The sequence below is a fragment of the Anopheles merus genome, chromosome 2L (genome assembly GCF_017562075.2).
Source record: "Anopheles merus strain MAF chromosome 2L, AmerM5.1, whole genome shotgun sequence".
Taxonomy (NCBI): domain Eukaryota; kingdom Metazoa; phylum Arthropoda; class Insecta; order Diptera; family Culicidae; genus Anopheles; species Anopheles merus.
The window spans coordinates 9,268,524-9,333,233 of record NC_054083.1 but is presented as its reverse complement, the minus strand read 5'-3'; the positions used below and the strand labels follow the sequence as shown (position 1 = coordinate 9,333,233).

At 42.6% G+C, this 64,710-nt stretch overlaps 4 protein-coding genes and 1 long non-coding RNA gene across 6 annotated transcripts in view; 2 read left to right on the top strand and 3 right to left on the bottom strand.

The window, feature by feature from the left end:
- Positions 1–16,639: 16,639 nt before the first annotated feature.
- On the top strand, positions 16,640–17,680 carry LOC121592212. Its single transcript, XM_041913618.1, has 5 exons — positions 16,640–16,766; positions 16,877–16,942; positions 17,008–17,365; positions 17,448–17,619; positions 17,675–17,680. The coding sequence occupies exons 1-5, from the start codon at positions 16,640–16,642 to the stop codon at positions 17,678–17,680; spliced, it is 729 nt and encodes a 242-aa protein (XP_041769552.1).
- Positions 17,681–29,879: 12,199 nt separating this feature from the next.
- On the bottom strand, positions 29,880–31,192 carry LOC121593514. 2 transcript variants are annotated; one of them, XR_006004788.1, is made up of 5 exons: positions 30,873–31,192; positions 30,589–30,815; positions 30,340–30,506; positions 30,033–30,262; positions 29,880–29,972 (listed from the first exon to the last, which is right to left on the bottom strand). It is a non-coding gene; the product is annotated as an uncharacterized LOC121593514 (long non-coding RNA). The 2 variants fall into 2 exon arrangements; XR_006004787.1 differs by having other exon boundaries at positions 30,033–30,506.
- A 1,548-nt stretch (positions 31,193–32,740) lies between these two features.
- LOC121593145 lies at positions 32,741–35,095 on the bottom strand. Its single transcript, XM_041915245.1, has 4 exons — positions 34,958–35,095; positions 34,449–34,872; positions 34,077–34,384; positions 32,741–33,987 (listed from the first exon to the last, which is right to left on the bottom strand). Exons 1-4 carry the CDS (start codon positions 35,085–35,087, stop codon positions 32,801–32,803), a joined length of 2,049 nt encoding a protein of 682 aa, XP_041771179.1. The 5' UTR covers positions 35,088–35,095; the 3' UTR covers positions 32,741–32,800.
- Positions 35,096–54,968: 19,873 nt separating this feature from the next.
- On the bottom strand, positions 54,969–56,191 carry LOC121592211. Its single transcript, XM_041913617.1, has 4 exons — positions 56,070–56,191; positions 55,579–55,699; positions 55,485–55,488; positions 54,969–55,234 (listed from the first exon to the last, which is right to left on the bottom strand). The coding sequence occupies exons 1-4, from the start codon at positions 56,189–56,191 to the stop codon at positions 54,969–54,971; spliced, it is 513 nt and encodes a 170-aa protein (XP_041769551.1).
- An 8,212-nt stretch (positions 56,192–64,403) lies between these two features.
- The window catches only part of LOC121593556, a 2,520-nt gene continuing 2,213 nt past the window's right edge, over positions 64,404–64,710 (top strand). Inside the window, exon 1 of the mRNA XM_041916023.1 lies at positions 64,404–64,710. This exon is cut by the window's right edge and continues 123 nt beyond it. Coding sequence (XP_041771957.1) covers positions 64,426–64,710 — 285 coding nt within the window. The 5' untranslated portion in view covers positions 64,404–64,425.

Genomic DNA, 64,710 nt, shown 5'->3' with positions numbered 1-64,710 from the left:
AGACTATGCATGCGGCTGACATGGCACCTAGTTTTTATTTTGCTTTTTTTAGACTATCTTTAATTTTAGGTTTTTTAATAGGTTAGTTAAAGTTTAGGATGAATTTTCTTTTAGTAGGTTGAGTAAGTATGGTTATGATATAATTTTACGTTTACATTTAAACTTATTTCGAGCTTTTTAGTAGTAGTGGTAGTCTTAACGATACCATTATAGTATGAATTTAAAATTGATTGCTTGAACTGATTTTAAACTAGATGGTTCATAGTTGGCTGTCAGTGTTTTTTTTTTCTTCTATTTGACGGAACGATCAGCGCGTTCCTTTTATTGTGTATGGCGTAACTATTATATAGGCTTACGAGACTTATCAAGTACCACGCTACCTGAAAGTCAGTCATTGCTACGAGTAGGTCAGTCCATACGGGGCTTAAACCATTAAATGATGTGTTGTAAAATGTTGCGAGTGAATCCGTTATGCCCTTAAATTCAGCACTATATTTTTTGGTAAACACACCTTTCCACTTCATCTAAATTCGTTCATTCATCCTTAACCATGAGAAAGCATCATTGTCGAATCATTAGTCGAAGTAAGATTGTAACCTTACTCAATTGGGTAAAAGTAAAGCTCAGCCCTCTACGTTACGCTAGCGCTACGCGTAACGCCAGTTTACCACAAACCCAAGCATCATTTTTTTGAATGCCTGTTTTAACCGTCGTAGATGAGCAAATTGATAGATAATAATGTCTAACAATCGAAACTTTATGAATGTTCAGCAATTGTTCATAAGGTATAGATTCATTGATAATTCATTAAAATTAAAAAAATAATTATATGACTATTACCTTACTATATTTGATATTCATTAATGTTATTTAATTTAATAATTACTTTTAAAACGATTAAAATATTAAAATGCTTATACATTTCTTATTCCACTATTGGTGAAGAACTATGATATTAAAATTATAATCAATGTGCAAATTTATTTATTAACCTCATTCATCGCCCTTATAATAGTGTCTTTAAAATAAATGTTATTATGATATAAAATGGCCCGAAACGTAGATTTCATAAATAATAAATACATTTCATATATTTAACTTAACTAAATATATTTTACATATTGTTTTATATTCTACATTTTGGAAATGTTACACCAATTTAAAGCTTCAAGAGTTTGTTAGAACTTGTTTTTGACTATTTTTCATAAACCATGTACATTACTTGTGTTTCAGAATTAAATTTCCTTGGTATTGGTTAATCTTAAAACATAAAACTTTTATTTTCATCGCAGTTTTAAATATTTTTTGAAAATTTGAAATTTTTTGAAATATTTGAAAATAGACTCTGGTCGGTCGCATGGATGTCAAAACTAGAATAAAAATGTTGCTTGGGAATATTTCAAGGCATGTAACGCTTCTCCTATGTAACGTAGAGGGCTGAGCCTTACTTTTACCCTCAATTGGTATAACATGCAATATGATGTATGATTAATATAAAATGTAAAATAATACATACACAACTTAGGAATTCTCTAGTGTAGATCAAACTAGAGAGCATTTAGTTATGTAAAGTTGATTACAACACACGGATGGTTGATGATAAACCTTTTCATAGGAAGGATATAATGGATATGAAGGATCCAAATTGTTTATAATGTGACATAATTTGAGCACAAAATAGATATAAATGACAAAGCCTCAGTTTTGTAACACTGGCGCCTATCGCCAACCAGTCGATAAAAATTAACCACCGGTTTGGCTATATCGACCAATAAATTTATCTACCCTACTGTATCCAACATCGACTTATGCGTTAAACTGTGCTAATCGTCCTTCCAATAGTAAGCTTAGCAATGAAGCTTAGAAAAAACTATTACTCACTAAGACGCTAGCAAACAGGCAAAGCAAACACTTCACATAATGGTATGTAAATTGGGAAGATATGATTATTCGCAATTTACAAAACACAAAATGCACAGGCACAATACTACCGTCAGACACACTAAACTGTACATAAATTCACATTTTTGTGTATAAAAGCTTTCGTTACCTTATACAAATGCATTTTTGGTTCTTTTAACTGTTTCGACAATATGTCCAGCTGTGTGCAGCATGCAATGCAAATTACTCTCTCCGCAGTATTGTTACTTTCGCTCTACGGAAGCTGTGAAGCTCTACGGCTCAACTCAATTGAGGATGTTGCTGGCGATAATTGTTGCGGTGCTTCCACCGAAAGACTATCATGAATGGCATCAAGACGCGGATTAAACGTGGATAGTTTAATAGTGGCAACCGGAAATGCTAGCTCGTTGTAAGTTATGATTTTCCTCTGCCCACTGCGATGTTTCACCGCCAAAAAGGTCAATGGGGGCGACTCAGTAACGCCACTGGACACCTTCTTCGCCTGTTGATTTTTTAATGAACTGTACAATGCATCGAAAGGCGTGGAGGAGGGTTTTTTTTAAAGATCATGGACAGGTTTTATTGTTATTATTGTTTTACACATTATATCCCCTGTCCTCGCTCACTCCCTTCCCTCTTGCTTCGCGAGGGGTTTATGAGGGAGGGCTTTTACTGCTTCTCGGTGCTTTTCTTTTCCGTGCGCCAGGCACCTAACACAAATTTTTTCCCCTCTTCTTTCCCTTTCATATTCAGTTTTTCCTCACTGCCGCTCAGGATGCGGAGATCGTCCTTGCGGCCATACTTTGGTTCTTCCTAGAGCCTCCACAGACCTCCAACATCATCTAACGTGATGCCACGTCTGCCTCAGTCGCTGCAGTCCCTTCTGCACCGTTCATATCTTGTCGAGAACCGGGATTTGATTGCGATTCTATTGGGATTGGAATTCGTTTGCGATTCGATAGGGATTGGGATTTGTTTGGGATTCTGGATTAGGATTAGGATTGGGATTACGATTCGATTGGGATTGGGGTACGATTGGGATTCGATTGGGATTGGGATTGCGAGTGGGATTGGGATTGGGATTCTGTTTGGGATTGGGATTGCGATTCGTTTGGGATTCTATTGGGATTCTGATTGGGATTGCGATTGCGAATGGGATTGCGATTCGATTGGGATTCGGATTGCGATTCGATTAGATTCGATTGTGATTGGTATTCTGATTAGGAATGCGATTCGATTGGGATACTGTTGCATTTGGGATTCTGATTGCGATTGAGGTTTTGATCGCGATTGAAATTACTGGCAGTTCCCTAGATTACGCTATTAATGGGGGACGAGAGAAACCACGTATAATTTCGGCAGTCGCATCACGCAGTTTTCAGCCAAAATATAACAAATGCTCGTGTAATTTACCATTAAATAAGAAGTTTACGTCACAAAATAAATTGTTTGATTTGATATTGAATAAAGATCTGCGTATATCGGGGACCTGTACTTATTATGATGTAAGTACTGAAAAGTTAAATAATTAGGAGCAAAACAGGATGACGTCTAATTCCAGCTTTAACCAAATCCCTCCCTCCCCCTCCTCGGTACTAACTAGAATAAAATGCTATACCACATTGAGATTGGGATTGGGATTCAAAAATTCGAATCCCATCCAGCATTGGATTCATTTTTCCCTTCTGAGATTCTTTTTTCCCATCACTACTGCGTACAGTCCGGGGAAAACAGGAGTCTCATACCGCACAGGTGCTTTCGGAAAAAAAACATGACCGGAAAGTACCTGGGATAGGTGGAACGTGACGTCTCCGTGTTTCCGTGACTGCCAGGATCCCACGTCCGGGATTACGCGGTTTCGCGACGGCGTCCGCGTCCCATTTGGCTGCCACTCTTCTATGAACCGCTGGCGCTCCTCCCTTCGTATTGCACTGTTTATGTCATTTCCACGGCGACTGTGCTCTCGGGTATCCTCCTTGATTGCTAGGCAAATCGGCAAGAGATCCGCAAGCATTAACACTGCAGTCTCGTAACGGACCGTTCGAAACGTTCTGGCCATGCAATTGCCGACCTACGTTGCACCCGACGAAGTAATCTGCAGCACTCTTGATTGTCAATCGCTTCGTGTCATACTGGTGCTGCGTAGCGCATGGTCGAGTCGGAGACATTAGCCAGCAAGTGAGACTTTGACTTCCTTAGCCCATGGAGGTTCGGCATAATTCGATTGACGGCGTGCACAATCCTCGTGGCCCTCAGGGTTATCTCCTTAACATAAGGTACCCACATTTGGTGGTCAAGCACACACACACACCCAAGTATTTTATGGTGCGCAAGAACGGCACGTTCACACCGCCAAAAGTGATAGTTACTTCCTCTGGAGGTTGCTTGAGCCTGGAGATCATTGTCATCTCCGTCTTACCATGAGTCAGTTCCAAGCGGTGGTCGAGAAGCCAGTGTTCTGCTGGCTTGACACTGCTTCATCCGCTGCTACCTCTGCTGTAGTAAGAGTTATGCATGGGACTAATAGCACCAGGTAATCAGCATGGCCAATGATCTCTGCCCTCGGCGGCAGCCCAACTCTGAAAACTCCATCATACATCATATTCCTTAGTGTTGGGTCCAGTATGGACCCCTGTGGAACTGCTGCGCTGATGTGACGTTCGACAGGGCCTTCGCTAGTGTCAAACAGCAGATTACGTCCTTCGAAGTAGGCTTCTATGATTTTCATCAGGTATGACGGGACACTTTTACTCTGCAACGCGTCGCCGATTGCCTGCCAGATGGTAGTGTTGAACGCATTGTGGATGTCCAGTGCCACCACCATCAGGCAGCATTTATCGCGGGGGTTTGTGCGGCAGAACAACCTGGCCGCTGTGCCCGCATCAAAAACACACTGGATCGCGCTGATGGTAGAACGTCCGCGGCGGAATCGGTACTGGGCATCAGACAGCTGTGGTGAGTCATGTTGCTCCATGTGACGATTCAGGCGATTTAGAATGAGCCGCTCCTGAACCTTTCCGAGAGCGCTTGACGCACAGCGGTCGATACGAGCAGCTCTCTCCGGGGGGTTTGCCAGGCTTCGGGAGTTGTACCAGTCGCTGTCTCTTCCATTACCGCGTGAAGGTGCCGTGTGAGAGACAGTCCTGGTACAGGCGGCAAAACTCCTCCGTGTATTCCTCTTACGCCACTTTCACAGCAGCGTTCGTGATCCCGTCCAGACCTGGAGCCTTCCTTGTTACCATCCCGGCAGCGATTGGTAATAGTTCTTCCGGTTCGACTGTCGGCGTTTGCTAGTACGGATGGCCTTCCGAGCAAACTTCGCGCGGCAAGGCAATCATCACGTAGGCGCTTGATCTCTGGGGTCCTCCAATACATGTCGTGATGCGGGCTCTTATGCAGCCCAGAGACCCGTTGCATAGTTTCGCCGCAGGCATCGACAAGTGCCTCGATCATGCCCATATGGCTCACCGCTCTCTCCTGGAGGTTGTTAGCGTGCAGTGCAACTCGAATTGACTATCGGATGAATTGTACCGTTGCGCTCCTGCCGGATTCCCATCTGGTGTTTTGACCTCGAACGCTTTTATTAGTTGATCCGACCTCGAGAAAGGGATCCCTGACCAGGTATCGGGGCGGACAATCTCCCGACTCGCAAACGATACATCGATGATCTGCTGCGATCTGCTAGCCGAGAAACCTCGTCCGATGAAGGTTGGTTTGGGACCTTGATTGAGAATCGAGAGTCCCAGTGTTTCCACGGTTTGCAGTAGCTCGATGCCACGCTACCCGTTTCTCCCGCTGCCCCACTGTTCGTGTTAAGCTTTGAAGTCACCCGCAACTACGATGCGGTAATGAGACGCAGCTTCCAACTCAATGGCCCTCAATAGTCGTTCAAACTCATGTGCTGATAGACTTGGAGGGGCGTATACACTGATGAATGTAATACCGGCTACCTGAGCAGCGACGAGCCGGTGGCTACTGCTGCTACTTTCTTAGATACATCATACGCCCTTCTCCCGTTGTTCTCAGGCGGTCTGTGCATATCAGTTAGAAGCAATATGTTAGCACGGTACTCTTGCGCTGCTTGTAGTGCTAAGGCCTGGCCCTCCCGACAGTGGTCTACGTTTAGTTGTAGGATTTTTAGTGCAGGTATCGCACTGCAGGACGAGCACAGGAGATGTGGCCAATACGATGGGGACCGTTGCACGCAGCACACTTGATCTCAAAAGTGCAACTTATGGCATAATGACCGTCTGCGTCGCATCGAATACACGCCTGTTGGCGATCCACGGGAGATTGGCAATTGCGCGTTAGATGGCCTTTTTTCCAGACAGCGATCGCTGTCGATCTACCGAGAAGGGCATGGATTCCTTTATGCTATTGATGCAACCGCACAGTCTCAACTTTCGTCCGGCAAGCTGCTTGGCTGCCTTGGTCGGTAAACGAACTCTTGCCCGCTTTGTTCCATCCAAGAGTTGCCACATGCTTAAAGCTGTCGCGCCAGCGTTAACCTGCAGCTCTTCGTTGAGAGCTTCGTTGGAGGAGGGTGAATTCACCGTTAAAAATTAAGGCGGTATAGCACCATATACCATTGTGATAATACCGTGTTAAAATATATTGGCGTTGTTAAACCGTGTTAAAATATATTAACGGTGGCGGGTTTCCTATGAAGCTACGTTGCATTTTGATTTTTCAAAAGTATCAGAAAATCATACGCGCTCGATTTAGCTTCTTGGACACTAATGCTGCTTGCATGTACCAATACTAATTCACTAATATTCAGATATCAATACTAATAAAGCTATCAATACTAATGACATCTCATCATAGCTCATCAATACTTATTACGCTTGTGCTGTTTACAATAAAGCACGTGTAAGGTATACTAGTATGTGTGTGATTTTATTTCAGATCAAAAGAGCGAAAGATAACCGTAAACTCTTCATGAGAGAATTTTTTTGTGATTTGCTCTCTTAAAATAGATTGAGAAACAACCTATCCGCGCCGCAAAATCCAACAGTTTTTTGCGTTGCATTTGGATCGCATTTCGGTTCCGTTCATCCCAGATACGAGTCATAATGTCAGCCGTATATGGCAGTATTTTGAGAGAGAATTAAGTGTTTCGTGTGATCTGAGTGCTTTATGAGAGAATTTTGTGAGTTCTGCACGCTCTTTGAATTAATTCATTCACTGTCCTTGTCACACCTATGCAATATAAACCGATCGACACGTGTAAAAAAATTATCGAAATGCAAGTGCCATTCGAAAAAAAAGAAAACAAAAACTCGATCGAATTGCGATCGAAGTGCGGCCGAAAAAAGGTTGAGCTTACACTTCTCAACTGCTTCCTTCTGCACTTGCGCCCCATCTCTCCTTCTCTTTGCTACATTGCTTCTTTGCCCTGCTGCTCTACATATACTGCTTGCGCTTATCAATTCTATTGCCCAAGGCCACAGCCTCCGTCTATATTCTATTCCCCAAAGCCAATCTCATTCTGCACATCATCGTCCGGGCACGCGTGTACGAAATTGGACGAACCGAGTTAAATTGATGGTGCTAGTAAAGATTTTGTTAGTGGTTTTTTGATAAAGAGTGGTAAGTATTTATTCACATTTATTTTTTTGTTATATATATACACATATGTTCGCTTTGTGTCGAAAGATTGATCGATGCGGAATTGAACTGCTCTCCGTATGATTCTTTGATGCCACCGATCCGATTTGACTATTTGACCGCGATAGCTAAAATTATTGCCACCATAACCTTCACCGCCGGTTTGGGCCGGTCTGGTGGTATAGTCGTCAACTCGTACGTCGAAACAACATGCCCGTCATGGGTTCAAGTCCCGAATAGACCGTGCTCCCATACGTAGGACTGACTATGCTGCTATGGTAACAGTAAGTCACTGAAAGCCAAGCTCACTTCACTAGTGGGTACTTGGCAGGCCTTGATCGACAGCGGTTGTTGTGCCAAAGAAGAACCTTCACCGCCACTACCACCACCTTCACCACTTCCAACACCGCCACCACCGCACACACCACCACCGCCACAGCCACCCGTACAAACACGCAGAACACTACATCACCAGGCAAGAATCATTTTGTTCCTACTTCTGTAGTTGGTGTAGCGCTAGGGGAACCTCACCCTGCCACGTACCTCGATGATCCCATCGCTGCTCCCACTTCATCGGTGATCGGTCGGTTACTGGGAAGCGGAGTCGTAGCTCATATGAAGAGCTCGAGGTAACCACACCCGTTGCTTCTACCACACCGATCATAACTCCCACATCCATCATTACTCCAATACCGGTCGTCGCTCCTGCTCCCGTCTTCCCTTCCGCTCCAGCTGCTGCTACTTAGGTGAGCAGTCGTTATAATCATGTCTATTATTTTACTCGAATGACATTCGATTCCGTCGGAAGCACTCGAGTCGAGCGGGAGAAAAATTGGTATCGTTTGTGTCATTCGAGTCGATGAAAGTTTCGTCGACTTTTTTCCGGCTGTCTACAGCTGTTATTTTGAAAAAAGAGAAGCAAGCATTGAGGCAGAGCGTTTGTAAACAAACTGAAGCGATAGAACTTATAATCATGATTAATGCGTATACTCTTGAAAATAGTGAAAATGTTAGTGATAATAGTAAAAATGAGCCGGTTCGTAATTTAAATGTGCATCGTAGATTGTTGAGAAATGCTTCTGATTCTCTAGATTTGCCGCATCCAGCGTAAGTTTGGATTCGGCATTTGGTTTGGGCATTCATTAGAAATTGGTTTTATTTTAATTTGTTTGTAGTTTCCGCAGGGTATATTTTTATAGAAAAAGCAGTATCCCTGGAATAATTGTCTGCGTGGCCGGCAACTACATTAAAATCATCGCACCTAAAAACGACAAAGTGGTTCAAATCATGATGTACACATATGGGCCTTATGCGGTTTTGATAATTTTTTTAAATCAAAATATGACAGTGGGAATAGAGTTTTTCGATTATTAGGTAAGTCGCGTATTTTAACCTGTTACGAACATAAATATAAGAGCAATAGTTCTTACAGCCGATTCTGCATACCCCAGGAAGCATTGGTTAGTTACACCCTCACAAGATCAAGACTTTAACATATAGCATGTGCAAGGAAGAGGGATTATGGAAAGGACAATTGGTGTCCTTAAGAATTATATTATTTGTTCTTGTTCAACTTTTCTATGAATAAGTTAGTTCTTTTATTTCCATTTTTAAATTTCATCAGCATGTACAACAGTTTGAAATCTTACGCGATAATGGGTACGAAACTATGTTCTCTCCTCATTGAATTCTATTCTTAATGGCAATCTTGGCCGGAAGTACTTAGAAGATTTATAACAATTGCTAAATTAACTCTCTGGGCTCTGCGCGATTCCTTTTAATTTTTAGAGTCACAGCTATTTGCCTTTCTCCAGCTGCGCATGTTCTCTCTTGGATTCTCAGCGAAACGAATGAGCGTGCAATGAGGGAGAAGCAAAGGGGAGCTGTTTGCAATAGCGCTGGGGTTTTATCTCTCTCTCTCTCTCTTTCGCTCTCTCTATGTATGGAACAGGTTGGATGGTATCTGGTACGGTTGTTGCACACTTCATAGTATTGCGGTTTTTTGAGTGTTTAATTATTATAATTAATTGATCGTAATTTTATAATAATAGTAAAAAATAGGGTCGGTCTCTTAGAACAGTGACGCAACGTGCCTGTCATGGGTTCAAGCTACGAATTGTCCCCATACACTATCCTGCTCTCGTAATTGATAAGTCACAGAAAGCCAAGTCCAATAGGCCTTGACCGTCACTAGTTGCTGTGACAAAGCAGAAGAAGAAGAAGTAAACGATATTAGCTGACATCAAAATACATTTTTTCTTTTAATATCTTTCGGAAAAGTTAAAAAAAATCAATAAACACAAATAATTATCTTTGTCAATTCATTGCTCTGTAATGGGATGGGATCCGAAGCCCTCCGAGGGATAATACAGGCTCTCCCATCCAGCTCCTATTCCGACACGTCCTCGTCGTGCAGGGTGGTAACATGTGCCTTCATATATCCTAGCTTGGGTACACGGGCTAGATCCAACCCCTTGGGCGGATGGTGGCATATGGCGAACCAGGAGGGGGGTGGGTATCCCGGGAAACTGGGTGCCTGAACGTCGGGGGGGCAACCCGACGCTAAACAAAACGGCCACGTGTGCGCAGGGCCAGTCTCCCAGTCTCACGGAACAATTGACTACAGAAAGCAACAGAAGGATACGAAACGGACTTAACGATACCGACCCTACTCAATGCCCCCGGACAACAATTAAAATGGGCTCATGGAACGTACGCACTCTTAGCAAAGCCGGAGCCTTGAAACAACTTGATGACGCCCTAGCCACACTGAGCATGGACCTTGTAGCTCTACAAGAGATTCGGTGGCTAGGGAACGTTGTGCACAACAGGCGTGGTAAGCATTGCTACGACATTTACTACAGCTGCCACGACCGCAACTACGTGCTCGGAACGGGTTTCGCTGTAGGACCCCGGCTGAAATCCGTAATCATAGATTTCAAGGCTATAAACGATAGGCTATGCACCCTGCGCATGCGAGGCAAATTCTTTAATATAAGCCTCTAAACGTTCACGCCCCTACCGAAGATAAAGAGGAAGAGGAGAAGTACCTTTTTTACGGCCGCCTCGCTAGAACTATAGATGCGTGCGCCAGGCATGACCTCAAAATCATCCTGGGAGACTTCAATGCAAAAGTCAGTAGGGAGCCAATGTACCGCCAATAAATTGGCTGTCACAGTCTGCATGAGCACAGTAACGATAATGGTAGTAGATTGGTCCAGTTCGCCGTAGCGAACAATCTGGTTGTAGGAAGTACCAAATTTGCGCGGAGGGACATCCACAAAATGACGTGGGCGCACCCGGATGGCGAATCCTTCAACCAGATCGACCACGTGTTAATAAGCCGCCGACGACAGTCGAGCCTGTTAAACGTCAGAACATATCGAGGAGCCAATATCGATTTCGATCACTACTTGGTTGGCCTAGTGATACGTTGTAGAATCGCCCGCCCCCGCGACAATGGGGGCGGAGAAAACACGCAGCCTCGGCTCAACACGGACTCTCTAAGGGACATTACTGTCCAACAGGAATTCAAAGCTGCTTTAGAAGAGTCTCTACTACCAGAAGACAGATACGAAACTACGAGCGAGAGGTGGAACGCCCTAAAAACAAAAATAATAAACTGTGCAAGAAATATACTTCCACCACGTCGTGGCAACACCAAATCTGGCTGGTTCGACGATGAATGCAGACAAGTGACCGAACGTAAGAATACTGCATACCGAGCAATGCACCAACGGCATAGAACGCGGGCATGCGCAGAGGAATACTCACGGCTCAGACATGAAGAGAAACGAGTTCACCGCTCCAAGAAGCATGCTTTGGAAGAGCAAAACATGCGGGAACTCGAGCAAACCAGAGAGGCGTACGGACCGACACGAAAGTTTTACCTAGCGATAGCAGGTCACCGAAACAACGTAGTACCTAAGGTAACCTGCTGTCGCTACAAGGATGGAGATCTGGTTAGTAACCAGCCAGAGGTCCTCTCGCGGTGGGCTCAGTACTTTGATGAATTACTTAACGACCAGTTTAACGAACAGCTAGAAGCGCCACTAGCAGATAGTGTAATGCTACTGCCACCTAGCATAGAAGAAACACGAAAGGCTGAAAAATAATAAGGCACCCGGAACCGACGGAATTGCAGCCAAACAGGTCAAGAATGGAGGTGCACGACTAGAAAACGAGATTCATCAAATTGTTACTGAGGTGTGGGATAGCGAATCGATGCCTTGTGATTGGAATCTCGGCATCATCTACCCATATACAAGAAGGGAGATAGGTTGGACTGCAACAACTACAGGGGTATTACGGTGTTGAATACCGCCTATAAAATATTCTCCCTGATCCTTCAGGATCGCCTTGTCCCGCACGTCGAATAGATAGTTGCAATCTATCAAAGAGGATTCCGAAACGGAAAATCTACCACTGATCAGATCTTCACCATGCGGCAGATCTTGGAGAAGATGGCTGAATACAGAAACGACACATCTCTTCATTGACTTCAAAGCCGCATATGATAGCATAGCCAAGGTAAAACTGTATAACGCTATGAGCTCATTTGGAATCCCGGCCAAACTGATAAGGCTAGTTAGAATGACTATGACCAACGTCACATGCCAGGTGAGGGTGGATGGAAAACTCTCAGGACCTTTTGCTACCACCAAGGGTCTGCGCCAGGGGGACGGGCTTGCATGATTCCTATTCAACTTGGCGCTAGAGAGGGCCATCCGCGACTCGAGGGTGGAGACTACGGGAACCATCTTCTATAAGTCAACCCAGATCCTGGCATACGCTGATGATATAGACATCATTGGTCTGCGGCTCTCCTATGTAGCAGAAGCCTACCAAGGGATTGAGCAGGCGGCAGAGAACCTCGGATTGCAGATAAACGAGGCAAAGACCAAACTGATGGTGGCAACATCAGCGGGCCTACCAAGAAATAATCAGAATTTACGTAGGCGTGATGTACTGATAGGTGAACGCACGTTTGAAGTGGTCCCACAATTCACTTGGGTCAAAGGTCAGCAACGACAATAGCATGGAAGCTGAGTTGCGCGCAAGGATGCTGGCTACCAACCGGTCATTCTACAGCCTGAAAAAGCAGTTCACCTCAAAGAACCTGTCGCGACGGACGAAGCTGGGACTATATAGTACCTATATAGTACCAGTACTCACATACGCCTCTGAGACATGGACACTGTCCAAATCTGACGAAACCCTCTTAGCCGCTTTCGAGAGTAAGATGCTCAGAAGGATACTTGGCCCGTATGTGTGGAAGGACAATGGAGGAGCCGCTATAATGACGAGCTATACGAGTTGTACGGCGACCTCACTGTCTTGCAGCGTATCAAACTCGCCAGGCTTCAGTGGGCTGGCCATTTTGTACGCATGGAAGCGGACGACCCAGCCCTTAAAGTCGTTTTAGGCCGTCCACAAGGACAGAGGAGGCATGGTGGGCCCAAATTGAGGTGGCAAGATGGCGTGGAGGCGTCCGCCATTAAGGCCGGTATAACGGACTGGCAGACGAAGGTGCGAGACCGTGAGCGGTTTCGGACACTCTTGAGGCAGGCCAAGATCGCAAAGCGATTGTAGCGCCGGATAAGTAAGTAAGTATTCAATTCATTTTTTTTTATAATGGCCTTTGCGATACTTATTTTCATTCAAGAATGGCATTCTTTGAAACATTGTAAGCACATTTGATGGGCATTTTACACTGCCCGCAAAACGGTGTAGTAAGTTTTGCAGTCTATATTTCTTGACGTGATGCTAACATCCCCAAATTCTCTAATAGGTATGGATATGTTATTTATTTTTTGTTTAATTATGTGAGCGTTCACAACGGAAGTTGCTATTTCATTTCATTTCATTTCATTTCATTTATTTAATACAATATCTGCCATCAAGGCTTAATATAATGGACTTAAAACTAATTAAATACTAACAAAAAAACAAAATGATTCATGAAAAACTAAGCCTAACTAACCTAGTCTTGACCTAGCAAAAAAGAAAAGAAAAAACAAGGGTAGAGCGTAGAGACTATCATAAACTTAACAAAAAAAAAGAGAGTAATAGAAAACTAAGGAGAATAATTAAAGGGAATTAGAAGAAAAAATACGGTTACGGAAAGAGTTAAGAGAGGAGTCGAAATCAAAGAGATAGTAAAAGTGGTTAAACAATCTGAAACAGGACAGAAGAGGGTCATTGAAAGTATAAAGAGTATGACGTGTTTCAATTGACAGAGGATCACGTGGACGAAGAGAACGAGAGGGAACATACAGCGAGATGGACGAGAGTAAATCAGGAGCATCAGTAGCAGAAAGTAATAAGCCACCTATGAGAAGGTACATCGCTTATTTGTGGCACCATTTTTGACTCCTTCTTATATGTGTAGCATAAGATACCATCTGATTGCTTTTGTCTATTCCGCATTTTCCTAACTTATAATCTATGACTGACAAAGTTTTCATTTTCTCCTTGAATTTAGGATTTTTGGCACTTTTTACGGGCATTAGCCTAGCAACGTATTTTGTCAATATCATTCATACATCCCTAGAATCTTTCCATTTTAAAACAACTTTTCCAATTGGATCTTCTCTTGATACCATTTCTCCTTTCTTTAGTTATCCATGACGCATTTTGATTTGTATTTTTTGTTGGATCGTTAATTACCACCAACATGAGTTTTCCTCTTCAAGCACTGAATGGCGAGCTGTAGCTTATAAAAAAATGTCGATGTATAATGTACGTCCTTCATTCACTAGGTTGTTGGCTAGTACGACAGATTCGTCTGTGCTTAAGATTTTTTTTTGGTTTTATTCATATTATTTTTTCCTGCGTATACTTCTAGAGACCTGAAGGTTACCAGTAGAACGGAGTTTCAATAAATTCATGCCGTATTTATTCACTTTACTGGGTATGTACTGCTTGAAAATCAGTCTGCCTTTGAAAGGTACCTTTATTTCATCAATTACCATGTCTTTTCCTGGTGTATACATAGTTTGATAATTTTGCCACAGCAATTCAATAAGTGGAGCTATTTTGTACAACCTATTTTGTGAATCTGTTGAGTTGTCAGTAAGATGAAAATTAGAAACTAATAATTCAAAACAGATTCGACACATGATGTTCCTCAAAAATGAAAAGCTATACATTTCATTTGTAGACCAACATGTATTCATCGGTAATTGATGAAACCCCATCCATATCAAAATTCCTAGTATTTTTTTTATTTCACTTTCGTTAGTAGGTGTCCAGGAATTACCACGGGCGTGTTTCTCTATAACCCTTGTATATATTGTGTTGTTACGCCTGGTAACAATTCGTTTCTTTTCGGTAGCTTTGCAGACTTTCTTGTAAGTGGCTTTTGTAGGATTTATTGCACAGGCGTAACAACATTCTAAAAATAGTCTTTCTTCTTTCAGTGTATGTTTGCTACTGTCTCTCTAAACGCTCCATGAAGGCACTCTTCTAGGCGCATCAAATTTTCACTATTAGAGAATCCGCTGGCTTCATTAGCCTCATTGTAGCAGCTAATTAACACGGTCCATTCTTTAGGAGAACCACTAAATTCTGCCAGCTGTGGGTAGTGGTTCCTCGCAGTTATTTGGCTGGGGGTCAAGCCGTTTCTTTCCACCATCGCGTTTTCCAGATTACTTTCAGCCATTCGTCTTATCGTTACTGGTGACGCTTCAGTTTGCAGATGATTCTGTACTTGAGCAGGTTTAGCCAAGGCCTGATTTTGATCCCTTACCCAAATTTTTGCTCTTACAATTTTGCCACTTATGCTGGAACATTCCGAGCCTTCGATGTCGAGCTGCTCCTCGAGTTGCATCCTGAGCTCCTCCTGCTCGAGCTCCATTTTGGCCATCTTTAGCTCGAACTCCTTCTCGGCCATTTTCTCCTCAAGTTCCTGTTTCTTGGCCAGGCGCTCTAAGGCGTTTCGCACAGATAGTTGAGAAGACGTCGAGCCGCTTCATCTGTGCTTGGTGCTTTAGATTAGGCCGTTTGGGGTGGACTTGGCTTATCCTGCACTACGGTTCGCTCCGAACTGCCACCCTCGCTATCAGCTGCTCCCTGCTTCTCTACGTTCTGGCAGCATTCAGCGGGCTTGTTGTACTTTTCACTAACCTCCTTACGTAGCGTCGGTTTTGCCTCGCTTTTCCCAATCACAGGCACTTTCTTCACACACCGTACACAGAACCACTTTCTTCTCGCTACGTTTGCGGTGACGCCAGCACACCCGTAGTGGTACAACTTTGCGCAACCGTCGCACAGCACCATATCGTCCACGGTGTTAGCCTTATCGCAGGCACCACAATCGAAGCGATTTTCTTCACTCTGCATTTTTATGCCGTAAATTAATAACTCGCGAAAATACAAGTGTGTAAATTTAAAACTTTGTTACTTCGGTAACAATTTCTTTCCGGGTGTTTTAAATAAGAAAGTGATCTTTAACGTTTGATTCAAATTCTGTATTTTTAACTTGTCCGGTCACACTCGTATTTGCTACTGGGAATAGTTTCGCGCCGTTTCCTGTCTATGCCCTTATGCTCGACCTTTACGGGGTGTATGACCGGAGGCTGGATCTCGTCTCCTCATCTCTTTCGCAATTTATATGTTTGTCTCTTTCAGTTGACAACAACATTTACGTCACCTAGCGGCACCTTTTCTTACTTGGTTTATCTAAATATCTTGGCCGCTAGGTGACAGCAGTTGTGTTGTTTACATTTTTCACGCAGCCAACACAGTCAACTCAAAAACGTGCTAACATATTCCCCCTGTGCAAAGCGACGGAAGAAATCATTCCCTTTCGCGGATTTTCTCATGCTTTCTTTTTCCCTCCTACGGCAAATTTGTCGAGCAGCTCGTCGAGCTACCCGTCCCTGGCTCTGCTTCCTACCCCTCGCCTGAGCGCGCTGTGACAGGTATCGATGTGTTGGTGCGTCAGACGGCCAATAGCTGTCAGCCGTCTTGCGTTTTCATTCTTTGAGTAGTGCTATCTCTTTCTCGCGTGTAGCCCAATGTAAAGACCGGTATTGGTACCGATAGAAAATGTAAACAAACGTCAACTCAAATTCAACCAGTGCGCATCTCTCCCGTGAAAACTTTCTCGATAGAAAGCGTGAAAATGGCCTCGAACCAGGACAAGAAAAGTGGCTTGATGTCCCACGCAATTGCCCGGCTCTACAAGCGGCGTCTGGAGGAAGTGGAAAGGGAACTCCTTCTTGCCCAGCAGCCAGAACCTCCGACTGTGGGTAAGTGATCGGTGAACGGTGGTTATATGCTGAACGGTGAAAATAACGATCAGTGGCATATTTTATTAAATGGTTTGGCATTAAAAATGGTTCCCGTGGCTATATTTTAGATGACCGAACGCGTGATGCTGTGCCAGTGCAGTTTGAAGATGTTGCGATGCCCATGGAAGTGATCGGTAAGTAACGATCGTTATGCTGTATGCTGCTTATGTTGTGCTCTCATGTGTATGTTATGTTGCAGACGATGCTGCTCCGCTTAGCGAAAGCGAGGAGGAAAATACGACCGACGCAAGCAGCGGCGAGGATACCGACGTGGAGGATATCCAGGTCGAGGTGGAAATGCCAGACCATCCGTACGGAGATCTTTCGTGCGAGGATGGCTTAAGGATGTGGGCCCTGCAAACTGGACAAACCCATCGCAGTTTGAACCTTTTGCTGGGCCATTTGCGACATCACTTCCTTCAGACCAAATTGCCCCGAGATGCACGGACGTTGATGAACACGCCCGCGTCCAGAGCACCGGAGACAGCCCTTACACCAATCGCAGGTGGGCAGCTGTGGTACCAGGGTGTGGAAAAATGCCTGATATCATATTTTCGGTAAGCATGTTTTAAATCTCATTTAACTCACAGTGCTCCTGGTCATGTGCTCATAATTTTTTTTTTGTTTTTTCTATTCCAGCGATTGTCAGCCAACCCAGGAGGGGTTCGAGTTGAACATTTTTGTGGACGGCCTACCCCTGTACAAGAGCAGTCGGACCCAATTTTGGCCGATTCTCATGCAGGCTCATAACGTGCCACATACTCCTGTAATGACGGTTGCGATATTCTGTGGCGAATCAAAACCGTTATTCGTCAAGGAGTTTTTGCAGCCGTTTGTGGACGAAATGAACAGACTGTATGTGTCAGGTCTGACAATTCAATCCCGCTCTTACTGGGTGGAAGCGCGTGCAATAATTGCAGATGCTCCGGCACGAGCATTTATTAAAGGTATGTTGATAAAATGCACTATTTACAGTCAACGCTTTCATTACGACTAAACCGTTGTAACAAGAAATCTCTTGCAATACGTTATGCGTTTGTCCACTTAACCTTTACATTTATATGCGGTGAAACGAGTTATTTCTGATTTTTTGTGTATTTTTTTTCTTTCAGGTGTTAAATCGCATAATGCGTACAGCGCCTGCATGAAGTGCACAATCGTGGGTGAATTGGATGGACATCGGATGTACTTCCGGTATGCTGAACAATGCCCGCTTCGGAACCATAAGGATTTTTGTGACGACAAATATCCAACACATGTCAACAACCCTACGCCCTTTACGAGTCTGTTAGGTTGCGATATCGTTGACGATTTTGTGTCAGCCGAAGACATGCACCTAATATACAAGGGCGTAGAGGCAAAGTTGTTACATTTGTGGATAAATGGCTTCCCTGGCGTACCTTGTTACTTGCCACGTCGCCAGCAACGTGAAGTGTCGGCGCACTTGCGTCTGTTAAGGTTGCCATCAGATTACCAACGTAAACTGCGCGACCTGCGATACATCCATCTCTGGAAAGCTTCGGAGTATAGGATGTTTCTGCTGGTTGCCGGTTTCGTTGTTCTGAAGGATAGGCTTAACGATGCAGCGTACCAACACTTCATGTTGTTGATGATGGCTGTGACGTTTATGTCCACCACATACCATCGCGCTAAATGGGAACTGGCAGACTCTTATTTGCATAGGTTTGTGGCAGCCTATGGAGATCTGTACAGCCCGGTTCTCATTAATAGCAACGTGCATAACTTGCTGCACGTTTACAATGACGTTTGCAGGTTCGATGGACTGAAAACCATATCGGCGTTCATTTTTGAGGCATTTTTGCATGACCTCAAAAAGTTGGTGCATTCCGGGAGGCACAGCCTGGTACAAGCGGTCCATCGTTTGCTGGAACTGCAACAAGTCGTTGTTGCCAAGCGTCAGCAAAACAAACCGGTAGACGAACCATCGGTGCGCACGGTTGGTGTCGACACCATAACGACCGTACGGCAGGGCTTCGCGTTGCGAAAAAACTTTCGCGATCAATGGTTTATGACCAACTCGGGCGAGGTGGTCCGTTACGAAACGGCCACAAAAACAGGCAAGGACGTTACGGTACAGGGGTACGCGTTTTACAAACAGGTGCCTGCCTTTACGGAACCTTGCCTTTCATCGGAGGCGAATATTTACTCTGCTAACATGGCAGATTTGAATATGGGCGAACTGCAACACTACGCCAGCAGTACGCTTATGTGCAAGGCAGCTGCAGTGGAGACGGGACAGGAAGGGGTTTTTATGTTTGTGCCGTTGACACACACTTACATTTGCTAAGAAATAAATGTAAAAAAATGCCTCTTCCCAAAACCCTGGTTAAGTATTTCGGATCAAGAAGGAAAATAATGAGAAATTATCTTAGGTCTTAGTGTTTGGCAGAATGCATTTTTTGTATTCAAAAATTAATAGTTCATTAGTTAATTAATATCACAATAATTCAACAAAAAAAAAAAACTTAACAGTGCTAAACAAAACTAAACTTAACATGGTAACCTATGCTATGAAAAAAAAACTTACACTAAACTAACCTAGATTATCATTATTATTTACAGAGTCCATTAGTTCATTATTAACATTATTAGATTTGGGCGGATACCGCAACACGCGTTTAAAAAAATCCACCACATATGCTGTGGTGATGGGCGCTTTTGATGTCGCTGCGGCTTTGCGGAATAGCTCGCATACATTGGGAAAATGTGCCATCGACACCTTTCCGTTTCGCTGAGACCACCGGCATCGCGAAATAAATCCACCGTCAAAAACAAGATCCCGCACCACCCTCAACCGTTTGGTGGGATCCGTTGCCACCACCTCGTTCTGCAACCATGCCAGGCAGTTCTTTGCATGTTGCTTGTCCGTCAACTTCTGCTCCATGCTTTTCAGCTCCTCCTCTGACCGTATGGGTTGCAGCGTGAAACCGTCCGTCGCCGGAAGCGCGTAACCGTCTGGATCGGCACATACTATTTTGTACAATTTGTTAAGGCTTATCTCTGTAGCCATGGCGGTCTTCCTGGTGACTGTTACGTCCTTTTTGAGGGTAACAATTTCCGCGGCGAGTTCGTCAAAGCGGCGGTTCATATTGGCTGACAGCTCGGTTATCACCTGCAGCACATCGGTCAGAGGAGGAGCAACGGCAGGAGCATCCGTTGCACGGACAGCAGGAACTGTTGCAGGAACGACGGTAGGGCGGCGCGGAATTTCGTTTTTGACGGTAGCGATGGTCTCGGGGAGCGAGTCTGAAATGGTACAGTTGGCGGTGGTGTTGGCGGTTGTGTTGGCGGTGGTACGGACGGTCGTGTTGGCGGTTGTGTTGGCGGTGGTACGGACGGTCGTGTTGGCGGTGGTACGGACGGTGGTGTTGGCGGTGGTGTTGGCGGTGGTGATGGCGGTGGTGATGGCGGTGGTACGGACGGTGGTGTTGGCGGTGGTAATGGCGGGGCGATTACCCATAACCTTCCGCATAGAAATGGATATTGGCATGGCGGGGAAACTGGACTCCTGGCCAATCGGAACAGAAGGCCGATGTCCTGGTAGGTTAGAAAACTTGGCCTGCTTGCCACCTGGCCGACCCATTTCCTCCATAGCCATCGAACGCTTCTTCATTGATCGGAACTGTTCCGGAGTAAGAATAACTACTTTTTTCTCGTTTCCTATGGCATCGGGTTTAGCTGGACGGATCACGGTGTTACTTAGAATTTGTATGGTGCTCGTGGTGCCGGTGGTTCGAGTGGTAGAAGTGGTGGAGGTGGTGCTAGTGGTGGTGGCTGTGGAGGTGGCTGTTGAGGTGGCTGTGGAGGTGGCTGTGGAGGTGGCTGTGGAGGTGGCGCTGGTACAGCCCTGCGGTAGCCAATAAGCCGCACTGTACCGAAAAGTTCCGCTGGAGTGCCCTTCCGGATTCATGGTTGACTAGAAGAAGGAGTAAATATTAAATTTGAATCATACACATCCGTGTCCATCGCGGTCAACCGGTCAAATCGGAACGGGCATGGGACATGTTGACCGAGGCCAGGTCAATCCAGCGATCGAGTCAACCACGGCACGTAAGAATTCGAATAATAAATAAATAAATACTTACCAATGTATATATGTATGCGCAGCTTAATCTGCAAAAACTCGCATGAAAAAAACAGCCCGCAAACTAGTCACTGCACACGCGCAAGTCTCGAACGGATATGAGACGGCGACAGCAATACAGCGACAATATCAATACCAGGAGTAGTAGTGTGTGGAACGAACGAAATGAAGAGAGGACGAGTAGCAGCACCAGTACATGTGTGCAATACATGCAATACTCCCATAACATAAACCAATACCTTTTTGCGCCTTTTAAATATATGGATATATACAGCGCGCATTAGTGTTTAAATTTATTTTTAACGTTATCCACCAACACAATTACATTGCGCCAAATTTGAATTGGTAGAAAGAGATAGCCGTTTGTTTGCATTTGCTCTCTCGCTCTCCGCGCCTTCAAAAACTGCAATAAATACGGTAGCCATCGTAGTTTCGGCTGAAGTCCAGCACTGTTTTTTGCGTATTTTTTGACACAAAACGACGCAAAAAACTACGCAGAAAACTGCTCGAATCTGCGCAGCGGGTTGCTTCAGCGTACTTGTTTGTTTCATTTGCTATCAGTTTCAGTACAGCATTATTTATAAATAATGATAGTGATTCTCCAGCAGTAATTTTGCCCGAATGCTCAATCTGTATACCTTTTTTACCAGGAAATTCAAACGAATTTTGTCGGCCCAAAAATTCAGACCATTGTATTGCGTCCAATGATGGTACTAGTTCTATATCATCGTCCTCCATATCTTCTTCTTCCGCTATTTCTTTCAATATTTCCTCTAGTTCATCGCTATTATAAGATACATCTGTATACATGTCTGTATTAGAATCCGTTTCCATATTTGAAGATATAGCTGGGTGTATTTCCGTATTCGTGTCCATTTCCGTATGCGTATTTGTACGTGTATAAGGCGTATTGCGAATAACCTATTTTTTGACGATTCTCAACAAACAGTTAAAGCAGCTATAACTAAACTGAGACACTGGGACCTATCGCCAACGACGTTAACCACCAATCGATCAATCTATCAATATCGACCAATATAATAACAAACATGGCGGGTTGGTATCGCGAATTGGCAATTTTGTCGATCGATAAAACGGTGGAAACAACTGTCATGGCTGCCTTAGCAATAGTCGGTAAAAAGACGAGCAGTCGTTAAAAAAGTCGGTAATTTGTATCGCAAACGAGAAAAATAGTCTATATCGATCGATATGATTACTATGATTACTTCGAAGCAGTTGATAAACGCGCAGAGCGCACATTCTTCGTGAATCAGATTCTGATTTAGAGTAATAATGTTGTATTGAAATTTGTAATTGTATGTCAAACAAAGTATTGAAGATTTCTCAAGAGTTTTATGTAAAAAAAATTGTCTCAAGCACACAAAAAACCTAATGTAAAATGTTAAAATTGAAATAATTGGCGCTATTAATTATTCAATAACTTGTTACTAAAATACGTTATGATGACAAGTAAATTCTTCTTCTACTTGGCGTTACGTCCTTCGTGGATAAACCAACAAATACAGACTCTCGAGACTTATTCAGAGTCACGCTGTTGGATAGTCTATTCTTACTACGCAGGACGTTCCCCAAATGAGATTTGATTCCACGACAGGCATGTTTTGAAGGCGACCGTGATGATGATTGAACTAAGGTGCTTCCCTGTTAAGCTTGATGACTTAAAAATAACTGAATAGTAAGGGAAAGATTTTTGCTTGTTTATTTCAATGCTACCTTAAAAACAATACTTAACAATAACAATTCTAACAATAATAACAAACAATACAGACGGAACGGTCAAGTGGTACAGTTATCAACATGCACGTCAACAGCAGGGAACAGTATCGGACAATAAGATAGGGCCTTTTTTTCATCGCACCGTGCAATTGAGTGTGTGTGTGTGTGTGTGTGTGTGTGTGTGTGTGTATGTGTGTGTGTGTGTGTGTGTGTGTGTGTGTATGTGTGTATGTGTGTGTGTGTGTGTGTGTGTGTGTGTGTGTGTGTGTGTGTGTGTGTGTGTGTGTGTGTGTGTGTGTGTGTGTGTGTGTGTGTGTGTGTGTGTGTGTGTGTGTGTGGTGTGTGTGTGTGTGTGTGTGTGTGTGTGTGTGTGTGTGTGTGTGTGTGTGTGTGTGTGTGTATGTGTGTGTGTGTGTGTGTGTGTGTGTGTGTGTTTTAATGTTCTTATGCGTGCATCTGCGAGTGCACGGGTTTGTGTCGGAAGAAACGTTGCTTTACATGATGTCATATTGCGTCAAAAGTATTCTGATAATAGTTGTTATCATGTGACACAGCATGCGTTCGCATTTGGATAAAAGTGAAAGTTTGCATCGATAGCAGCAGCGATAGGTCTGCTCTTTGATGAATGAGAATGCGACAACGGTGCGAAATGGAAGCGCGCACAATAGCTATGAACTCTGCATTTCCTCACAGATGGTTCGCCAGTGCACGCCATTGAAAAGCCTGCGTGCATCTCTGCGTTGAACGTTGTGTGCGCATGGGAAACTTTGTACGTGCATTGAGCAAGCGCGCAGGTGTTATTTTCAATGCGCGTTTTGTTTCATGAACGTGGCAGTATTCTGTTCTCGATCTGAATGGGTAGACGCTCACTAGATTACTCATTGATAGTTTTTATCTATACGCTTTTTTTGCTGCTCGACAACGATGTAATTCATCACGTATAGAAGAAGAACGCAGGCAGTGCACGGCATCATCCGTGTCCAAGTTTTAAACCAGTGCGTTCTTTACGGTCCAAGCAAGCAGTTTTTGTAATAATGGGTCAAGGTAAACGTTGTACCGATTATCAGCGCCATATCATAAAGCGATTGGCGGCTGCTGGCATTAAGCTCTAAACGATCGAATACGTGATGGAACGATTGCGCGCTTTTGTGGCAAACGTGCTTCGGACAACCGAAACGCGCAAGTCACCCGGACGTCCTAGGAAAACCACGGCGAAGGAATACCGTGAGATTGTTTATGTATCGAAGAAACACTGATCGCGAGGGCGGTGTAGAGAATAACAGTAATAATAATAATAATAATAATAAGAACAAGAATAATAACAAAAACAATAATAATAAGAATTTAGAACTAAATCTAAAATAAAAGATTTATTAGCACTAAAGCGTAGCGTAGAAATGGTCGCGAGAGGGAAAGATAAAGAGAGAAATAGCGATAGAACGAGAAGCCTATCAACAATTGAGAGACTCGCAGCTTGCCGAAAAGCGAACGTGAGAGATTGCACGGTGAGATACCACACGGTGAGAAGAGTTCAACAGAGAAGCGCGTTTTCAAGAGAGGAGCGACTCGGTGAGATCGCATGTGAGAGCGGCAGGATGGAAACGAAACGCGAAATAGGGATCAGTTTTTGGAAGGACGTAGTGAAGGAAAGTCACAATAAAGAATATTCCAGAAAATTGCAAATAAAGTATTAAAAAATGTTTAGAAGCAACCATGACAAGGGCTGCGGTTACGGCAGGCCCTGCTAATAACAACAAAAAGCTAAACCCAAAACACACAAAAAAACTTACAAATCGATCCGAAACGACATACTTTTGACACGAACACACACACAAATACACACTCAAACACACACAGACACATAAAACATACAAACACAAACACATACACACATGCACACACACACAACTACAAACCACACATAAACCTGTTCCAACGGGTGCATAAACCTGTCCCAAAAATAAGGCCCTATCTTATTGTCCGATACTGTACGAGCCTTAGATACTCCGTAGCAAGGACTGACTATCCGACTGCGTGGTACGACATAAGTCTCGATATTGGCTATATTGGCCGACATGCCAGCCTAAGACGTAACGCCAAGCAGAAGAGGAACAATAGATAGGCAGCTCAAATATTGCAGCCGATTTTTAAGATCATATTTGCAACTTTTTAAATGAAAATAGTAGCCAGCGTTTCCGACAATCATAGCACTCCAACTTTATAATTTTCACTGCATTTTAATACACGAGTGTTACCTATTGGTTTATTATCAAATTTAAATAAAACCGACAAGCGTTTGAGAATGACTTCGTTATTATAGAGGGTGAGTCAGAAAGACTTCATTCCAAGCTCTGAAACGTCCACATCCGCTAGGCGGCAACTGGAGCCATCGGAATCATTGAAACCGCCCGGAACTATCCGCAGCTGTCCTGAACTATCCGAAAGAGCCTAGAGTTGATAGTTGGTATCTCTCGGGGCCGTTGAAGCCGTTTGGAGACGTGAAACATCGCACAATCCACGTCCTGTGGACACACGCATGTCGTAGGCGATATAGAATATAGCACGCCCACGAAAGGTACAACATTTCAAATATAAAAAAAAAAAACACATATGAACGTAAAAGTAGCTTTGAGTTGCTTTTCGTTCCAACTGGTGTGCTCATTCGTAAACAAACCCAAGTAAACAAAGCCCATTTGACAGGTACCAAATCTACTCGATCGGTATCTCAGCACAGTGGGCTTATCGGAGGAAGTTTGAGTCAAATGTTTTATTTTCCAAAATGTTCAGGTTTGCAATCTATAATTCTCGAAATAAAAATTGGTTTAAAGCTAGTTCATGCAGCAAAGCAATCAATATTTTTTTTCGATTTTGCTCTTACCAGATCAAACCAATTTCATTTTTATTAGGACACTGGAATAGTTTATCAAACAAAAATTATCAAAATTTGACGCGTTTATCCTCTGATTAGCTCGTAGTACTGATTGTCTGTCAAAAACGTCGTCGGTAATGCGTGATCGATATAGAAGTAGTGTATAAATTTGGAAAACAAAAATTATATCTTCTTCTGAACACTAATTAAGCGATATTTGAAGTTGAAAAAATATGTTTTTTATCGATGAATTCAATGTTTATAACATTTCAGGAAAACTCGTTCGACAAAATGTCAGCTGGAAAAACTGGTGGAACTAATGGAGCGAAATCCAGAGCAAGCTAAGGGTGCGGGTTCCAATCCTACAGGATTTTGGAAAACGGTAGCTTTGGAACTCAATTCGTTAGGCCCAGCAGTTAAGGAAAGAGCAGCTTGGAAAAGGGTATGTTGATGTTTAATGAAAATACAAAACCCATTTAATTATTCAAAATTCATCGTTTTTTTTTTTGCAGACATGGATTGAAAAAAAAGTCGATCGTGAAGAAAAAGCTCGGCTACAATAAAAAAGGAATGCAGAAAATCGGAGGTGGAAAGCTGACGTTTAATACACTAAGCGAGTTAGAAGAGCGTATTGCAGCTATCACAAATGTGCGAGAGATATCTGCCATATTCGACGATAGCATATGCGTTGGAATCAAGCAATCCTCTGCAGACAAACGCTACGAGTTGAATCAACCGGGGCTATCACATCATTGCAAGGCTGTAGAACAGCAGGAACCATCGCACCTTAGCCATACTACCAATCGGCCGGGACCATCATACTATTCACAGACCACAGAACATCCGGAACCATCGCACCAAACTCATACTACTGATCAACCAGGACCATCACACTCTTCGCACTCCACAGACCACTCGGAACCATCACACCATACTATCAACCAATCAGAACCACCTTAACCAATGGATATCATAGAACTGCCGGAACCAATATAATTCATAGATAATACAGAACAGCCGGGATCATCGCACAAGAGCAACGATATTGAAGTTGACGTTTGACGTTTAACTGTTCGGCCGCACTTCCGTCGCGCTCCGTGATTTTTCAGTAATTTTCTTGTGTTTCCTGCGTCGCATCGCATTGTTGCCTATTCCACGGACTATTTAACTGCTTCACATCATCATTGCGTGTTGGCGAATTGTTTAGTTGCTCCGCAACTGTGCTGCCTGCTTCCTGCTGTTTTTTCCTGCTCGGCTTAGCAGTGTTGTGCTGTGATTACGCGTGATTTCGCCATGGCGGCTATTTGCTTCTCGTGTGCTGAACCGCTAGAGGCCATCGACTGCATCATCAGTTGTGCATATTGTGACGCTACGTTCCACCGCGGCTGTTGCAAATTGCCCCTCGAGCTGATTGACGCAGTATTGTCCAATGTCGACCTGCACTGGAGCTGCATTGGCTGCACTAACATTCTTAAAAATCCGCGCTGCCGTTCGGCGCCCAGCTCGGTTTCCAAGCCGCCCTCACCTCAGCTGTAGCAGCTATCGGCAAGCTCGTTGAGCCTATTGTCGCCGAAGTTCGCAGTGGTTTTACCCTCCTTCAAACTGCATCCACGCCTCACATTCGGAATCGTGATCCTCGACCGGCTACTGGTAGAAAGCGGAGGCGCGTAATCGAGGACACGGCATCTCCTGGTGTAAACAGAATTGTAAACAGTCGCGGTAATATCCTTTGTGCCGCGTCATCGCCAAACGCATACACCAATACCACGATTGTCGTCCAGCCGGCACCTACACAACCGCATGAACTGGTGGGAACCGATCCGTTATCACCACCGCTTCAAGCTGCACCTCGTGAGCCATTCACAGATAGGATCTGGATACGCCTATCCCGCTTATCAACGGCCGTCACTGTGGAACAAGTGGTTGCTTCTGTAAAGCGTCGCTTAGCCACCGATGACGTTATAGCGTATTGCCTGCTGAGAAGAGGGGTTAGTGTGGACAGCATGAATTGGCTTTCATTCAAAGTGAGAGTCCCGGCTATCCTTCGAGATGCGGCACTCACACCATCCACTTGTCCCGTCGGTATCGGTGTACGTGAGTTTTTTCCATCCCGTCAACACGACCACCAAACCTCATCTCCTATAGCCACCCGAAACCGCTTTACAACACGCACACCAGCTACTAGTTCTGATCACCGCTGAACCACACGCACACCAACAACGACTCACCGTTTAGCCGCACGCACGTCTACTCCACCTGGTCCTGAAACAACATCATCACAACAGTGTCACCCCCCGGTGAATGATACCTTGGAAGCACCCAACTCAACACTTGTTTCTGGACCGCCCCAAAACCACCGCGCTTCATCTCCGCACCTGCACCAGTCTACAATCGATCGCTTTTTTCTCAACTAGACGAAGTTTCGCTCATTGCACGCAACAAACACGCCAAGCCTCATGCTCTGACAACGCAGCTCAATTGACTCACCGTATACCCGCTTTATCCAACCACCACAATGACAACGCTACCGCTGAGTATTTAAGCTGCTATTATCAAAACGTTAGAGGTTTGCGTACTTAAACAAAAGAATTTCACCTAGCTGTATCGGAGGCTGACTTCGACCTCATCGCCCTCACGGAAACTTGGCTTGTTGACAACATTCCATCTGCTCTTCTCTTCAACAACAACTTCTCTGTTTACCGCTGTGATCGCTGTCTCAGCGGCTCTAGCTCTCGCGGTGGTGGTGTTTTGCTAGCCGTTTCTAACGCATACGAGTCGATAGAATTACCTTCCCGTGATCGTTCTCGCGAGTATATTTGTGTGCGCGTCACCTGCAATAACGCACATCTGTACGTCATGGTAGTATACATTCCACCGCAGCTTAGCTCCGAGATATCGACTCTTCGCTCTCTAGATGATTGTATCAGCGGCTTCACTCTCACACTGAAACCTTCGGATCTGCTCTTTGTTATTGGCGATTTCAATCAGCCTAGCATAAGCTAGTCCACATCTGATCCTTCGTCCTCGCCAGCATACTCATCAATCACGTACTATGGAAAACACCTTTAAGGATGGATTTAAATTTCACGGATTAGTGCAACTTAATCACATCAATAATTCGCACGGACGCATGCTTGACCTGCTCTGCGCTAACAATGCTGCAGCCTGTCTTTCCAAGTGTTGTTTCGCTTGTACCTCTTGACTCCTACCATCCGGCGTCACGATCAGCTGAGAGACCGGACTATTTTTAAACCGCGCCTACACTCGAAAATCATTGCTCGCTTGGTATCGCCGTTACAAAAACCCGGAACAAAAATGAATTGTTTAGTGAATTCTAAAGCTTGTTTAGTGAATTCTAAAGCAATAACCGCATTTTATCGTTATAGCTTTGCTAAAGCTGACTATGTGAAACTGAACGACATGATATCAATGTTTAACAATAGCTTTCATTGTTCCAATTTTGTTTCACTTGACGAAGCAGTATGTTCATTCTCGTCCCTTATGCTGCAAGCCTTTGTTGTATGCGTCCCAGTTCAGCGTCCTAAACCTAACCACCCCTGGGCGGACTGCACACTCAAACGACTCAAACGTGTAAAAAGAGCTGCTTATCGTCACTACCAAACGCGCCGCTGCCAAAGATCTCGCTCGATCTACTTTGACACGCACTCTTTATATTGCAGCTATAACAGGTTTCGATATGGCAGATATTTGACTAAAATTCAACGTAACCTCTGCAGGTGGCCTGACTCGTTTTGGCGCTTCTACAACAGCAAAACAAAATCCACGCATACACCGAAATCCATTACGTACAAAGGAGCAACAAGTGCCAACACTAATGAAATGTGCAATCTCTTCGCGGATCGCTTCGCAGATTGCTTTTTACCGGCCATGAATGATACCGATACCATTCATGCTGCTCTCGTCAACACTCCAGCTGGCGCAATTAACATGAGCACTCCTTTCATCGACAGTGAGATCGTTTTATCTGCCCTAGCGCAACTAAAGCCTTCCTTCGCCCCTGGACCCGACGGAATTCCTTCTACCGTGCGCAGCAAACGTTTATGATACGAACACATTTGTTCGGTGCATAATGTAGTAGCATTTCACCATTTAAGCAACGAAATCATGCTTTGAGCAAACCAAACGTTCTTTCAATGATGGAACGTGCTTTGGCATGCTGTTCATTGAACAACGAATCTGGACTATTTGGCTCTGCATTTCTACGCGGCTTGATAAGCCAAGGTTTCGAAGGATAAGCTGAGTCTCCTAGAATATATTGGAGAGCGTAAAATGTTCAGATAAACTTAAAATGTGACATAAAAGCGTAACATGTGAATAGACCAACCCAAGAGTTTAAACATTCGGTCTCCATTTCTCCATTTTTCTTCAAAATATGAAGAAATCGGACTGGAATTATAAATGTAAGAATCGTGATTTGCCTGTGGTCACATATCTGGAAGATAAGTTTCATATAATTTTATCGCTGTTAAATTATTGCACATCACATATTTACCATCAAAGCGTTAAGACTATAAAATCCCTTTCTATTGAAATAATGGATTTAGTTGTCGTGAGGCGCAACGATTCTTATATGGGTTCCATCGATGCACATTACTACACCAGGAACAGGTAATTTCGAGTAAAAGTATCTTCTGGCATCTGCTCTCTCGTCTTCTGTTAGATCCATGGTAATTGCGTATGTTAGTTCACCCTCCAGAACTGCTAAGGTTTGATCTAACTTTTCTGAAAAAGTAGATTGGCCAATTGTCATGGTAAAATCGTAACCAACACCCTGTTGGTAAGCTCCTTGTGCAAACAACCTTAACACAGTAGCCAGTTTTTGTTCTGCAGATAAACCACGGTTATGTTTTGGAGTAATGAATGGGGCTATTTTTGCAAGAATTTCCTCGAACAGGCTCTTCGGGAGTCGAAAATTTTGCATAAAATCTAGTTTCTTTTCTAGATTTCCAGTATTAAGATCAAAGTTCTATACAAATAAACAAACAGAAAAGAAACAGCTCACAGATCAGCACGATTGACGAGAAAACAAAACTCCAGGTTCTACTTACGCTTTATCGGATAATTCAAGCGGATCTAGCTGTTTTTGCAGCTCCCTACGATGTTGTGCAAGATTTTTATCAGCATCATCACTTTCACCAGTGAAAAATAAAGAATTAAGCATGCTTTTCCAATACTTTTTGTTATGCAACACTTTTTTCGGTTGGTAACTGGCTTCGTGACTTGTAAACAACCCTAGACTGACAAGCCAATTTGATAGGTGACGAAACTACTCGATCTGTAATTATATCGGTCGATATAATTTTATCGACCGTCAAGTGAAATGCATACGTACCCAAGTAAAAAATCGAGCAGTTTTTTTTTCATTTTTCTAATGACACTCAACCGATTTCAGCTAAACGGGGGGTCCAGATTGCACGCACACAAGCGCAAATGAACACGATGGCACGCACACATTGAGACTCGCTGTCAGTTCGTTCTGATGGCTTGAAAACAGGCAAAAAGTTGGGTTATGTGTGGATTGTAAACATTCTGTTCGTTCAATTCACACAGCTTGTGCCTCAACATCATCTCTGCCGCGCCACCGCCTACTTGCAGTATATCTGTTACTTTTTTCGCTTGTTGTACTGTGAATGAGAGAAGGAGACATATTATTCAGGTTGGTATTGTGTAAATTTGTGTACTTACGCTGAATTGAACGCAAACCCTTTGATTGAACAGCTCACCGCGTTACAGCTTGACTATCCCGCGGTTTTGCTTGAAAAGCGTTAGGGAGCTAATAAAAGTAATACATTTGCATATGCTTTTAGGAAAATGGATTTCAACAATAATGTTGAGGAAAAACTAGGCGACACCATCCCAGTCAAACCGTCGTGCAAAACACTTGAAGCAGCAATTTCAACCGGATCAGCTCTACTGAAAAATGAAATGTGCCCTTCTTATCCATCCCAGAATCATCAAAATTCCCTACCTCCTGCCGTGCCACCACGATCCTCCTCATTGCCCCGACCAAATCCTCAATTAATCTTAAAAACGAACATATCCTCACCAATTCCTTTTCCCATCGCACCCCCTCGAACCACATCCTTGTCCACGCAAAGCTTTCCGGTGCAATCCATTTCCTTTCGAGCCATAAGCACTCCCGCTTCTGATCCGAATAATACTTTCAAATTAAATTCGCCCACCATACCACCACGATCCTCTTCCTTAATGATGCCAAATTCTAGTCTAGTTCAGAATATCACGTTTCTTCCAAAAGTCCCGGTTAACACCGAAAGTGCATCGCATCCTCCTACCTTACAACCACGATCTTGTTCTGTGTCCCTTCCTGAGCCCAACAGAAAACTCAATCCAACTGAAAATTTAACACAGTTGGATCGTATTGAAAAACAGTTGAACATTCTGTCCAAAGTAGCTTGTCACACACAATTTGTTACGAACTTAGTTTTAGACAATCTCTGCAACAAAGACGCAAATTCGGAAAGGAATCCGCTAATCAAAAAAATGGAAACTCTTGACATGTTAGAAGAAATGGAGAGAAAATTGAAAAATGAAAGTTTATACAGTGCAAAGACGATTTGCCCTTTGTTAAGTGCATTAAAAGGGGCCGACAATGTCCAAGAAAGACTATCGAATACACTCGATTTGTTATTCGATCGCGATTTTTTTTCCAAGTTTAGTTGAACAGGTGTTGGGTTTCCGGAAGCCAAGATTCCATTAGAAAAATACGTCTATATTATAAGTTTATTTAAATTCGTAGGAGGCACTAGCTTTATAGATGACACAGCTACGGTTTCACACGAAACAGTGAAGACTTTTCTAGTTGATAAGCTAAACCACGGAAAAGCACGAAGTTTAGTGAAAGGGTTGCGACATACGGTGAAACGTAAAAAAGAACTATAGAAAAGAATTATGTATATATGTTTAAGATAAGTATATCTATAAGTTTTTTTATTGAATTAATGATTTAGGCATTTATACAGTTGGAATATGAGCTGTGATTCAAGTTGTGATATGAACTATGTAGGAGTAAACGTTTATGAATTTAATGAGTAAAAATTATATATGAAATACCAACAATCTGTTCTAGTTCTTAAGGCATTTCCTCCTTGCATTTTGCCTTATCCCGGGCATACTCGGCAACTTTATTCTACTCATTTTAATACGAAACTAATAAAAAAATAAAATAATAAAAATATTTAACTACACTTAAACCTTAACTACCTATTTTAAACCTAACAGCTTACCTATTTTAATTATGATCTAACTTTCAAGTGTATGTAAAAGAGGACTGAAATAAAATGTATTACCCAGATCTAAACTAACTGCCACTAGCTTGCATTTAATTTCTTTTAATTCTACCTTGACTATTTCCTGTGATAAATCTTCTACCCTAGCTGTAAAGTTATAAATTATCGCCGAGCTACATGGTTTGCTAAAAGTTAGTTGTTTTTCTTTTAAGAGTCGTCCTTCTATAAAATATGATCCTGATGACTTTTCTGCAATACAATTCCTTACTATCTGATCCTCCTGTGTTAAAAACCATCCATTTCTATTGCCTTTTCTTAACATAAATTTTGGTTTGACCAACAAAATTACCTCATCTTTTTTTACCTTTAGTGATGGATACACTGTATCATCCCTTTTCCTTGCATCTGCTGCCTCTAATTGTGTTAGTTCTATTAATCTACACACTATTTGGTTTAAAGTTCTATGTCCTGTTCTAGCTAAGTTTTTCATAAAGCCTAACTTGTCCTCAATACGATAAGTTGATAAAAATGGAAGAGGCCCGAAATTTTTAACATCTGCTGCTACATGTAGTAAATTATGAACGTTAATTGTTAAATGTGTTCGACTATATACTGTGCTATATTCTAATACAAATTGTTCGAGCAACTGACCAGCATATATCCAATATTGTTCAAATAATCTTGATGAAAATAAGTTTACCGCAATGAAAAAAAGTTTATGGTGCTCATAGGCTAGATCTGATATTCTGTTTTTTAACAAAGGTATGCTAACGTGATGTAAAAATGCTGACAATTCGGACCCCTTCCAAAACCCTAAATATTTTAATGCCCTAGGCTTACGATGTATCTCTGACGGGTATTCGATCCTGACTAAAATATTTGAAATTTCTAACTGCTCCTGTTTTGACCACTTCGGAAAAGGGTGTAAAGCACCAGTTGTAAAACCTTTAAGTAATTTTTTTTCTATTCCTAGTGCGAACAAGTGAAGGTCATCGGCTATCGTTGTTTGTGTTACGATGTCTACTTCATCTATATCTAATAATGGCGTGTAATATTTTTGATGTTTCACGTAGTCTCCGTTTCTAAATTCTTTGTCGGTCCGAACTTCAGCTGTTCCTTCATATATTGTTTTGGTTCCGTCATGGCTGCCAACTATTTTGCACTTAATACATGCTTCCAGCCCAGGAGGATACGTTACTCCTAAAAATATATAATAAATTTGCTGTTGCTCTCTACTTCTCTTTGAAAATTCTCATTTCGTACAATTAAGTTTACTGTGTCATTTTTACCTTTGATGAACGCACGAGCTGGTGTATCTGCTACAATAGCTTTCAGGCGAAAGTCGATGATAATTCCGTTAACATCAATGCCTTGTACCAGTACGCGGTTGATATCATCCACTAAAGACCGGAGAAACCCTTCCAAACAGCTCGGTTTTGTCGCACCACAAAATACACGCAGCACCATGATTGGCAGTGCTGGTAGATTAACTATGTGCATTAATATAGGCCATAGCTGCGTTGGTCCATTATTATGCATCGGAAGTCCATCTACTGCGATATTAGCTTCTATCAATCTGATGACTGGTGGTACAGATCTAGAACGAAAAAGTAAACCAAAAATTACCACATGTTCATTCTAAACAGTCATATTATTCTTACCGATAATATTGTTGGAGAGTGCTTTGTATTCCTTGGTACCAAAGCTGCCCTTCTCCAACGGCCGTAAAATGTCTCTCCACCTGTTTCAGAGTCTTCAGTAGCGTCTTTGCACACCTAGGAAGAGAAATATTTGTAGTTTCACGAGTCAACACCAGCAAATCACTCAATGCAGAATGCGTTATTTTATGAGTCAAAGCCCATATCCTAAGCCTGCTAGCATAAGCATTGCCTTCGGGGGCTTCATCAGCATCAAAATACTCATCCTCATTGACTTCGTCCTCCAATTCGCCTTCACTCCAATCGTCTTCCAACACCGAGCAATCAGCGTCTTCATCGTAATCAGAAACGTAATCCGCTGCTTCTGATTCCATGGGTATATCGGCAACTTCCACGGCATCCGGCTGCACATTCCCGTATGATGAAGCTGTAATGTGTAATAATATTAAATAACAAATTATTGCTCTGCTGCGTTTTTCATATTTCATTGTGTTTATACAAAAATAACTTACCTTGTTGATCGACACCGCTGCTTGTTCCCGGAAGATTTTCCTCTTCCCATTCCTTTTCAAAGCGCTCCCAAACTGCTTTGGCATGCTTGCTCGCCACTCCACTTTTCTTCAAACGTTTGGACGTATCCATTTTATGCACTTGGTTTTATGCAAAACAAATAAAAAAACAACTTTAAGTTCGAAGCAAAAGAAATCACTTTCATCCGTTTCCAACACCAGTTTGTTTTGATTTGAAAATGCACCCGCAGCTCTTGACGTTTACACACACCACCATACATTTGATGCTCTTCCATACAGATCGAGCAGATTTTTACCCTTCCCCCCTGTTTTGCCCACATTTCGCCTGACAATTTCTACTTGGGTAATACCAATTCGAGTAGATAAATTTATTGGTCGATATAGCCAAACCGGTGGTTAATTTTTATCGACTGGTTGGCGATAGGCGCCACTGAATTGATAAACAAGTTAAACAATAATTCGTTAACAAATTATCCCCGAAAAGACCAGCGAAAACCAGCGTGGTCGGGAGCTTGAGTACCCATGCAAGGCCAAACATGAACAATTCGTTTTGAATTCGCCGAATTTTTACGTTGCAGTACAGTGATGCACAAAACAACGAGACTGCATTTCAATTTTATCTTGAAATAAGATTTTTTATATTTCACCAAGAATGTACCTTTTACATAATGAAAGATAGCTATTTACAGTAATTGTTGGCACGATATAGACCGCATGGATATAGATAGGAAATAATATTTGTAAACATCGATCTGTCAACAGCAGATCGACCTAATTCCCACTTTACCCGCCAGATGGCGCACTAGATGCACCGAAAGGGACGACAGGGTTAGCTTGTGCGACAACTAGTTCTCCCAGAATAGGACCAATCAGGAAGCGGTTCAACTAGGGTCAAGTTCGCACAGCTGATCGAGAACAGGGCGCCATCGCTAACCGCAAAGTTAGTCACAAATTAGAAAACGGATAGGCAACACCAATTTTAAAACTACGCTGCGAACATCACCAAAAGCTAGTTTGTGAATTTTGTCATCCTTTCTTTTTTAAAACTCAAATAGATTGCTACACACGTAGCAACAGTAATAGTACAAATATGACCAGAAATGCTACAATAAAAAAAAATATCAGGAAAAAATATGCTATAGTGGATTCAAATAGTTGGATATTGCGCTCATATTTCTGAACAAGCTGTCTTACTGGTTTGTTCGCCACTGTATAGCGAAAGTGAAGATCACAAGAGAAACAAAAGAGAACGACCCAAGCGGCATCGCTGAGAGAGAATTAAGCTTTTCCCGTTGTTTCCCCCCCTGACATACCCACGAACGGTGTATTCCCGCTTCGCAAATTCGAGCAGTTTCCAGCGCAGGAAATGTACCAAAATCTGCGCTGGCCAGCGCAGTTTTTTGCTGGTCTCCCGCGCGGGACTTCAGCGATTCCTGCGCAGGCCTGCGCAGGTTTAGCGCCATCTGTTGGCGAAATGGACGAACTATTTATGGCGACGGAGCAAAGAAAACGGTCAAAAAATTTAAAATTATTGGCGCTTATTTTTTCGTCCGCTTCTTCTCCCTCCCTCACCCTGCCTTGCCTTACTTGCGCTTCAGCCCGTGCCTTCCGCCGCCAGCTGATTGGGTGTTGTGGTGTATGCGTTGATACTTATATGTGCATTGCGGTTATGTATTGTTATTGGTGGGTGTTAGCATTTATTAATTAGTGTGTGACCTTGGGACGATGCGGGAGAAGCTGGATTGGGATTTAAAGTGTTATCGGTGTATTGATGGATTATTTTATTTCGTGCCGCTGCTGATGAGACCATTCGATGCCCCTGCCAATTGAGGGTGAAGAAGCCTATTTAAAACAAGCGTAGGAGAACGTCTAACACTAAACTAATATTTTTTATTAGAACATGTTAGATGCTTGAACGACCTTCTAAGCATCATGTAGCACGGCGTATAGAGGCAATAATTTTTTTTAATGTGCAGAAATCTGTCTCGAGTTTTGGGTCTCGACACACACATACACGCACACACAGCGCGGGGAAAGTGACCGTCCACTCTATCATGTCGCGATCCCCCACCCCACCCGGCGCTGGATGAGGATGCGCTACAAGATAGCTGAACCAGCCTTTCTTCCGAAAAGGTAGCCATACTCGCTCGTGCGGGAGGGGGGGGGGGGGGGATTGGTGGTGGGTGCGCACTCGCCTGCGCGCTTTCGTGGGTGCGTGCTCGCGTGCGCGCATTCGTGGGTGCGCGCTCGCGTGCGCGCGTTCGTGCATGTGTGCGTGCATGGGTGTGTGTGTGTGCGTACGTGCGGAAACCCCACAACTGCTTCATTCTGATGCGTAAATTTTCATCCACTGCGGCAACAGAGACCGTGCATTTTTGATCTCGCTACCTGAGAGACAACACAACCATTGGATTGACACCACCATCTTTGCGATCGGCTCTGCTGTTGGGGGTATTAAAAAGACACACGATTGAAGCAAACGTGCTTGTGATATGTAGCATATTTCTTTCCAAATCAGCTAGCAGATCCAAGTGGAAACAAAATTTGAATTGAATTCATACAAAAGAGGATTCTGGATTTGTCTATTACGGTGCGCGTATGGTGCTGCACCTGTCCGTCCAGAATCTGGTGGCTTGTTGGCTGGGCAAGCCGGTATCATGACGCCGTTCGACTGGCACTGCCTTGGAATGGGTTCGGCTCGGTAGGTTTATGTCCTTTGGTCGAGGGCATTTCGTGCATTTGTCGTGTCACAGCGGTAGTCCGGCAGCAATAAAGACAAGCCAATCTCTTCTCCGGGTGTGGACTGTTATGATAAGTTCTTCTTATTATTATTATTATTATTATTGTTGGGGTAATAGCCTATGCGCAAATGCCTTCAACGCAAAAGTCGGTAGGGAGCCAATGTACCGCCAATACACTGGCTGTCACAGTCTGCATGAGCACAGTAACGATAATGGTAGTAGATTGGTCCAGTTCGCCGCAGCGAACAATCTGGTTGTAGGAAGTACCAAATTTGCGCGGAGGGACATCCACAAAATGACGTGGGCGCACCCGGATGGCGAATCCTTCAACCAGATCGACCACGTGTTAATAAGCCGCCGACGACAGTCGAGCCTGTTAAACGTCAGAACTTATCGAGGAGCCAATATCGATTCCGATCACTACTTGGTTGGCTTAGTGATACGTTGTAGAATCGCCCGCCCCCGCACCAATGGGGGCGGAGAAAACACTCAGCCTCGGCTCAACACGGACTCTCTAAGGGACATTACTGTCCAACAGGAATTCAAAGCCGCTTTAGACGAGTCTCTACCACCAGAAAACAGATATAAAACTACGAGCGAGAGGTGGAACGCTCTAAAAACAAAAATAATAAACTGTGCAAGAAATATACTCCCACCACGTCGTGGCAACACCAAATCTGGCTGGTTCGACGATGAATGCAGACAAGTGACCGAACGTAAGAATACTGCATACCGAGCAAAGCAGCAACGGCATAGAACGCGGGCATGCGCAGAGGAATATTCACGGCTCAGACGCGAAGAGAAACGAGTTCACCGCTCCAAGAAGCATGCTTTGGAAGAGCAAAACATGCGGGAACTCGAGCAAACCAGAGAGGCGTACGGACCGACACGAAAGTTTTACCAAGCGATAGCAGGTCACCGAAACAAGGTAACCTACGTACCTAAGGTAACCTGCTGTCGCAACAAGGATGGAGATCTGGTTAGTAACCAGCCAGAGGTCCTCTCGCGGTGGGCTCAGTACTTTGATGAATTACTCAACGACCAGTTAAACGAACAGCTAGAAGCGCCACTAGCAGATAGTGTCATGCTACTGCCACCTAGCATAGAAGAAACACGAAAGGCTATCCGTCGGCTGAAAAATAACAAGGCACCCGGAACCGACGGAATTGCAGCTGAACTGGTCAAGAATGAAGGTGCACGACTAGAAAACGAGATTCATCAAATTGTTACTGAGGTGTGGGATAGCGAATCGATGCCTTGTGATTGGAATCTCGGCATCATCTACCCCGTATACAAGAAGGGAGACAGGTTGGACTGCAACATCTACAGGGGTATTACGGTGTTGAATACCGCCTATAAAATATTCTCCCTGATCCTTCAGGATCGCCTTGTCCCGCACGTCGAAGAGATAGTAGGAAACTATCAAAGAGGATTCCGAAACGGAAAATCAACCACTGATCAGATCTTCACCATGCGGCAGATCTTGGAGAAGATGGCTGAATACAAAAACGACACATACCATCTCTTCATAGACTTCAAAGCCGCATACGATAGCATAGCCAGGGTAAAACTGTACGACGCTATGAGCTCATATGGAATCCCGGCCAAACTGATAAGGCTAGTTAGAATGACTATGACCAACGTCACATGCCAGGTGAGGGTGGATGGAAAACTCTCAGGACCTTTTGCTACCACCAAAGGTCTGCGCCAGGGGGACGGGCTTGCCTGTCTCCTATTCAACTTGGCGCTAGAGAGGGCCATCCGCGACTCGAGGGTGGAGACTACGGGAACCATCTTCTATAAGTCAATCCAGATCCTGGCATACGCTGATGATATAGACGTCATTGGTCTGCGGCTCTCCTATGTAGCAGAAGCCTACCAAGGGATTGAGCAGGCGGCAGAGAGCCTCGGATTGCAGATAAACGAGGCAAAGACCAAACTGATGGTTGCAACATCACCTACCGGACCTACCAATAAATAATCAGAATCTACGTAGGCGTGACGTACAGATAGGTGAACGCACTTTTGAAGTCGTCCCACAATTCACCTATCTTGGGACAACAGCATGGAAGCTGAGTTGCGCGCAAGGATGCTGGCTGCCAACCGGTCATTCTACAGCCTGAAAAAGCAGTTTACCTCAAAGAACCTGTCGCGACGGACGAAGCTGGGACTATATAGTACTTATATAGTACCAGTACTCACATACGCCTCTGAGACATGGACACTGTCCAAATCTGACGAAACCCTCTTAGCCGCGTTCGAGAGGAAGATGCTCAGAAGGATACTTGGCCCCGTATGTGTGGAAGGACAATGGAGGAGCCGCTATAATGACGAGCTATACGAGATGTACGGCGACCTCACTGTCGTACAGCGTATAAAGCTCGCCAGGCTTCAGTGGGCTGGCCATGTTGTACGCATGGAAACGGACGACCCAGCCCGTAAAGTCTTTTTAGGCCGTCTACAAGGACAGAGGAGGCGTGGTAGGCCCAAATTGAGGTGGCAAGATGGCGTGGAGGCGTCCGCCATTAAGGCCGGGATAACGGACTGGCAGACGAAGGCGCGAGACCGTGAGCGGTTTCGGACACTCCTGAGGCAGGCCAAGACCGCAAAGCGGTTGTAGTGCCGGATAAGTAAGTAAGTAAGTAATAGCAGATGCTATCATGCCGGCCATTTCAGGACTTGAATACCACGTAGCCGGATAGTAAGCCTTTGCTACGGCGGACGGTTCATACGCGGTTAGAACCCATGACGGGCATGCTGTTAAGATGTGCGGAATGATGGCGGTGCCGCGGGACCGCTCCTATCCAGCGGGCAACTTGCATACTGCCACACTGTCTCCTGCTCGATGCATACGCTGCAGGCAGGTGTAAGGATGCACCTCCACGATAGAAAAAAACACCGTCATGAACCAGCGGTGGACCTAACGGTAGGCGGACTAGGCGGTCGCTGAAGATCTCTAGTCTATAGTATGCCGTATGTGTACAAGTGGACAGAGGCCTCGTAAATAAAACAACAACAAGTGGACAGAGTATTAGCGATAAAGGCCCCCGGAAAGATGGTCGTTGGGGCCCCGTGGCTGGAGAACCATTTGCACAGCCCTCCACCTCCCCCATGCCGGCAACAATTTTAAGGCCTGTGACCGATGCTCGTAGGGGTCCCTTGGTCACCCCCCCCCCCCGCGCCGCCGATTTAAGTATACTGTTCAATCTTCCAACAGCTGTGTGCCAGTACCCCCTCCTCTCGGTCATCAGTTACCATTTACATGGACCTCAACTCGTCCTTTCGCCACTGTCATAAACACCTTCCTGTTTTTACCGATGGATCATTATATTCCGGAAGAAAACACATTTGGCGAAAGTGCATACACACGCACGTACACGCCCATCCGCTGACGGCTTTGCATATCTGTGTAATCTAAACCATACGAAAGCAAAAGCTTAGTGTAACAAAGTTACGCTTAATGTTTTGCACGTTCAGTTCGATGGCAGGCCCCAGGGACTGCCAGTAAACTTTCCAGTATGCTGGTTTTACAATCAGCTTGCGTTCTAGATGCCGGCGGAACGGAATGCTGATGAAAATCAGCGCCGGGCTGATCGTGTTAGAGCGAATTAGGGTGCTGCGCGTTGCACAGCAAATGCTCTAGCGTGATCTAGCGATTCCTTGGTCATTTTTACTTGGCAGCGTTTGAACTCATTGCACTTTTTTAGTTTGATTTGTGAAAATGCAACTACATTGCCGCAATGTTTGTTAACAGCTTTTTTAAGCGCCACAGCAACTCATGAGCATTGACCACAAGTGAGAATGAGATAGCGCTATGGAGGGAATGAGCACGGACGACGGCTGACAGCGATTGGCCGTCTGACGCACCAACACATCCAAACCTTCGGCAGCGCGCTCAGGCGAGGGGAATGAGGCGGAGCCAGGGACGGGCAGCTCGACGAGCTGCTTGACAAATTTGCCGTTGGAGGGAAAAAGATGGCATGATAAAATTCTCCGAACGGCATGATTTCTTCCGTCGCTTTGCGCAGCGGGGTGTTTTTTACATTTACCTCAAGGTGCATTAAAGAGATCAGCTGGTGGAATCTAGAAGCAAAGTGTATGTAGTCTAGGTGGTCTCATAGCATGGTTTTTATAACCAAATTTGAATATCACTTTTTGACAGAATGGGAGAAAACTTTTGCTCAAACAAGCTTTCTGCAGGCTTACGAATACACATAACACTCTTAAAATCTTTTTTCAGAAGCAGAAGCGATACAAATCAGCCTTCTAAATTCATAGACCTTGGGATAAGCCCACCTGTATATTATACCGAATTAGATAGTTGCTCGAAAACTGCTATACAATGCAAACAGCTGACAGGCTGAAATTTCAGCCTACGAACTTAAAATGGAAAAAGCCCAAATAATCAAACTCCAACGTAACAATTATCTTTTTAGGAAAATGCAAAACATTGATCATGATAATCGATATGCAACATTCGCATCACAGCCGATTATCGAAATGATGGAAATTAGCACTTCCAATCCATTGGATTCTTCTGCTCCACCGTCTGTTCCATCGGTCGTGCCCGCTACTCCTGTTATTCTTGATTCGACATTGTTGGCTGTCTCATCGTCACCACCACCTATATTCGTTTCGTGAGATATGTTGACCGTCCCATCGTCACCGCCACCCATCACTGATGTTCCCGGTACATTTCTTTTCAAAGGATCTATACCCAGTTCCTCAGCCATACCGGGACAGCGATCCTCTTTCGAACCGTCATTGTTGATCGTCCCATCGTCACCGCCACCCATCACTGATGTTCCCGGTACATTTCTTTTCAAAGGATCTATACCCAGTTCCTCAGCCATACCGGGACAGCGATCCTCTTTCGAACCGTCTTTGTTGACCCTCCCATCGTCACCACCACCCATCACTAATGTTTCCGGTTCGTTTCTGTTCAAAGGATCTATGCCCAGTTCGTCAGCCAAGCCGGGGCAGCGATCCTCTTCCGGATCGTCATTGTTGACCGTCCCATCGTCACCGCCACCCATCCGTGATGTTTCCGGTACATTTCTTTTGGGTGGATCTATGCCCAGTTCGTCAGCCAAGCCGGGACAGCGATCCTCTTCCGGACCGTCATCCTTGGTTAGTCTGTCGTCTTTATTTGGTTCATTTTCATCATCCGGCGCGCATAATAATTCACTTGATAAAAAAGTGGATATTCTTATTAAGCTATCGAAGCAGACTGCTGCTGAGGTCAAAATTATGTTTAATGCAATGAATCTGAGAGCTGGGACAACCTCACGCAATACAGCCATCACTGCCATTGATACAGAAGAAGAGTTAGAAGCCTTTAATGCTAACTTAGAAGTGAATCCGTATATTACTGAGATGCTATGCTCACTTTTGTATTCAATTGATCATATAAAATATGTTAAAGAAAGACTTGACAAAATAATAGATCTATTGTTTACTAGGGAATTTCTTTCAAAATGTAGTTGATCAGGGATTGGTCGTTCCAATCAAAAAGACGCATTTGCTACGTTTGAAAATGTATTTGTATTAATCAAATTTGCTGCAGGAAACAAATTTCTTCAATTAAATGACGACTACGTGAAGAAGATTTTAGTGAGTAAAATGGATCACGGAAAGGGAAGAAATGAAACAAAAACGTTGCGAGAAATAGTTTCACTTTAGAAACTTAGAATATTGTTAGTAAATTTGTAAAGACTCACAGAAATATAAAAAAAATGTAAACACTAATTAATTAAAATGAAATTAAGTAATAAATTTAGTTTTGAACCAAATTTAGTAACATATAAAAATTTCCTCCATCCCTAATAGTTTATAATTGTGAAGCAAAACATCTGCATTCTTCAATTATAATCCAGCTAGCACCACGAGGAGGTTGGGATAGGAGTTAAAGATACGCATGAAGTATCTCAGCATTTGCTAGCCAGCTGAAAAAGAAAAATAATACAAACAAAATTTTAAAAATTGAAAAAAGATCCTCTTTGTCTATTTCTCTTACATTATCTAACTATCTAGCTACTCTTGAAACGTGTGCGTTAAAGGACTAAAATGAAAAGATACTCCTCCATCTAACAATATCGCTACAAACTTACATTTAACATCCCTAACATTTATCCTAAATATTTCAGATGATAAATCGTCTACGCTAGCTATGTAATTAAATATTACTTCTGAACTACATGGATACGTGAAAGCTGCCCTTTTCCTTAAAATCTGGTGCCTCTCAATAATGAACGTTCCTGATAATTCGGTTGCCCTGATGTAACGAACTATTTCATTATTTCTTGTTAAAAACCATGCGTTTCTATTTCCCTGTCTTAAAACAAAATCTGACCTCACGTGTAAAATTGCCTCTTCCTGTCTACATTTTATATATGGATAAGTTAATTTTGTTTTCTGTCTACTTGTTTTAATTCTACTAGTTCGCCTATTCTACCTACGACTTGGCTCAAGCAATTATTCCCTGTCCTGACAAATCTTTTAAATTGCTGATACTTGTTTTCGGCTGGGAACATTGAAATTGTTGGAAGGGGTCTGATATTTTCTACATCTTCTTATACATGCAATAGAGTATGAACCAGTTGAGCCGGTCTGGTGGTATAGTCGTTAACTTGTATGACGTAACAACATGCCCGTCATGGGTTCAAGTCCCTAATAGACCGTGCTCCTATACGCAGAACTGACTATCCTGCTATGGTAACAATAAGTCACTGAAAGCCAAGCTCACTTTACTAGTGGGTATTGGCAGGCCTTGACCGACAGCGGTTGTTGCGCTAAAGAAGAAGAAGAAGAGTATGAACATTGTATGTCATAAACTTACGATCGTAGATTGGGCTTAATTCTGAAACAAATTGATCTAATAATGACCCCGCGTACTTCCAATAGTCTTGATAAATTTTAGTGGAAAACATTGTATTAGCTACGATCAACAGTTTGAAATGGTAATATGCCCTGTCACTTATTCTGCATGTTAGAAGAAGAACGCTGATATGATGTAGGAAGGTTCAGAATTCGGACCCCTTTCAAAATTTTAAACATTTAAGGGACCTTACTGCTCTCTGAAATTATGCTGGTAATTTAATTTGAACTAGAAGCCCTGAAATTTCATCCTGCTCATCTAAATTCCACTTCTCGTTTATAAAACATCATGTCGTAAAACCTATCATTAATTTCCTCAACACTCCTAAATATACTAGATGCAAATCGGCCGAAGTAGGTAGTCTTAATACTATGTTTAGATGTTTAATATCTAACAACGGAAATGGGCGTATCTGATGTCCTATGGAGTAATCTCCATTTCGAAATTCTTTGTTCGTTCCTTCCGCTGTTCCTTCGAAGATCATCCCTCCCATGTAGCTTCTACCCAAAATTTTGCATTTATAGCATCCTTGTATGACATCGTGGTTTTCAAAACCTAAAATCGAGGGAATACAATGTTAATGTGTTAGATATCTTTGCTTTTCATGAAATCGTCACAAGCGTGAATACTTACATTTGATGAACGCTCTAGCAGGGGCTTCTGCAATTATCGCTCTTAGTGAGATAGAAATCCGTTTTCCATTTTTGACTACTCCGTTGTCTTGGAAATCATTTATTTCTGTTACCAGACGGCGCATAATCCTCTGCATTATCCGGTTTAGAAGCTCCACAAAATATTCCAATATTGGAACGTCATTATTGGAACGTCAGGAATACCAAGCAGCTGTATCAAAATGGGCCAGAACTGGGTAGTTCCGCTATTAAATACCATCCGCAGAGAAATACCATCCACAGAGAAATACCATCGATAGAAATATTCAATTCAAATGAATCAACAGGATGCAGAGTAGTGCTGAAATAAACAAACACATTAATGGCTAGTAAAATAAGGTAATAGTTGAATTGATGTTACTACCGAAACTGTTTTTGCAGAGATTTATCTATTCCTTTGTACCAAATTTGTCCACCAGCCAAATTTTCAATTTCTTTTCCCACGCCTACAGGAGTCTTCATAAGTCACTGAAAGCCAACCCCACAAGTGGGTTGGCAGGCCTTGACCGGCATCGGTTGTTGAGCCAATCAAGAAGAGAAGAAGACAGGAGTCTTCAGAAATGTCCTGGAATCTTTAGGAACATAAAAATCAGTTGTTTTTAGTATTGCTACTATGAAATCATTAATAGCGGCATGCGTGATTTGATGTTTCAGAGCACACAATCGCATCGTTTCAACAAATACTTGATTCTTGTGGGCTCTATCAAATTCACAATACCCCCTCCTGATCTTCAATGTCGCTTTCGTCCGACATTTAGTGGCAGCTGTGTCCATCCTCTTCTTCTTCCAACCATTCAACAGATAGTTCTTCATCATGGGAGTCATTCAACACATCAGGTTGAGATGTGCAAAGGCGGTAGATACCATTCAATAGTTGGTTCTTCATCAAAGCATACGCTTGATATATCCGGTTGACTTGATAAAGTAAACGCAATAAAATAAATATAATAAAATTTGATGTATTAATTAGGTCAAGGTTAAAAAATATTCGAAAATTCACCCTTATATTAAGAAATATTACTTGAATGGCTTCATCTTAGCTTCATTAGAAGGTCTGATTCTGATTATATAGCGAATTTAAAATACCAAAAGTCCTAAGCGATAACAAGAATATAGGACTTCTAATGTTGACTGGGGAATACCGCTAGAATTTTGTTCAGTCATGTAAAACTAAGTATGAGAAAAGCGGGGAGGATGCGCATTCTGGCTATTTATTTGCGCCTCTTTTATGTCAGCAGTCGGGGAAGGGTCTGAGAGGCTAAATTAATTCAAAAGGATTTCATCAGGCATAGGGTGCCTCTTTGATGACAGCAGTAGCTAACACATACTTATATGAACTAAATGAACATACTTTCTCCGAGGTCTCCTTATTCTATTTGGCGTAACGTCCTACGCGGACATGCCGGGCTATTCAGGCTCTCGAGACTTATTCACTACCAGGCAAACGGATTGTCAGTCCGTGGGATGGGGGGTCCAATGAGGCTTAAAATCACGACAGGCATGCTGTAAAGTTGTGCGGGCTGACAATCGTCCCCGTGACCCCTAAATCCCTCTTGGGAAGAATCGATTATTATGACGGGTAAGGCATTATTGCGTCAGGTTCTATAAGAAAAGTTTCTCTATTGTTTGATGGATTGCACCGTCCCACACACTACACATTAGTGCATTTAACTATCATATGATAGATTGCACAATTCACTACATTCACTGCACTATATTAAACATTATAGCACCAAATGTACTCACCAGGAACTTCCTGGCTTGAAGTCGATGTAGAAGTTGTTGCAAAATTGTCGTCTGCTTCCCATTCCTGTTCCAAACATGTTCATATTGCTTTGCCGGTTCTGTATTTCTGCCGAATGGTGTTTGCTTGTTGGGCCTATCCATAATGATAATAACCTAAAAATGACGCGTAACGTGTAGCACTCACCCACTCACTAACATTAAAAATAGCAAACGATTGCACTACTACCATTAGATATAGGATTAGAATTATATTTTATATTAAAAATAAAAAGTATTCTACGAGTGACCACCAAGCGGGCAACAAGCCAACTCACTACGTGCACCCGAAAGTAGTTAAAGTTAGCTAGAACATCCCCATAGGTTAATTAAAGAAGAGTTTTCAATGCGTTGTTGGCTGTAGTGCGTGCTGATGCGTTAAGTGTGATTATAGATATCGGTTTGTTTTGGCGTTTTTCTATTTTGTTTTCTTTTTTTCACATCACATACGAATTTGGCAACCATTCTTCCACCCCGCATCCAGGCACTTCATACGTCGCGGTCCGTCGTCTGCCAAAAAGACATTTGAAGCTGACTCATGTGCTATCTCTTTCCTTCATTTCCTTCAGAAGTCGCTCAGCTCTGCGGTACGGGTTTATTAAAAGAACATTTGGCAGCGTATTTGAATGTTGTTCTTTAACATGGTTTGGAATTATACTTTCTTAGGCCAGGTTCAAGTACGTCGAACTACGAAACATTTAGCAACAAGCGACGCTTCGCATGTTCAATCTCAATCTGTTGGATGCATGGATCAATCTGTTACGTTCTTTCCAAATATCAGAAATAAACACGATGTGTTTGGTTGGAGCTTGGACGCTGAATCATGCGCAGCGTGAGCCGCGCATTCCTTCCCAAATGACAATGGGACCCCCTAAAAATTGGCCAAAAAATGTCAAATTTTTGACAGGATCGGATTTTGGGTCGGATTGAATAGAAAATCCGATCTTCTGCCAGTGAGGCGAACCAATGAGTGAGAAGTGAAGAGTGAGTAGTGGGAGAATGTACATTCTCACGTGATAATGAAGGAAAGTGAGAAAAAACGAGGTGGATTGAAAGCAACGTAAAATTGCAGGATTGCCAACCGAAAAAAAAAAACAAATTTTTTGCTTCTTGGGGGAATTGTACATGTGTATGTTAGGAGCCAAGGAGATGTTTATCAGGAAGGTAATGTGTCAGGTGGTGGAGCAGGAGCTATTGGAAGAGAAGAAGCATACATATAGATTAACATCAGTGAGACTTACCTTTTTTCTATAGAAATCGCCGTAAACCGAACCTCGTGTGACTAAATGCTAGTCCAGCATCTTGCGTGTTACACCATTCCGGATCGTGCCAGACGAGCTGCACAGAGCGATAAAAAGGAGTTTCAGCATAACTGCCCGGTGCTTTTGCAGTAGCGTGAAATTGTTAAAGGTGAGTTGATTCAGAAACTTTATGTTCGAAAGCAGCAGTTAGTGTTTTGCGTGTGTGAAACATGTATGATGATATTTTATTGTTGTTAATATGTTAATATGTTAATATCCTGTATAACACCTTATTTTGTTATTCTTAATAATTTTAGGAAAAAATGAATTCGAGTGATTATGGAGCTGCTACGCGTCAACGAGAAGACGATGGGGAACATATTTCATCGATAGACGATTTTCGGTCGGTTGGTGGATTTTGGTCGGTCTCATGGTACAGTCGTCAACTTGTACGACTTAACAACATGCCCGTCATGGATTCAAGCCCCAAATAGACCGTGCCGCCATACGTAGGACTGACTATCCTGCTATGGGGGGAAATCAATAAGTCACTGAAAGCCAACCCCACAAGTGTGTTGGCAGGCCTTGACCGGCATCGGTTGTTGAGCCAAAGAAGAAGAAGAAGAAGACGATTTTGAAGATGAATTGATTGAATGTGACGGAGAAAAGGACTCATCATATTCTTCAAGCGATGTGATGGGACTATTGAAACAAATTTTAAAAAATCAAGCAACTATACTTGATGAATTGCGCAGTCAGAGAGAAGAATGTTTGGAACTGAAAAATAGCCAAAACGGTATTTTAGAAAGTTCATCGAAGCAATCGAAAAAAATTACGCATGTTCAAGTTTTTGTTGAACAAATTAGCAACGTGGTATGTGTAGGGAAAGGTGTAGGAGCTCAATCAAAAGTCCCAGAATGGTTTCAAAAACTAAAAACAAAAGACGATATATATAATTTCAACCAAAGTTTAGGAACAGAAGATAATTTCAAGGATAATATACACAAATGGCTGGATGAAAGCATAAAGAAAGCGGAAGTAAAAGACAGGATGCACGAGGCACGCGATTTGATTTTTGATCCAGAACTGTTTGCAGGTTGCAACTGGAAAGGTGGTCCGTCTTATAACGCCAAAATTCCCTTAATCACATATTCAAACATATTAGAACTGTTTAGAGCCATAGGTAGCAATTCCTTCCAACAGGCCACTGAAAAAGATGTGGAAGATTTTTTTAAACTAAAGCTTCGATATGGCAAAGATCGTTTGAATTTAAAAAAATTCTAGCTTTAATCCTTCTAAAATGAATTGAATATGTGGCTAAGGAAATGGTGGGAAGATGACGAATCTTCATTCTGGCTACAATCCGCAAAGAGATTTACGATAAGCAATCAAATCACTTGACTCGTGTATCCTGTTTTTGGCTATAATGATAAAATCATTGGCTTTTTTAAACGTAATGAAAAAGAACAGGAATAGAGCTATACAAAATTGATGTTTAATAATAATAATGTATTATGTACAAAGTTAAAACTTTACTATGTTAAAGAAGTAATTAAGCTACCTCAACTTATACTGTTTTTTGTATTAAAATGTAATCACAATTAATCAAAATGTTAACTATGAACTCTGTATAAATAATCGTAATATATACAAGATTCTTCTCAGAATATTTCAAACTTTTTATCCAATTCACATAAACATTTTTTTTATTGAACATACATCTTACATTTTTCAACATTATTTGTAAATTTACAATATTCTTAAGGCAACTTTGAGACAGAGTATTTAGTTCTGTCTCTGGATTAAGTCCGACATTATACCGGGTCTACTCGGTTGCTTAATATCTATAGCTTAATCTACTTAACCTTCTTAACCTACTTAACCTACTTAACCTACCTAACCTACTTAACCTACCTAACCTATTTAACCTACTTAACCGTATAACCTAACCAAGGCTTTTTATGTTAAGGTATGTATTAATGGCGTAAAATGTACTTTAGCCCCTGTTCGTATTGTGTTAATTGCTACCATTTTACATTTAATATCAGTTATTGGAATAGTTCGAAGCGTTGTTGAAATGTCATTTTCGTATCCAATATAGTTATAGATTTTATCGGAGGCAATAGGAGTAGTAAAGGCTTGAAAACGTCTTACCAAAGGATACCCATGTACAACGACTGATCCTGATTCCTCGATGGCTTTTTCGTACTTAACTATGATATTTCTTTTTGTTAAAAACCAAGAATCCTTAAAATTTTTCCTTAACAAAAATCCTTGCCTAACTTGCAAAATTGTCTCATCCTTTTTTACTTTAAGTGTAGGATACGTCATACTTTCCTGGTTTCTTTGTGCTGCAGTGTCTATGTCTCGCAACAATATAATTTTTCCTATCGCTTGATGCAAACTTCGGTAGCCAGATTTTACGTAACTATGTTTGATTATTTGTAACATATTTTCACAGGAATGTGTTGACAAAGTAATCAGAGGGCCTAAATTGTTAACCTCTTCGTATACATGAAGCAAGAGATGAACATTACTCACTAGATGTATGCGATCGAACCGTTTGTTTACCTTATGATGAGAATGATCCAAGCTGCAGTCCAAGGGGTACGAAAGTGACAGCTCTACAGTATAACCGAACATGTCAACGCCTACTTCCGAATAATTCTATATCTCGCTGAAAGAGTCAATTATATGCCTGAACGAATCTACAACTCGCTGAACATATCTATATAATAATCCTCGAAAACCCTGTAAGAGGGGTTTTCAAATGAGAGAGTTTCTTCATGGCAATGGCAATTTGATCATGAAACAAAATCCACATTTCCTGTGAGCGCTTATTATTATTATTTGAAATAATTGATTTAGTTGTCGTCAAAATGGTATAATGTTTGATTAGGACCATTTTAAAACTAGGAACAAATAACAATATTACTATTGAAATAGAAGACTGTTGTCCAATTATTATTGTTTTAATGATGTAAATATAACCTTAGGCTGGTGTGATTCAAATCATTTCTAAAATAACACAGAAAAAAGTAAAATCTCATTAAAATCAACAAGTATTGAAATTAATTTTATGATAATTAATGAACCAACATGAATTCATATAAAGCACTTCTAGTATAAAAAAGAAAAAAAAGCGGTTAAATAGGTAGTTATGAATTGTTCGTTATATTGCATTTCCATAGCTTGGTCACAACGAGAAACTGTGCGAAGGAATTTTATATGCACATTTAATAGTGCACATTGTAATAGTGGTGGAAAATTTCTGGAGGAACTTCACAAGTATTTTGCAAAGTATTGGTCATAAACATAAGATTTTCAGTAACAGATTGAACAGTTATAATTAATGGTTTTAAATTTTCTGACTCGTCATCTTCTGTATCCATATTTGAATTATTTAGCACTGCATCATTTAATTGAGGTTCTATGTTTGTAACGGACTCCAGAATATCCAAATCTGTTAGCATTTCGTAGCAAACTAAAGATTCGTCGATGTTTAGACATTCGATTGCATAATAATCAGGATCCAGTTCCATTATAGCTTTTTCTAATCTCGTACCAGTTTAAAATTTATGATCAATATATTGGTGATCTTCAAGGGTCACTTCATTATTATTGAATGCCACAAATCCAGCTTTTCTAAAACAATTCTCGACTGTCTTAGGCTTAACGTCTTCTGCCCATACTTTTGCCACAATCTTGATTGCTTCCAAAACTTTTACTTCTGATGGACACTAAAAAATAAGGAAAATTTGGTGACATGAACTCATTGCAAATCATTAAATGCTTACTTTTTCCTCTTCCAATTCTTGCAATCGGTTTCTAACTAAATTATTTCGGTAGTAGTGTTTCAAATTTTTTATCACACCGAAGTTCAATGGCTAGAGAACAGATGTTGTGTTCGGTGGAAAATATTCTAGCTTAATGAAATCCAGCCTATCTAGAATGTTCTTTGGGTGAGCTGGGCAATTGTCTATGAATAAAATGACATGTCCCTTCTGTTCTCCAAACTTTTCATCCAACTCCAGCAACTATTTTTCAAATATAGCTGTGGTCATCCACGCTTTTGAATAGCTTTCATATAGGACTGGTAATGAATGGCAGTTTTTCATACACCTTGGATTTCGGCTTTTGCCAATAACTAGCAAGGGTAGCTTTTCACTGCCGCCCATATTCGTAGCACGCAATATGGACAATCTTTGCTTTGAATATTTTGTTCCATGGTATGTTTCCGTCTTGTAAGCGTATGTATTGCTTGGAAGACATTTACAAAATAGCCTGGTTTCATCTGCATTAAAAATATCACGAGGTTCGTATTGACGAATTAGTGTTGGCAAAATATTAGTTTGCCAAAAACTCGTTATGTTTATGTTCAGCAGCACTTTTTCCACGAATTCTTTTAAAAGTTAAATTGCTCCGTTTCAAGACACGACCAAGCCATCCAGAACTAGCTGCAAAATCAGAAACGTTCAATTTTTTGGCGAATTCCGTTCATTTTAACAATTTCGCCAGGCAGAGAGATGTTGTTGTTGCGAGCTTCTTGTACAAATATTTGCATAGCTTTTTATAATTTTTCATTCCGGAATCGGCTGGTTCTTTTCGTGTTTAATATCGTACCATTTTTTCAGTTTTAAAAGAGCTTCTTTTTCTACACAGTTGAGCTTACTGTAGGGAAATGAAACCAACGCGGAATAATTTCTTGCCGAAACGATATATTTAAGTTTGCCAAAAAAAAAATGTCTTAACTCCGCGAGTGGTTTGAAAAGGGCGCAAATCTTATGCTGCGCTCTTTTTATAGCCTTTTCCCTCGTCACTTCGGGTCCTAATCGGATTACGCTTCGTGTAGGTTAACCCTTCTGGTTTAATACTGGTCGTTCAGTACCTGTGTTGCGCTATGTAACTACACTTACAGTATTGCGTGAAACGCCGAAGGATTGGCTAAGTTCAACAAAACGTTTGCCATTTTCCTTTTCCGTTCGTTTAGGGTTAATAATGTATGCTTAGAGTTCATCTTAGTTTCAAGTTATTTTAGGTTCACTTCAAATTGATTCCCTCTTGATAATAACACTTGAATGGCTAGCTCGCTCAGAAAATACTGATGCCCAAATTAGAGAATATTGAAATGTTAGGACATGTGACGTCGCTATGGGAAACCATGCATAAAATTTCAGATTAGAGAAGTGCGTCATGAAAACGCCATGTACAAATAAGAAGGATACAGATTTAAGAGGTTTTGCAAATAATAGGGGCAAAAATGTACTGAAATTAAGGGACTTTTAAAAATGTTCAAATTAGAGGGGTTTCTCAAATTGGAGAGGTGTCAAATAAGAGAGGGTTCACTGCATCTATATAATCCACGAAAATCCTGTAATTTTGTCCACTAATATCACATTAAGAGCAATAGATAAAGCCTTATTAAGAAACGCAAACATCTTTTCAAACATCAAACAAAGTTGCCTTTGGTATTATGATATTCCGTTTGTCTTTCCGCTTGGCTCAGAAAGACGTTTAAAAATCGATGTAGGCTTGTCGTGAAACGGAATGTCCAAAATTTGCATTACCTAAGCCAAACGGAAGCAAAAATAACTCAAGCGACATTCCGTCATTTGAATGCTACGGAAATTACTAACAACAGTAGAAAATCGCATAAAATGTAAGTATAGAACGAAATGAATAAATAGGAGTTTGTTCATAACAGACAGAATACCTTTTTAAGCAATATTTAATATTCGATTTTCAGGAAAAATGCTGAAGGAAGTACTACTAGAGTACAATATTCATATTGGAAACTTGGACTGGAAACAAAAATGATTGATGGAAACTGCTCCAGACATCGCCAGAGCATTGTTTAAAGGCGATCAAACCCGATTCTGTAGAGAAAAAATTGCGACTTAACAACAATTCCATTCATGCAACTGCTGGAGGGCCGTGCCTTAAGCCTGTGAAATATATTCACGAAAAGGGGCTGGCTGTGATATTTGGAGGAAATTTGAATAGGAAAGTGTACACCTTTATCGCTGGTCGGTTTGCAACTGTATATTCGTTTGTCCTTTTTTTGTATATAATAATTCATGCAGTTCATAATTCATGCAGATCGAGCAGTTTCTAACGTCGAGTAGTTTATAACCTAATCTTAGTTTCCTAACGCATTGTTTCATGTACAATTCAAATTAAAGTTCGAAAATAATTATTCAAATTCCAACAAAGCCTCTGAATGAGTTAGAAGAAAGAGTTTCATACTTAACCAACTTAAAATTAACAATAGTGGGCAATACGGGCAAATCACATGGCTACCATCCACCGCCAGCAGAGATAAATAATAACCAGAGCACCAACAATCATAACAACAACACAACAAGCAACAATGAGCAAACAAATAACACTTACATAAGTTCTAAAGTTTTGGATAGGTTATAAATTAGAAAAATAATAAGACGGTTAAGCATGTACCATTAATTTATATCAATTAACTTAAATTAACTGAAATAACATAGATAATTAATACCAATTTGGCATGGCTCACAAATTGGCATGTAGTGCACTCGATGTGTGTATTCTCGGGCCGCAGAAGAAGATGGTAGGGAGTTCAAGGCTATTTTCATATACTGCTATAAGTTTACGGTCTAGGCAAAAATGGTCATTGAACTAGACACATCGCACAAGCTTTCATTCATCTCACAATGAATGCTCAGGTACCATGTGTGATTGTACATCCAATGTACAATCCACATCCAATGGAAATTCTGCTATTTTATATGCGATGCACATATTGTGCAAAGCACAATAGCACACATTAATGATTTGAGTTGCTTTCTCCGGAGTATAATGTAATTGCCTAGCTCCCAATAGACATCGAAATCGGTTCTTTAGGGCACCAAACGTACGTTCAATAATCTCACGACCTTTTGCATGGTTTGTATAAAACGTTGCTTCCGGTGAATCTGGAACAGCGTTACGTTTTGGTGTCACCAACCAGGATTTTGCTGGATATGCTGAGTTACCAATAAGAAGAAGAAAAAATTGATTTGTTTACACTATACGGCGGGTTAGTAACGACCTAATACTCTGTAGCTAGGCTACCCAACTTCGTTTTTTTGTGCAAAAAAAAATGTCAAGGCCGGTAACGTCCCAAACATGCGCATCGTGATTTGCCCCAATGTATTTTGCGTTTACATACCGTATGCGTTTTACATACCTAATAATATATTAAACATGAATGGTGTCAGAAAGTGTATGTAATTTGTAATGTTAGAATGTTTGTTATTTATTTGAGTGGTTATCTTACCATTAACGCATTTAAGCTGTAGAAGCCCTTTCTGTTGTAGTGTTGATCCCTATCATGGGTTGGTGCAATTATTTTTATGTTCGTACCATCCACACACATCACTACTCCGGGAATACCACTTCTGGATAAGAAGTATCAACGCGCCTCCTGCTGCTCCTTATTACTCATTTCTACACTTATCCATTAAAGGTGTCTTCTAATATTTTAAAAGTTTTTGCAAAAACGACTGAAAATGTCGGTTGGGCAATTGCCACTTTGAAGCTCTGTCCTGCACCATGTTGATAGCTTCCTTCGGCTTAGAACCGCAACGTTGTCGCAAACATTTCCCTATGATTCAAGCCTTTTCCTTATTTTGGAGGAAACTTGAGAGCAATCTCAGTAAAAATGTCCTTAACATCTCCTTAGAAATGCGGAAATCTTTCGTAAGACTAGAATGAAACGAAAAGAGTAAGGGTTATCTTATCACATTCCAATAAACTTATAGAACTTACGCATGGTTCGGAAGTTCCAAGGGATCAGCCATGCTGCGTAGGAATCGTCGCTGCGCGACAAGATTTTCCACTCTTTCACTATCACTGCTATCACTATCACTAACGTAATACGTCGAAATCATGATTATGCGTCTAAATAATGTATTTTGATCAATCCAAATTTGTTACCAAAACTACACGAACACCAGTGTTTAATTTTCAACGGTATGTTTTTTTTTCATCAGCATGCTTTGATATATTAAAATAAAATCAATGAAACTTTCGTCGACTCCAACGAGCAACCATAATGCGAATTTGCTGTCCGTTTGAATTGTGACTTTCCGCTTGTCCATACCACCATTGTCGATTGTCTATAATTTTCCATTTCACGGCATACATCCATAAAGGTTATAGACAGATTCTGAATTAAAGAAGGATTGAAATAGCTATGCTCGATAACATTTTCAAATCTATAACATCCTAATTATAAATCTGGAAAATTGGAAATTTTCTGCCAATGTAACCAACAACATACTCAAATCTATCTTCCTCTTTATTAAACTTTATTATTGGGCCGCTATCGGTACTACTATTATTATTCATATCATTCCGAATTGTATCCTTTTCTATAACGTTCATGCTTGGCAAAGATAGTTCAATATTTGCTCTAGAATACATTATAGCAGCGAGTAGGAGAGTCTGTTTCAGTTATCCGTAGCTCATCGTCATTTTTTTATTGCTATATGCGATCAAACTACACTGATACTATCGAATATTTTTGTATTTGCTTGAGTGCTTCTGTACTATACCTCCAAATTTGTATTTAAATGGAAGTTATTTGCATGAGGATTGACTTTTGAAATGTTTGATGGTTATTTTTACCTATCTCTCACAAATTATATATCATTTCAAACATGTCATCTAATGCTTCCAACAAGGATTTGCTATAATATACAAGCTAGATGTTTCGCTTCGCCGTTATTTGAATGACGCCTTAAAGTAGTTGCTGTTGTTCTCGACAATAATTGAGTTGCTGAGCTTACATTCTGCCGTTCGCGACTAGACTTATTCAAGTATTTACTACTTAATTCAAATAATCGAGCCAATAATGATCCTAGATTCCTAGATTCTACTAAGATGCACAATGGTTCAATCGCATTATTTCTTTCTTTGTATCTAAAATGAATTGATCAATCAATTAACCAGTTTCTTATTAAGTTTAAAAGGTGAGGAGCATTAGGTAGTAGTCCTCACTCACTTACTAACGCTGCGAAATCTACTCCTTTTTTTGTTGAGCTTTTGTATTAAATCTATTACAGATTACTTAGTCATAAATGGGTCGAATTTGATGAAAATATGCTGTTATCATACTATGGGCTTCACCGACTGCTGAGATCCAGAAGACTTCAAGCTTGCACGAAATGTGAGATATATCGCACATTTATTTGCCCGGTGGTCCTCTACGGACACGAGTCCTAGACCATTCGAGCGGAGGATGCAAACGCTCTGGGCGTGTTTGAACGACGCATTTTCCGGACCTTCTTTGGCAGTGTGTTCGAGCATGGAGCGTGGAGGAGAAGGATCAACCGAGCATCCTGACGGTGGCGAAGGCTTGCAGGATACGATGGCTGGGGCATGTTATGAGGATGCCGGACTCATGCCCCACCAAAAAGGTGTTCGACAGTGATCCCCAGTTCGGCGTAAGGCGCAGGGAAGCACAGCGAACTCGATGGCTGGACCAGGTGAAGCGAGACCTGTCAGAAATCGGGTGTCTGCATGGATGGGAGGCTGCAGCCAGGGACCGAGCATCCTGGAGAATTGTTGTTAACCGGGCCATGTTATATCGACGTGCTCTATCGTAAGCAGGCCAACAAGAGAGATAGAGAGATAGAGAGAGAGAGAGAGAGAGAGAGAGAGAGAGAGAGAGAGAGAGAGAGAGAGAGAGAGAGAGAGAGAGAGAGAGAGAGAGAGAGAGAGAGAGAGAGACATAGAGAGAGACATAGAGAGAGACTGTTTCCACTGTCTTAATAAGCCTCTGGCCATTACCACTTGTATGTTATCATGCGCTCAAGGAAAAGGACAAGGACAATAAAAACTAGGATATCGACCTATACACCTTTGTTGCGGTTTATCTTGCATATTTTTAAAGCTTGGATAAAGCTGGCAAGGGATAGTGTAAGTCTGTTGCTATGCACCTATAGGCTCGTTTTCGGAAACATCGCAATGTAAGTGAAGAGCTTATTTCCTCAACTGTCCATCGCTCATCGACCAGTTAAACGAACAGCTAGAAGCGCCACTAGCAGATAGTGTCATGCTACTGCCACCTAGCATAGAAGAAACACGAAAGGCTATCCGTCGGCTGAAAAATAACTAGGCACCCGGAACCGACGGAATTGCAGCTGAACTGGTCAAGAATGGAGGTGCACGACTAGAAAACGAGATTCATCAAATTGTTACTGAGGTGTGGGATAGCGAATCGATGCCTTGTGATTGGAATCTCGGCATCATCTACCCCGTATACAAGAAGGGAGACAGGTTGGACTGCAACAACTACAGGGGTATTACGGTGTTGAATACCGCCTATAAAATATTCTCCCTGATCCTTCAGGATCGCCTTGTCCCGCACGTCGAAGAGATAGTAGGAAACTATCAAAGAGGATTCCGAAACGGAAAATCAACCACTGATCAGATCTTCACCATGCGGCAGATCTTGGAGAAGATGGCTGAATACAAAAACGACACATACCATCTCTTCATAGACTTCAAAGCCGCATACGATAGCATAGCCAGGGTAAAACTGTACGACGCTATGAGCTCATTTGGAATCCCGGTCAAACTGATAAGGCTAATTAGAATGACTATGACCAACGTCACATGCCAGGTGAGGGTGGATGGAAAACTCTCAGGACCTTTTGCTACCACCAAAGGTCTGCGCCAGGGGGACGGGCTTGCTTGTCTCTTATTCAACCTGGCGCTAGAGAGAGCCATCCGTGACTCGAGGGTGGAGACTACGGGAACCATCTTCTATAAGTCAATCCAGATCCTGGCATACGCTGATGATATAGACATCATTGGTCTGCGGCTCTCCTATGTAGCAGAAGCCTACCAAGGGATTGAGCAGGCGGCAGAGAGCCTCGGATTGCAGATAAACGAGGCAAAGACCAAACTGATGGTGGCAACATCAGCGGACCTACCAATAAATAATCCGAATCTACGTAGGCGTGACGTACAGATAGGTGAACGCACTTTTGAAGTCGTCCCACAATTCACCTATCTTGGGTCAAAGGTCAGCAACGACAACAGCATGGAAGCTGAGTTGCGCGCAAGGATGCTGGCTGCCAACCGGTCATTCTACAGCCTGAAAAAGCAGTTTACCTCAAAGAACCTGTCGCGACGGACGAAGCTGGGACTATATAGTACCTATATAGTACCAGTACTCACATACGCCTCTGAGACATGGACACTGTCCAAATCTGACGAAACCCTCTTAGCCGCGTTCGAGAGGAAGATGCTCAGAAGGATACTTGGCCCCGTATGTGTGGAAGGACAATGGAGGAGCCGCTATAATGACGAGCTATACGAGATGTACGGCGACCTCACTGTCGTACAGCGTATAAAGCTCGCCAGGCTTCAGTGGGCTGGCCATGTTGTACGCATGGAAACGGACGACCCAGCCCGTAAAGTCTTTTTAGGCCGTCCACAAGGACAGAGGAGGCGTGGTAGGCCCAAATTGAGGTGGCAAGATGGCGTGGAGGCGTCCGCCATTAAGGCCGGGATAAGGGACTGGCAGACGAAGGCGCGAGACCGTGAGCGGTTTCGGACACTCTTGAGGCAGGCCAAGACCGCAAAGCGGTTGTAGTGACGGATAAGTAAGTAAGTAAGTAAGTCCATCGCTCATGCTTCTTTTCCTTTATGTTAAGGTATGTTGTCATTCAATAAAATAGGGGGGTTTTGCGTATTAGAATGAACCTTTTCCACCCGTTTGGCTTACTAGCTCCTGTTTTGATATTGAGGAGTATCATCATGCAAGACTTTTGGAGAAGTGGCATGGATTGGGATGCTGAAGTGCAAGACCAAGACTTTCAAAAGTGGCAGAATTGGGTAAACCTACTTCCGGGTACCTACGCCCTCAGTATCCCACGGTGGTACTTAGGAAGCAATGTGAAGAAAAATGACAAATCTATCCAGCTGAATGTTTTCTAGGAGGCGAGTGAACAAGCAGACGGATGCGCAGTCTACTTCAGGTTCGACACAGGAAGCGAAATACACTACATACCTCGATTAGAACTGGAGGCAACACTGTTGGGAGCAAGGTTGGCACGAACTGTTTGCAAAAGCCACGATATCAAGGTGTTGGAAAAGTTTATCTATACCGACTCTGGAGTGGTGCTGAATTGGATTCGATCTCCAACACGCGACTTCAAGCAGTTCGTAGCTTATCGCGTGGGCGAAATAATCGTTGATCGTTGACGGAACTAGATAACTGGAGGCAAGTGCCTATCGAAGAAAACCCAGCCAGAATGTCTTACCAAGCGCTGCCGTGAGACCACCATCGAAACTCAAGGTAGATGGCTTAACGGGGCGAGGTTTCTCAACCTACCCAAAGAAAACTGGCCAGCACAGAGCGCTCCACTAAGTACCCTTGAGTCCATCTGACACATCACAACGTGTCATGCGATGAACCTACAATAGATGTCACCCGCTTCTCCAGGTGGAAAAAATTATTGCGAGCAACCGCCTTTGTACACCGATTCAGACACAATTGCCAACAAAAGTCAAAAGTTAGCCAATAATCTCCGAAAATGCGACCAAATCTCAGGCATGCCGCTTAAAAAGACATGTGCTATCTGACGAACAGCCAATAAGCACGGAGGTATAGCTTAGGGCCGAGCAAACACTGTGGCGCATGGTTCAAAAGGACGCCTTCGATAAAGAGATGAAGGACGTAGGCAACAAAGATGAAGTGGATCGCTCAAGTACACTATATGCAACAACACCAATCCTAGATGAACAGGGTGTTCTGAGAGTGGATGGTAGGACCGCCAAGGCGAATTTCGCGTTGTGTGACACACGATTTCCCATACTCCTCCCGAATCAGCACCCAATCACAAATTTACTGATCCTCAACTAACACTCGAGGTACGGACATGCGAATCGAGAGGCAGTGGTAAACGAGATCAGACAGAGGTTCCACATTACCCATCTGCGAGCAGCTGTTGATGGGTCCGCGAGAAATTGCCAGCGCTGTAAAATAAAGAACAGTCAGCCCAAAAATCTTCGCATGGCGCCTCTTCCGGCTGAAAGACTTACCGCGCACGTCAGAGCGTTCAGCAACACAGGAATCGACTACTTGGGACCGCTAGACGTCGTTAACGGGAGGCGCAAAGAAAAGAGGTATGTTGCCGTCTTCACCTGCCTCGTGACCCGTGCCGTACATCTCGAGGTGGCTTATAGCCTCTCCACCACGGCGTGCATTATGGCCATAACACGGTTTATTGGCAGGAAAGGGCCACCCGCAGAGATCTGGTTCGATAAGGGCAACAACTTTACCAGCGCCACCAACAAGCTAAAAAGACAGTTAGCGTTTGTGAAAGTGTCCGCGCAGCTATGGTGAGTGTTCGCTAACACCAGGTGGAACTTTAACCCACCATCCGCACCACAAATGGGTGGCGTTTGGGAGCGCATAGTGCGCAGTGTCAAGGAAAGGATGAGCCCACTGGACGACGGACGCATCGTAAACGATGAAACTCTCCTAACAACTAGCCGAAGTCGAATGTCAGTTGAGTCAAATCTGGTCTAAAGCAGCACATGCGATCGTGTCCGGATCTTAGCGATGCGTTGAAGAGTAGCTGCCATAGATCCAAGGTTATTGCGGACGGCATACAGGAACGCTGGTTGATGGAGTATTTTCCAAATCTCAACCGTCGGACGAAATGGCGAGAGGAAAATCCTTCGTTGCGTGTCGGGGACCTCGTCTTCATCGCGGAAGGACACCGGAAAGATTGGACACGCGCTCAAGTAGAAGAAGTGTTCACGGGTAGTGACGGCAGAGTAAGGCAGGCGATTGTGCGTACAGCGCAGTGCAAGCGCGTGAAACGGCCAGTAGCGAAGCTAGCTAAGTTGCCAGTAGAGATTGAAAGCAGGAGTTGAAAGAAGGAATTGAAGGAAGAAGGTTGATAGGAAGGTTTTCGATGCAAAGTATTAAGTGAATCCGTAGAACTATTGGATCCACGTGGCGGGGGATGTTGGCACGAAAACAATTAAAGATAAACAAAAAATGGGCTGTCACCGAGTGACATCGAGAACCGAGCTAGATAGAGCGTGGTTTGAGCAGATAGCGCAGGTAGTTTAAATTCCCACCTGCAGAGAGCAGCTTCTCGTGAAAATATCCACGAACAAGGCTGTTGATCCAACACTCGAAAGTCCGAAACGTGCGCCTTCGCGTAATCGGGAATATGCCAGTAGCATTCGACAGCAGGAATAGAGCGACCAAATTTTAAAGAGCTGCAATTTTGAGATAAGTTACAAAGCCGAATAAAGTTCAATCCTGTAAAAAAGTCTAAATATTTCGCTCGATTTTCTTCGAGCTGCTTACAGTCTGACATTTACGATTCCTTACAGCTTCCGAAGATCAGCCATCCTAGTGTAGTGTTGAATGCCACCGGCTCGTTATATTCCCCTTCTAGGCTTTTCGTTGCAAACCCTAGGCTCGCGGTATCCAGACCAATTAGCAGTCGAGGGTGTGCATTGACGTATGATTCCATGTCTACTCCATCTAGGTGTGGGTACCTTTTTCCTAGTTCGATCCGGTTCAACGCCTGGGGGCGGATGGATAAGTTGTAGATAGTACGGGCGTCACTTACCGTGAAACGGTTGGGTCGTTTGGAGCCGGACTCCTCGAATCCGACACGTTTGAAGTCGTCCTCTCTGTTTGATATTCCTGCAGTCCATTGCAGGTAGATAGGATTTGTTGGTCCATCTAATTCTAACTCGTCCGCTTGTGACTTTTCTATTAGCGTCAGTTCGGAAACGTCATCGAACATAGCGTATGTTTGTACACTTTCTGTTTACCCGTGGTAAATATTGTGGAGACTGACAGCGTAGCGCAACATTGTGATTCTGGGTTGCTCGCAAGGTGCGACATTTCTGGACGTCACCCGCGCTGTCCGTCGAGGGCAACTGTATGAAGGAGCGAAAGGGCCGCGTCATCGCGGCTAGGGCACGACGGCCGTTCACCCGGCCCATTCGGTTCTCGGGTCAGGAACAAATGCGGTTGCTGTTACGCGGCTGCGCCGGGGTTTTACTGTTCAACGAATTTTTAATGTGTTAGTAGGGGAAGACGGACACGTTAAGGAAAATGGTAAAAATCTATGGATATATAAGTGCAACGGCCATGAAAATGTGCATACATTATCTTACACTCATGTTTTATCAGAAAATGTGTTGAAACTTTTAAGTTTCCATCGATTTTTGCGTTTTTTATGAATGAAAAACATGATTTTTTTTTCGTGCAGTTTTGAAATGATCGGGTAAGACGGACACCTGATATGGGAAAGATGGACACCATGAAGGGTAAGATGGACACCTATAGAAAACGTTGGAAATTGAAGAGTTTTACAGTACTTTAACATGATCTGTTTTTTTCTTCACTCCTTTTACAAAAAAAAGTAATTCATAACAAAAAAACAAATTTAATCAACGAAAACCTAATGAAAAAAAGTACACATTTTTAACAAACATCATTTAATTCATTGCAAAAATCAGGTAATAATCAATGAACACAATATTTTAAGAAGAAAGGACATAAGAACAGTTTCTGCAGAATATTTTAACGATGTTAAAGCATTCTGAGTGGAACCAACAGAAGCATTTCGAACACATAGTCCATCCTGTCTCTTGGTCTGAATTAGAAAATTGGAAACCACATATAGGGTGTTACACATCGTGTCGGTCTTGGACTGATTTTGATTCGTCTTCTTGAAAGATACTTTTCGTTCTTTTTTCATAGCTGGAATATTTTGGTTGGGTTTGACTTTGTCAAAGTAATGACGTACTGATTAGAGGTAATGTCAGCTGCTTTCTCTGCTTGACGTTTTTGTTTGTTGGATCTTGGGGCTACCATCTTAGGCAATGGTAGTATTGCTGTTGGTGACACTTGAAACATCGATTTTTCAGTAACAGGGGTTGAATTTGCAGAACTGCAACCTACGAAATCTTCAGAGGAAACTTAAGTCTCCTTATCTTTAAAAGATTTAATGGAATCGAAGCTTCTAACCGTATCAATAAACGATGCGCAATCTCAGATTGCGCATATATTTATCTGTCAAAAAATATATCGTTTCCGCGAAGCCAACCCTGGCCTATAAACGTCATTTGCATGCGTTGTGTTGTTTTGTTTTGGCTTCCGCCACAACTGAACGTGTTAATCCGTAAGCAGCTTCATTTTCCAGCCATGAGTGATTATTTATCAAACAACGATCATAATTACAACCGGCGTCTTCGGCGAAACCGTCGGTGGTGGATGCGACCAGTTTTCTTCCGCAGAAGACAGGATGGAAATCGTCTGTTGGACGACATCAAGGCCGAAATGGTAAACGATACGATAAAAAATTTTATGCGGATGAAACACGAAGATTTCGATCGTCTTTATGCCTTGGTCGGT

Bases quoted from the DNA above. Each gene is read 5' to 3' on its own strand.
- LOC121592212 (XM_041913618.1), top strand. From the start codon at position 16,640: ATGGCCTCGAACCAGGACAAGAAAAGTGGCTTGATGTCCCACGCAATT. The intron at 16,943-17,007 runs GTAAGTAACGAT...GTTATGTTGCAG, and splicing joins GATGCCCATGGAAGTGATCG to ACGATGCTGCTCCGCTTAGC. The intron at 17,366-17,447 runs GTAAGCATGTTT...TTTCTATTCCAG, and splicing joins TGCCTGATATCATATTTTCG to CGATTGTCAGCCAACCCAGG.
- LOC121593145 (XM_041915245.1), bottom strand. From the start codon at position 35,087: ATGGATACGTCCAAACGTTTGAAGAAAAGTGGAGTGGCGAGCAAGCAT. The intron at 34,873-34,957 runs GTAAGTTATTTT...TACACATTACAG, and splicing joins CAGCGGTGTCGATCAACAAG to CTTCATCATACGGGAATGTG. The intron at 33,988-34,076 runs GTAAAAATGACA...ATATATTTTTAG, and splicing joins AGCTCGTGCGTTCATCAAAG to GAGTAACGTATCCTCCTGGG.
- LOC121592211 (XM_041913617.1), bottom strand. From the start codon at position 56,191: ATGATTTCGACGTATTACGTTAGTGATAGTGATAGCAGTGATAGTGAA. The intron at 55,700-56,069 runs GTAAGTTCTATA...CTTCTTATCCAG, and splicing joins TTGGAACTTCCGAACCATGC to AAGTGGTATTCCCGGAGTAG.